General features: G+C 37.4%; 1 protein-coding gene and 1 long non-coding RNA gene across 3 annotated transcripts in view; one reads left to right on the top strand and one right to left on the bottom strand.

Annotated features, from left to right (window-relative positions):
- LOC111460242 (MAG2-interacting protein 2-like) overlaps window positions 1–6,945 on the top strand; it is an 11,596-nt gene extending 4,651 nt beyond the window's left edge. Inside the window, exons 7-14 of one of the 2 annotated variants that reach the window (XM_023103416.1) lie at window positions 1–151; window positions 697–782; window positions 904–1,263; window positions 1,782–3,000; window positions 3,106–3,371; window positions 3,462–6,125; window positions 6,297–6,557; window positions 6,688–6,945. The exon at window positions 1–151 is cut by the window's left edge and continues 817 nt beyond it. In XM_023103416.1, the coding sequence (XP_022959184.1) occupies window positions 1–151; window positions 697–782; window positions 904–1,263; window positions 1,782–3,000; window positions 3,106–3,371; window positions 3,462–6,062 (4,683 nt within the window). In that variant the 3' untranslated portion in view covers window positions 6,063–6,125; window positions 6,297–6,557; window positions 6,688–6,945. Of the gene's footprint in view, window positions 152–696; window positions 783–903; window positions 1,264–1,781; window positions 3,001–3,105; window positions 3,372–3,461; window positions 6,126–6,296 lie in introns of both variants that reach the window. The other variant, XM_023103406.1, reaches the window with a different exon arrangement.
- An 8,633-nt stretch (window positions 6,946–15,578) lies between these two features.
- On the bottom strand, window positions 15,579–37,716 carry LOC111456094. Its single transcript, XR_002712694.1, has 4 exons — window positions 37,609–37,716; window positions 37,066–37,524; window positions 29,253–29,255; window positions 15,579–15,591 (listed from the first exon to the last, which is right to left on the bottom strand). It is a non-coding gene; the product is annotated as an uncharacterized LOC111456094 (long non-coding RNA).
- Between the last annotated feature and the right edge of the window lie 32,290 nt (window positions 37,717–70,006).

Below are 70,006 nucleotides of genomic sequence, written 5' to 3'. Positions count from 1 at the left end.
GAAGAAGGGTGCAGAGACTTCAAAACTAATGAGTTTTTTAGGAGTGACGTCGAAGCTGTTGACTGTGCGTTACAGTGCATATATTTATCTACTCTAACTGATAGATGGAGTACCATGGCAGACATTTTGTCAAAACTACCTCAAATACAAGGTAATTTAACTTTATTGGTGTCGTGATCTTTTTCAGTTATGCAAGTTTTAAACTAGTACTTTTTTCCCTCTTTTTTTCCCCACTGGTTTGAGAAAAGTTATCTTATAACTCTAGATCCCACCCAAAGGGGTTAAGAAAAAAAAGCAACTCAACCAGAGTTACAGTGGGTGTGTAATAACAAAAAATAATGTTAAAGATCACGAATGGTTTTCAGCTATGTAACAAACTTCCCTCTGATCCTTTCCCTTCGCTTTAAATATCCAATAGTTTCTTTCTATGGCCATTCAAATGCTTTGACTATATTCATCCAAAGCATTTTAGCTGGGTTCCAATTCCTCAATTGCTGATTCCGAAATGATGCCTCCCTAGTAGTAGTGAGGTCTACTTCCCACAATTGTTTCGTAACATTGATGCTTCTATATTGTAAGGCTATCTTATCTGCACATTAATGCTACATAATTGTTTGATCTGCCGCCTGCTGTATTTACAGCTCAGTCATTGATAATCTCTAAATCGCAATTGGTTTATGTTCAAAAACACTTCAGACACCAAATCCTCTGATGACCTGAAACGAAGGCTCAAGCTGGCAGAAGGCCACGTTGAAGCACAAAGGCTTTTGTCCTATTACCAGGTTGGTAGACTTCTCATAACCAGTTGAGATTAGTATTATAAAACTGAAACTCTTTACTGTTTGTTTTCTTCCCTCTTAATGTCAAATTCAACAATACCCAATTTGCTTTCTAACGTTCCAGGTGCCGAAGCCAATGCAATTTTTCTTAGAAGGTCAGGATGATGGTAAAGGTGTAAAACAAATTATGCGCCTCATACTCTCAAAGTTTATTCGTCGACAGTCCAGTCGATCGGACAATGATTGGACAAATATGTGGCATGACATGCTGTGTCTGAAGGAGAAGGCATTCCCTTTTTTGGACCTGGAGTATATGCTGGTAGAATTTTGTCGTGGACTGTTAAAAGCTGGGAAATTTTCGCTTGCAAGAAACTACTTGAAGGGTACAAGTTCGGTCTCTTTATCGGCAGAGAAGGCTGAAAACCTTGTCATTCAAGCTGCTAGAGAGTACTTTTTCTCTGCTTCAAGTCTTAACGGTCCAGAAGTAAGTTTTCATAATTTTAATTAATCAGTTATTACCTGAACAACAATTATATCTCATCCTCAAGATGAGTAAATGACATCTTACTCGATGAGTAACTGGAAGCCCAAATGTGAACTTAACTACACTGTGTTAACATCGTAAGCATGGTTGAATATGATATTATTTCCAATTATTTATAGTATTTCTCTTGTGAACATTTAGTATGTATTATTTGATCAGGTTGGATGGACTTCAATAGTTATAGCAACCACTATACTTTTAAGAGAACTTGAGTAATTAATCTTAACTCACTGCATGTCTTTTTATCTCGTATCTTATTTTGGGGAGATTGTTTGTATCTCGTACTCTTGAAAAAGGTCAAGGATAAGAATGCAATAACCTATACATAACAAAACTTAGTGCCCTAAATGTAGTAGACTTAAATTCTACCCTAAACTAGGATGTAGTTTGTTGTGGATTCCCCCCCTACCAATTACTGCATACTAGTTGAATGATAGCCATGGTAAATCTTTTTACAGGTCTGGAAGGCAAAGGAGTGTCTCAACATATTTCCAAGCAGTAGATATGTCAAAGCGGAGGTTGATATTATTGATGCTCTCACAGAATTACTACCAAGCCTTGGAGTGACTCTTCTGCCCGTGCAATTCAGACAAATAAAAGATCCAATGGAGATAATAAAAATGGCAATTTCAAGTCAGCCTGGAGCTTATATACATGTTGAAGAACTCATTCAGGTTGGCAAGCTTCTTGGATTGAGCTCTCCAACCGAGATATCAGCAGTTGAAGAAGCTATAGCTAGAGAAGCTGCAGTTGCTGGTGATCTGCAATTGGCATTTGATCTCTGCCTTGGTTTAACAAAGAAAGGGCATGGTTCCGTTTGGGATTTGTGTGCTGCAATAGCAAGGGGTCCTTCCCTTGAGAATATGGATATTAATTCTCGAAAGCACCTACTAGGTTTCTCTTTGAGCCACTGCGATGAGGAATCAATTTCTGAACTCCTCCATGCATGGAAAGAACTTGATATGCAAGGGCAGTGCGCAAAATTAATGGTGATGGCTGGCACAGATTGTTCAAACCCTCCATTTCAAAGTTCTTTGCTTTCCTCATTTCAAGGAAACAGTATTCAAAATATTGGTGAATTCAAAGATTGTTTTGAATTAGTTGATGGTGTTGGCCGGAACGATCAAGAGTCTTTTCTAGAAAGTACTGTGAATAGGTTACTTCTTGTTGCAAAAGACCTACCTGTTGAAAATAGGACTAAATTGGCTACCTTTCTGAGAGAGAATGGAAAAATTTTGTCATTTGCTTATTTGCAACTCCCTTGGTTGCTTGAACTGAGTAAGAATGTAGAAATTAAGAAACTGGATCCTGAAACAGAATACTCAAGTTTGAAAACGCAAGCTATTGCTACTATTTTGTCATGGCTTGCTAGGAATGGGTTTGTTCCTAAAGACAGCTTGATCACCTCTCTTGCAAAATCAGTTATTGAATCTCCTACCAAGGTGGCAGACTTGACTGGCTGTTTGGTGTTGTTGAATCTGGTGGATGCCTTCAATGGGGTTGAAGTTTTTGAAGAGCAATTACGGACAAGGGAGGACTACCAAGAAGCTAGTAGCATTATGACTGTGGGAATGACATATTGTTTGTTGCACGACTCTCGAGTTGCGTGCGATGGTCCAACTCAAAGGAGGCAGCTGCTTCTTGAAAAATTTAAAGAAAAAAACACTTTTAGCTCTGGTGATTAGCTTTGCTGTTTATATTATTTTGATGGTTTATTATTATTATTATTATTTACAATGCTTCCTGTGTTGAAAACTTCTTTCATGTTTTTCTTGTTCTCAGATCAAAGTAGAAAAAGTAATGAGGTGGAATCAACATTTTGGCGGGAGTGGAAACTGAAGCTAGAAGAACAGAAACGTATAGCTGATCATTCTAGAGCGTTGGAGAATATCATTCCTGGTGTTGAAACATCACGTTTTTTATCTGGAGACCGTTATTACATTGAGAGCGTTATTCTGTCCTTAATTGAATCAGTAAATTTGGAGAAGAAACATATATTGAAGGATATTCTTAACTTAGCTAATACCTATGGCATGAATCGCACTGAGGTATTCAGGTTTGCTAGCTTTGATATCTTTAAGTGCAAGTACAGAAGACATTGGCCTTGTTTTAACCATGAAAAATAATTTTTCCTGCAGGTGCTACTGAAATATCTAAGTTCTATCCTTGTTTCAGAGGCTTGGAACAATGAGGATATTATGGTCGAAATCTCAGAATTCAGAGAGGAGATTATTGGTTGTGCTGCAGAAACCATTGAAACTATTTCCACGGTTGTGCACCCATCTATTAATGGGACTGATAAGTTGCGGCTACACTGTATATATGGGTTGCTCGCTGATTGCTACTTGAAGCTGGAAAAAGGTGGATGGTTACCACGAAAGGCACAACATGACGAAGTACATGCCTCCAGCTTGGGTTTGGCTCATTTCTACAAAATTGTTGAACAAGAATGCAGGCGTGTAGCCATCATAAAGGATCTCAATTTCAAAAATATTGCTGGATTAAGTGGGCTGAACTTCGAACACTTCAGCCGTGAAATCTACTTGCACATTGACGATGGTAATATAGAAGCTTTGGCACAAATGGTGGAGACCCTTGCTGGTATCTATTCTGATCCAGTGCCGGAAGGTCTCATATGTTCCCAGGACATTTATAAACACTACATCCTGAAACTGTTAACGACGTTGGAAACTAGAATTAGCATTGACTTCAAGAACGGAAGCCCGGAGAATTTTCAGGCTTTTATTAGTCAACTTGGCCACATTTATGACTTGAGCTCTACTTATCTTAGATTGTTGTCTCATTCAGATGCTTTGGATGCTATGAAACAGTATTTCACTATACTTTTACCCCTATATAGTAACTATGGAGACATACCTGACAACTCGGCATGGCAGGAGTGCCTTATCATCCTTTTGAATTTTTATATTAGATTGCTGGATGAAATGAGAAAAACTGACACCAGAGGTGAATGTTTGAAGTTGAATCCCGACTGTTTAAAGAATTGTCTAAAGGTTCTTATTAGATTGGTTACAGAGGATAGTGTTTCACCAAGTGAGAGTTGGAACACCATTGTAAGCTATGCGACTTATGGTTTACTAGATGATTCTGCTTTTGGAGCTTTTGCTTTCTGCAGAGCCATGATTTTCTCTCGTTGTGGTTTTGGAGCTGTAGAACAGGTGTTTTCTGAGTCGGTGTCACTATATCCCACTGCATTGAAATCTGGAACTGAGATTGGGATCCAGGATATATACCTGCAAATATTGGAGCCTGTTCTACTTGACTTGGTCAATTACTCCCATGAGCACCAGAATCTGCACCATCTATTATCTTCACTTAGTAGATTGGAAGGTGATCTTGAGAGTTTAAGAAGTACCAGAGGTAAAGTTTGGGAAAGAATGGCTGAGTTCTCTGATAATCTGCAATTACCAAGTTCTGTCCGTGTGTATGTATTAGAGCTTATGCAGTATATCACAGGTAGAAATATCAAAGGTTTCTCGTCTGAGTTGCAGTATAATGTTTTACCTTGGGAGGGTTGGGAACAATTCCAGTATACAACCAAGGAAAGTGACCTAACAAGTATTGCAACAACATTAGACGATAATAAAGATACTTCTAGCAGGTTTACAAGTACTTTAGTTGCCCTAAAGTCAACTCAGCTTGCAGCGACAATCTCACCTAGCTTAGAAGTCACGTCTGATGACCTTTCGAGCATTGAGACTACAGTTTCTTGCTTCATGGAATTGTGTGCAGTTGCAACTACAGATGTCCATGCAGATAGTTTGCTGGCCATTTTGGTAGAATGGGAAGGACTTTTCCTGATTGAGAGAGATGAAGCTGAAGCCCCCCCAGTAGCAGCCAGTGGAGGAAATGACTGGAGTGTTGATGGTTGGGATGAAGGGTGGGAAAGCTTTCAGGAAGTGGAACCGGCAGAGAGTAAAGGGAGTGAGACTGTCCCGGCTCCTACACCTCACCCTCTACATGTCTGTTGGACTGAAATTTTCAAAAAACTCATTTCACTTTCTCGGTCTAAGGATGTGCTGAGATTGGTTGATGAATCGTTGTCAAAATCTTGTGGAATGTTGCTTGATGAAGACGATGCCAAAACCCTGTGCGACATTTTGAACGATAAAGATTGTTTTGTGACTTTGAAGTTGGCGATGTTGTTGCCTTATGAAGCATTAAGATTGCGGAGTCTGAATGCAGTTGAAGGCAAATTGAAACGAGATGGAATCTCAGATGAACTAAGCGGAGACCTTGATCTTTTATTGCTTGTATTAGCCTCAGGAATTGTATCAACCATTGTCATCAATGCTTCTTATGATAACACTTTCTCCTATCTCTGTTATCTGGTGGGGAACTTTTCTGGTAGCGACCAATTACCATGCCTCAAACAGAAAGGGAGGAGTGTAAGTACTAACAATAGGAGAGAGTTGGTTCTTTTTAGGAAGATTACCTTCCCTATCTTTATATCAGAGCTTGTAAAGGCTGATCAGCCTGTTCTTGCTGCATTCATGGTGACGAAATTTATGTGCACAAACCCTGCAGTCTGTCTTGTCAACATGGCAGAGGCTAGTCTTATTACATATTTGAAAAGGGAGCTCCACGCAGTGCAGAATGATGAATCTGGTGATATGGAGGAATTAGTGCCTGAAGTCTTGAGAAACACTGCTTCCAGCTTGAAAGAGAAGCGTGGAAGGCTAATAGAATCCGCATTGCTGTTGTTATCTCGAAAGTGAGACGATTTCTTTAACAAGAATTCCCTACGAATTAAGCGATGCAAATGGGGATTGAAACCAAAGGTTTGTTATTATACCTTCACTGTCAGTCTGCCATTAAGCTTATTACATTTTTATTTACGTAAACAAGGTGAGTTGTATTGTGTAATAGGCATTTGGATTCCAAGTACACATAGTTATTTATGTTTATTATATGGATATGCTCTCTGTACTTCTGAAAGTTTTGAAACTCAGGTGGATGAGCTTCTTAAACAACGGGATGGCATACACACTTCATTCACCATCACAAAAGCACCAAATCCTATTGGAGCTGGTGTTACGAGTAATGGAAGTAGTAGTAAATCTACTGGCGACCATTCGAAGGTTGAGAATCAAGGAGACGATGGGACCTCAGATGAAAAAGAAAGATCTTTTTAAAAGAGATGGTTCAATATTATTCCTTGAGGGTCAGGCAAAAAGCTCGGTTGATAGAATCGTTGCATTACGTGTGCCAAGGTTTATTTCGTCTTCCCAATGAGCAACAAAAATAAAGTTTCAACCATATTTTGTGTTCTAGAATTCAATGGTCAGATTGGTGCATCCATGCTTGTAATACATGAGTCTCTGTTTTGGTGTATGCTTTCAGTTCGAGGGGCTCAACAAAATTTGTCATTCTTTCTCCCATCAGAGTTGAGGTAAGCTATTGATTAGGCGTTACTTACTATCTCTGCTACTCAAAGACATAGCAAAAGCATATTAAATTGTGTGTAAATAACTCCAGTATCTTCATATACCAAATTGCTCCGTGTTGGATACATTTTAGCTTTTGCTTCCTCAAGTTCTGTTACTAGGGCCTCTGTAGTTACCTTTTATGAAAGTTAGATGTATGTATGGTTGGAAAGTATTTTTCAGTCTCAGTAGACTATATGGGGACATATTACGGCAGTGGGGGTAAACTAATTTTACTAGACTCGTTATTGGGTTTGGCAATTTCAGTAAATTATAAGGTTTGAAATTGCATTCAAAAACATATGTTTGAACTTTGATTAGAATTTTCCTTTCTCAGGCCGTTTTAGCTTGCATTTCACTAAGTAGACCTATCAAAATAACTCTCGCGATTCGACGGAGTCAGCCATGGCCGACTCGAGATCGAGATCAATATTCTAAACAAAGTAGCATTCTTCGTACTTTTAAGAGTAGTATCTTCATTATCATCAAATATGATAATTTCAAATAGTTTATAGTTATCTAAAAGACATTCTCGATCATCACCCTTGCAATAATGTGGAATAATTAATTCCTTGGATCTTCATCATCATCACCCACCTTCAGAATAATAAAAACACAATAATATTGCTTTAACAAAGTTTAAGGTAAGATGATTAGCTGACACAAATTATTATAAAAACTTTGCATTCCAAACCAGAATTTGGCCTTAGGTTACCCAAGTTATTAAAAGAACAAAACACATCTTATTATATCAGAAAGAGACCGACTTTAAAGAACAACCATTAAAATAATGCCATTTTTATCTTACTTTTATCGAAATACGTTGTCCTTTCTTATGTTTGAACATGCCTTCTTAAGGTTTTGATGGATATGGTCCAATGTATCTGTCTATTTGACATGTTCTGTCCCACAAATTCCTCCCAAATTTAAGGCTATTCTTTAATCATCCAAATGGATCTTGTTTATTTTTAATGTATTACTACAATATTTCGGTATAATTTAAAATCACATTCCTAGTTTGTTTTTAGTTTTATATTTGCAAATCATACCATTTTTGTTAGTAAATTTTAACGAAATTTCGCTGGTGCTTACGTTTAACGGAAAGTCAATGAAATGATATGAATATATACACATAAATTACAAATTATAGCATTGTTTTAATGGTAACATCTCAAACCTACCGCTAGTAGATATTGTTCTTTTTAAGCTTTCTCCTTCGGACTTTCTCTCTAAGCTTTTAAAATGCGTCTAGCAGGGGGAGGTCTCCACTATTTAGGGCCTAGCATCCTTCCTAGCACTCATTCTTCTCTCCAATCGATGTGAGATCTTCTTATAGACACGTTTTAAAAACGTTGTGGGAATACCCAAAGAGAACTATATCTGCTAGCATGGATTTAAGCTGTTATAAATGGTATCAGAGCTAGACACCAGGCAGTGTGCTAGTGAGAACATTGGGCCCGAAGGGGAGTGGACATCGTACGGTGTGCTAGTGAGGACGCTGGCCCCGAAGGGGAGTGGACGTTGAGCGGTATGTCAGCGAGGACGCTGGGCCCCAAAGGGGGTGGACATCGGATGATGTGCCAGCAAAGACGCTGGACCCAGAAAAAGGGTGAATTGTTAGATCTCACATTGGAAGCATTTTTTATAAGCATGTGGAAATTTCTCCCTAGCAAACACGTTTTAAAAACCTTGAAGGAAAATCCGAAAGTGAAAGTGCAAAGAGGACAATATGGGTTAGTAGTGAGCTTAGACTATTACATTAACCATATTCAAAATAGACAAACCTCAATCATGTTATTTTTCCAAATAAATGCAGTTAGAGCGCGACGTCTTTCTAACTTTAGGTAAGTTCTACATAGGGTTAAATTTTTATCATCTGAGTTGTTTCAATGAACCAATATTTTTTTTTCGCATCTTTTAACACAATTTTTGTCTTCATAAATATGTCTCGAAATATTATAATATCATCATATCTATTCACTAAATTTAAAATGGAATCAATATTAGGTATAGCCTAAAAAAGTTGATAAATATTAGACAACAAAAAGGAGTAGACAACAATTAGAATATATTTGACATGTGTTGCGTTAGAATAGCAAGAATTAAATAGAAATAAAGTAAAATGTAGAAACAATAAACAATTGGTAGTCCCCCACATGGAACATAGAAATGGATAGTGAGTAAAAAGGAGAGGAGATTGGATAATGGCATGGAATCTCATGTTGGGACACACAGGTTGTCTGTCGCAAACACACTACTACTTTACTTCACGTGTGGTTCCTAAGGTTCTGTTCTTTTTGTGTCCAAATCCCAACGTTAATCAATCTCTTTTAACTCTCTCACTCATTCACACTCATCAATTTTTAATGAAAATATTCCAATAGAGAGAAGTAAACCATACTGGAACGACTTACTACGTGAGAAAATATTTAAATCGTTATATATTTTTAAGAGAGGTTTCAAAAGAATGAGTAGAAAAAAAGTGTGAGATTTGAACTGAATAGAAGATGTTGAGAAAAGGGTTTTGATTACGACTTTTTAATTGAAAATATCGTTCTAAACAATTACAACAAAAGAAGCCAATTGAAATGAACGATAGTGCACTTTCAAAAAATACAACTCATCGTTTACATATTTGATTAAAGGTTTTTTTTTTTTTTCTCTATTTTCTTTCCAACATAATTCCTAAACTTTACAAAGGGTTGTTTGTCGTCTACTACACAATCATATATAGACACATTTTCAAACTTCGGCCGTCTAATCATAAATTTTTTTTTCTTTTTCAAATTAGAACACTTAAAAAGAAGACCTATGTGACATTTTACCTAACTTAGTGTAGCTCGAATGGACTCCATTTAAACAAACTACTTCCACACGTAAAACTATTTTCAATCTCATTTATCCGACTTCAATTTTCAAAATGGAAAGAATAAATACTTTACCAAATCTTTTCTTTAGAAAAATTTCTTAATTCTTGATTCTTGCACGTGAGTTGCCGACCAAAACATTTTGGTCAATGGGCACAATCTCTCTCATTTATCCTTTAACCTCATGGACAAAAATAAGTTATTTGAATTTGTTTGTTAATATATTTTGTGTTTACTGAAGCCAAAGTCAGATTAGTTGTGGTGCAGACCATCCTAGATCCTAGATTTCTGCTAACCTAAAATCGTTACCACTATTATAATATATTCTCTTATGCAAAATTAATCGTTTAAAAACATATTTGCTAAACAATATTATGGACTTACATGTTTTCAAAGAAAGATAGTGATGCCATCAAAATATTAAATAAAACAAAGTAAATATTGAAAATAAATATGACCTATACTAACCTATAGTCTAATAATTTAAATACCACTATCTTATGCATGTACTATGGTTTTTACTTGTGATGTCATCATCAGCCGTACAAGGGTGCCTTGCTTTTACCTGACAAATAGAAGTAGCACACGACTTTAGTATTTTAAGAAATACTCCGTAAGTGACTCCACTATTGGGGAAGGGAATGCAAACACATGCAACTTCTGATTAGGGACCTATCATTAAAACCATCATAGAGGTGAGCCCAGTCCGGACAAAAATTGAATGTGTAGTACTTCCCTACACATGATCCATACGTACGAGCGTGAGTCCTTAGGTCGTTTGCACCCCCTTGGACCCATCATAGTCAGGCTAGTTGTCCGTAGCCGAACGTTCGGAGGTTAGGAAACCCTCGAATATCATGCAATGCATCATCATCGTCATAGTGTACGTGTCCATACTCATCATCATAAATGAAAAAGTAACCCGATGTATATGATCACTCAATATATGAGGTCCCTGTGGTTTACATCTCAAATTATTTTTATGACACAACCCTACATATTATTTACATATTACTCTAGATAATATGCATGCATTGACTTTCATACATTTATCATCATTAACATCATTTAGGGTTGTCTTAGAAAACTCTTCGTCATAATGCACCATGACATTTAGTACATGTGTATCATCTTAATATGGAATATCATCATGTTAAGTCATCTCATCATCATGCATCTTACATCATCATGTCATCATATCATTATATTAGTATGGAAATTTATAATCCGAGCCGAATAAGCCTTTTTTTGGCAAAGGAGCCATTCTGAGCCGAGCCACTAGAGTCAAAGGAGTCGGTGTCTACAGGCAGTAACCCGAGTCGTTGGAGGGTCGCGGACGCATGCGCGGGTTGCATTTTGGGTTAGAGCACAGACTTCGGTTCAATTTTTTTTTACAGGTGCATGGTCACAACGCTGGGTTGTGTGAATGTGGGCCGTGTACGTTGTCGGGCCATGGGTTGTACTACTATTGGGTCGAGTGGGCTACTAGGCTGCTGCAGCGGGTTTCGATTTGTGATTGCTAGACCAAACTGATGATTAGGTTGCAAAGGGGTTTCCATCTGAATTCGAATCCGACTCAAAATAGTCTTCTTCACCCGACTTCTTCGAAACGACCCGGTTGCATTTATCTCTCTTCCCAAGAGTTCTAACGGTCATTTTACTTTTATATACCTGTGAAAACGTGATTTTCCGCGTTACAACTTTTCTTAAATCCATCCTTGCCTATGACATTTTTAGATGGTAAAACAACCTCAATATACAATGTACTTACCACTAGAATGTCGAGAATCGTTTGATATCCTTTCTATGGCCTGAGTAGGTTCACTGTTGGTCGTAAGAAAAATGAATCGAGGTCTATCGATGTTAGATAAAAGCCTGCGGTTGCATCCCCTGAACCAGTGGAGTTCGCAACACCACGTACTTCAGATTTGACGCTGGATGCCGATCACGATGATGGTCTGGCGGCCAGGTACCAGAGGATGGAAGACCTATTGGGAGGAGGTGAACCACCTAGATTGGCGGCGCGCGAGCTTGAAGAAGAGGAGGTGGCCGAACTGCATGCCATTAGCGCGGATGAACCGAACACCTTCGCTGAAGCAGAAAGGAACCCATGCTGGTTGAAGGCAATGCAGGAACAAGACGTGGAGTCTAGAGGACATGCCGCTGGGACACCGAGCCATAGGGCTCAAATGGGTCTTCAAATGGAAGCATAATGAAGAGGGAGAAGTTATGAAACACAAGGCCCGTCTGGTGGCGAAGGGCTACGTCCAGAAGCAAGGAGTGGACTTCGAAGAGGTATTCGTGCCGGTGGCAAGGTTGTAATCTGTCCGCCTATTGCTGACAATTGCGGTACATCATTCTTGGGAGGTCCACCATATGGACGTGAAGTCCGCTTTCTTCAATGGATGTTGTTTTTGACTGAGCAAATTGGAGAAAATCGTTGACGAGGAAAAAAGCCGAAGGAAAATCTTTGAAGAAGAAAATAATGAAAAAACAAAAGAGAGAGACAATATGCATCGAAGACCCGATATTTGTTTGTCATTCAATTGACATATTTAAATAACAATATATCCTAAGGATAGAAAAAAAATGGCAACGGAATTAAAGCCCTCCCACTCCATGTGCAATTCCACTCACTTAATTTCGGTGGCTTATATAAGAATTAGGGATCACTTTAACCAAAAAAAAAAAATAGAAATGACTTTAACTAAACAATAGAGATTTATGACTTTAACTAAACAATAGAGATTTATCTAACAATCTCCTCCTAAAGCCCTATGGTATATCTACCTTATTGTTTGAACTCCGATTTTGAACCTTATGGCTCGGTGTCCCAGCGGCATGTCCTCCAGACTCCATGTCTTGTTCGACCACCTCTTCTTCAAGCTCGCACGTCTTCAGTCTAGGTGGTTCACCTCCTCCTAGTAGGTCTTCCATCCTCCGTTACCTGGCCACTAGACCATCATCGTGATCGGCATCTAGTGTCAAATCCGCAGTACGTGGTGTTATGAACAACACTGGTTTATGGGGTGCAACAGGAGTTGTGGTTGGGGTTGGCGTAGTCGTGCCCGGTGCAACTGCTGGCGGTAGTGACGATTCACGATGCTGTGCTCTTCCTTCTCCCGGCTCGGTGACGAGGTACTTCATCGTGAATTGATTTGGGTTTTGGTTCGCCTCGGTCATTCATTCCACTGCTAGAAGATGCTCTCGTCAAAGATGACGTTGCGCGACACGTGAGCTCGCCCCTCCACAAGATCATAGAGCCTGTATGCCTTGCTCCCGAGTTCGTAGCGATGAAGACGACCTTCAGCCCCTTGGGATCAAGCTTGGCAAGGTGGGGACGCGCGTCCTTCATGTATGTATGTGACGTAGCCGAAAACTCGAAGATGATGTACTGCTGGCTTCTTGTTATACCAGGTCTCGTGTGGCGTCTTCCCATCGAGGCTTCGCGTTGACGACCGATTGAGGAGGTAGACGGCTGTCATTACTGCCTCTCTCTAGAACCTCCCAGGCATCCTGGCCGTCATCAGCAATGACCTTGCTGTCCCAACGATGGTTTGATTTTGGCATTCCACCACCCTGTTCTGCTAGGGGGAGTAGAGCGCCGTTAGTTGCCGCTGTATGCCGAGCTCGTCACAGTACTTACTGAAGCTCGCCAAGGTGAATTCTCTGTCTCGATCCGTGCACAGCACTCGCATTTGGCCTCCGCTCGCGCCTGAATGTGCTTAATCGCCTCTACCGTCTCACTTTTTGCTTGTAGTAGGATCAACCACATGAAGCGGCTTTTGTCATCGACTAGTAGAAGGAAGAGGGTCTTACCGCCTGGGGTCGTTGGCTTGATAGGCCCGCAGATATCGCCATGCACGAGCTCCAACGGTTCACCGACGCGGTAGGATGCCTGAGATGCAAAGGGAGTGCGCCTCTGCTTGCCGATGAGACATCACGTCGCACAGTCTGTTCACGCCTTTAATTACCGGAAAGTTGTGCACCATCTCCTCCTTGTGTAGTTTTTGTAGAGCAGGAAAGCTTAGGTGTCCGTACCTTGCGTGCCACCTCCAAGCTACTTCTTCGATCCTAGCTGAGAGGCTGACCGGTTGCTCTATCTCCAACTCCATAATGTAAAGGAAGTTTGCCGTGCATCGTACTTGCATGAGCAGCCATCGTCGATCATCGCACTTGATGGAAATGTGTCAGCCGACCTCATCGAGTTGACCCAGGCTCATAAGGTTAGCCTTGAGCCTTGGGATGAAGTAGACGCTAGTCAGCTTTTGGTGCTCCCCAACCTTGCCGGCAAATAGGATGGTGCCGCACCCTTCGATCTCGACGACGGAGCCGTCGTCGAACTTAACTATCTCGCAAATTCCTGAGACAAGCTCGAAGAATGCAGACCTGGCCCGGTCATATGGTTTGTTGTCCCTGTGTTGAGTACCCATCGTCGGTGCTCTTGTTGCTCGCCTCTTTCACCAATTTGAGCGAACACTCGCTCCTCCTTCAACTGAATTGGCTCCCGAGGCAGTGCCATGTGGTCTTCCTTGGGATCTATCAACCCCTCACTGACAATTCTCATCGGAGCAGTTATGTCATCGGTTACTTTTGTGGATTTGTAATTAGGGACGTCGGATAAGACCGGTGCGCATACCATGAAAAGAGTCGGCTAGTCCTCCTTGGATTGGGCCACATGGACTTTTTCCTTGTTCCTGAGCTTGCTCCAGCAATTCTTGCTCAGGTGGCCTTTTATCCCACAGTTCAAGCACTGGATTGGCCCGCCATCACTCGACTCCTTCTTTTGATCCCCTTCTTTCTCGCACGTGCGCTCACGAGATTTCCACGGCTTCTTACCGCCTTTGCCATTGGAGGACCCGTTTCTCTCGCGGAGCTTTAGGCGTGCAAGTCATTCCTCCTCATTGAGGAGAAGACGACCCTAATTGTCAACAGCTGAAGCGGCATTCTTCTTCCTTTGTTCAACATTGCACAATCTTCCGTTCACCTCTTCCATCGTTAGGTCGTTCATGTCAAGTAATATCTCGATCAAAATTGCGACTTGCTCAATGTGATATGGGGCGACCTGCATCATCTTCTTCACGATTTCTATCTCGTTGATGCTCCCACCGAGAGTGGTGATTCTGTTGGCGAGTCCCGTCATCCGCATTGGAAAGTCATCTTACGAATTTACCGTCCTTAAAGAGGATCTCCGAGAGCTCCTTTCGTAGTTGCTCGATGTTGGATTCCCGCATTCGCTGCACACCAATCCGACGGGATTTGATACCATCCCAAGCTGATTGCGTGGTGCGCTTGGTGGAGAGAGACGCTAGCATCTCTGAAGGCACAGACTGTGATATGGCAGCGAACGCCAACCGTGTTGGATTTTATGTCCTAAAACTCATAGTTTGTAAACAAAAACATATTCAATTTTCAATAAAGTTATTATTGATGTTTATTCAGTAAAGATTGTTATTGAATCAAGTGAATTTTACGATCATTAATCTAAATTCAATAAACTAAGAATACTATGGCTATAGTATGATTACTTGAACTATATGTAGAGACATAAGAGTGAATCAAGTTCAAGTATATAGTCAAGATGATCTATAATACAAGGATAAGACTGAGTACCTTATCTTGGGGACACTATGGATGCGGCCCACTTTTGTATATGATGTAAACAATGTGATCACTAAATTGTATATGTGGAGACATGTGAGTGGGAGCGTCCTATGCAATGAGTATTGCATAAGATCGGACCATGAAGAAAATCACTCTTACTTTATAATGTCGTTTACTGTTGAGACTAATTTTTTCACTCGATGACCTAGGTAACTCGACCTTAATCCTGAGCTAACTATGAACTCTTGTTTATTCAGAATTATCCTTAGATTTGCATGGTTGAGAGTGGCCCGAGTTCGCCGACTCAATAAGCTTCCCATTTCAAGGGTAAGACTAGCATATAAAAAATTCTTATCAGCATTTCATATCAGATTTTGGAATTAAGAATAGAAGTTCCATTTTTGCTTTGTTGAGAGCTAAACTTTCTTTGCAAATTCTTGTGTTTAGAACTTGCATGTAGAATCATTCAAGCTCGACATGATCAATCTTGCTTGTGGAGTGATTCGAATCTCAAGTAAGTGTTCTTGCGTTGAGATATTTGATCAACAAGAATCATTCAAGCTAGACGTGATCGATCTTGCTTGTGGAGTGATTCGAATCTCAAACAATGTTCTTGCCTTGAGATATTCGATCAACAAGGTAATCCGAATCTTATTCCCCTTGTATTGATTACTTATCTTATCATTTGGTATCAGAGCTTCAGGCTCAAGATCAGATAATGTTTCCTTTGCGTTTCTTCTTAATTTGATTTTTATTTATTTTCATCTTTTTAGTTTTTAATCGACCCAGAGTTCAAAATTCAATCTTTGCTCTATTTAAAATTTTGAGAGGTGAGAATGAGAGCTTCATTTGTGTAACTGAGTGTAAAAAGAGTGTCCTAAAATTTCCTTGAGTGTATACTCGTGAGAGAGTGTTGTGAGGTCCTTCATATTTCCATAACTTATTTTTTGCAGCAAAGTTTCACAAATAGATTCGAGGACGAATCCTCTTGAAGAAGTGGAGAATGATATGAACCAAGAGACATCAATCATACAATATACTTCAATGAAGATGTGAAGAAAAGGTTGTCAAAATTATCAAAAGATGTTTCAATTCATGCTACATTGAAGAAGAATAAAGTTTGATTGTTGTAAATTTTGGGTGGGTTACAATTTAGAGTAATTTAGAGTTATTGTATTGTAAGACATTTTATTTACTTTATAGGTTACATTTACATAATGGCTAATTATGGTCATTAAGTATGAATGTTACGCTTTTAATAGTTTCATTTTGAGGCTATATAAAGCCATGTATGTTATATTTGTAAAGAGACTTGAATATATAATAAAAGTAGCATTTGTGCTTTTCTTTAACCAATGGCTAAGTTTCTTTGCAATTCTATGTTGTTTAGGTTGTATGTAGAACCATTCAAGCTCAATATGATCAATCTTGCTTGTGGAGTGATTCGAATCTCAAGTAAGTGTTCTTGTGTTGAGATATTTGATCAACAAGAATCATTCAAGCTAGACGTGATCGATCTTGCTTATGGAGTGATTCGAATCTCAAACAATGTTCTTGCCTTGAGATATTCGATCAACAAGGTAATACGAATCTTATTCCCCTTGTATTGATTCCTTATCTTATCATGGGGACATAGGGTACAAGATAGAATTCACTCCTACTCGCTTTTAGGGATAGTAGAGAGGTTGTTCCCTTAAGTACTGACTCCAGGTCTTGAACAAGGGGCCCCACCCTCTCATTGGCCCGAAGAGGGGTTCGGTTTCGTGGTTGGAGCACAAACCAATTGTTCATTAGAGGGTCAGTGGGACTTAAAGAACAAGAAGTAACTTTATGGGTAAAAATGGTAAATTGACCCGGTTCTAATTACGAACAACTTGTGAAGGATCGACTTACTAATCATGGTTATATCAAATGGACAGAAATATATCTATAGTGAGGGGAGTACAACTATTAGGCTACAGTGGAGTGTCCTAGTAGTTAACGAATGTTGGTTAAAGGGTTAATGAGTTTAGCCGGTTAATCTCGGATCGTTGGAGCCCATGATCTGTAGATCCATTGGGTCCCATTGCTAGCTCATATTGGACTAAACCTTAGAACTGTGTGACGAGTGAGTTTGAATTGTTCGAACTCAAATTAGGGAATATGCGCTAAATATATACGATATATTTAACCGCATTTTAATTTAATTACAAATTAAACAAAATGAGAGAATGAGAGATATTTAAATAAGATTTAAATATTTTAATTATGAATAGGGATTCATAATCAATATGTGCCGGAATTGATTGGGATTGACATTTAATTTAATGTTAAATATTAATTAATTTTTTTAATTAATCCTTTAATATTATTTTAATTTAAAATTAATTGTTGAATTAAAATAGAGAAAGTCTAAATGTTGACTCCACCTAAAGGAAAAAATCCATGTTTGAGTTAGTGGAATATTGAGTGTCAATATGGTTTAACAAACTGGCATGTTTGCAAATAATTCCACAAATTTGAGTGGAATTTTGAGTGTCAAAATTTGGTTTAACCAAACTTGCATGTTTGTCAAATAAACCCCTCAAATTTGAGTGGAATTTTGAGGGTCAAAATTTGGTTAATTCAAACTTGCATGCTTGCCACATAATCCCACAAATTTTAGTGGAATTTTGAGTGTCAAAATTTGATAATCTCACATTTGCATGAACATGCAAATATCACTCTATTTATAGAGTGATCAAGGTACATGAAAACTTTTCTTGAAAATCTTTGAGAAATTCTCTCAAAACTCTCTCTTTACATATACTAAATTCTTTTCAAATTTAGTCACTCATTGGATTTGACAATCCCATTCTACGGTCGGAGCCGGAGAATAGTAGAGAAGACACTAGTGGTGGTTCGAAACCGGTTCGTGAGGAAAAAGAAATTTAAACTACAAAAGGTTAGTATTCAAACTCATTGAGTTTTATTGCTTTTGAACATGCTAGATAATTTATTATAATTGATCTACTTAGAGTGCTTAAGATCCAAATTGCTTCTGCATGCGTTATATTAACACTATTAAATTGATCCTCCAGGTACTCGATCGTTTCTCCTTCCTCTAGCTTTACGGCGTACCAGAACCCTAATGCTTGTAGGTTGACGTGCATCAACAAGGTCCACTCATTGTAGTTGGACGTCGTCAGCATCGAGTACTGCATAAAGGCGATCGTCTTCCTGATCACTCGCTCGACGAAAACTTGACGTCCGTCTTCGTGGCGTTGGCTTCTTTGTGTCGGTGATGGAGACTTATGTGTTGTTAGGTCGATGTTCTAACTAATTGAACCTATCAACTTGGCTTTTGATAAAGTCGGCTCCTCTGCAATGATATACCACCTGTGGATTAAACCAGGCTCTAATATCACTTGTTATTTTTGACTGAGCAAATTGGAGGAAAGCGTTGACGAGGAAAAAATCCGAAGAAAAATCTTTGAAGAAGAAAATAACGGAAAAATAAAAGGGAGAAATAGTATGCATTGAAGACCCCATATCTATTTGTCATTCAATTGACATATTTAAATAACAATATATCCTTAAAAATAGAAAAAAAAAATAGCAACTGAATTAAAGCCCCACTGGACTGACTATTCCACTTAGTTAATTTGTGTGGCTTTAACTAAGAGATAGGACCACTTAAAAAAAAAAGAATTACTTTAATTAAACAATAGAGATTTATCTAACAACAGAGAGTTGAAGGAGATCGTCTATGTTCGACAACCATCGAGCTTCCTGGACAATGACAATCTTGACAAGGTATTGCACCTACACGAGGCACTCTATGGGCTTTGACAAGCACCACGAGCCTGAAACACGAAGCTCGATAGTACCTTGTTGTCGCTGAAGTTCAAGCGCTATGCCTCTGAGCATGACATGTACACGCACGCCCACAGCCACAGCGACCAGCGACTAATCGTGGGAGTGTATGTCAACAACCTCATAATCATTGCAGGCAACATGGAAGTCCTTGGAAGATTCAAAAGGGAGATGTCAAAGAACTTCAAGATGAGCTATCTCGGCGTGCTCAGCTACTACCTCGGCATCAAAGTGCAACAGAGTACTGCCGGCATCACCATTTGTCAAGGTGCATACACAAAGAAGCTGTTGGACACAGCTGGGCTAGCGGACAGTACCCTACAAGGACGTCAATGGAGGCCCGACTCCAGTTGAGGAAGGTCGGCACTACTACGGCAGTCGACTCCACCAATTACCACAACATTGTCGAGAGCCTGCGCTATCTGGTAAACACACGCCCTGACCTTGCTTATTCTGTTGGATACGTGAGTAGGTTTATGGAAGCACCTAGGGAGAAGTATCTAATGATTGTCAAGCGCATCCTGCACTATGTAGCTGGAACCAGAGGCTGGAGTGTGAGATACTGTGCCGGGAGAGGAAAGAAGAAGCTTGAGCTAGTCGGCTATAGTGATGATTGTAAGAGCATCAACGGGATGATTTACTTTCTCTCAGACGGTGCGATCTGCTGGCAATCAATTAAGTAAAAGGTAGTTGCTTTATCTTCTTGCGAAGCAGCGTACATTGCCGCTTCGACAGCAGCAACACAGGGGGTCTGGCTTACGTGACTGATGGAAGAACTCATCGGAAAAGAAGGTGATCCACCAATGCTTTACGTGGACAACAAAGCTACGATCTCCCTAGTCAAAAATCTAGTTTTACACGACTGGAGCAAGCACATAGAGATCAGGTTCCATTACATTCGGGAGTATACAGATCGGGGGCTCATCCAGATTGATTTCATTCAAACAGAGGAACAGCTTGGGTCATGTTTACAGGGGAGTGACACAGATTTAATGGGCCACTTTGAGTCATTTTTATGGTAGAATAGTTATTTAAATAGATGAATCTAATGTTAAACAAATCACCGTTTTTTTCAGCGAAGTCAAATCCCAAGGTTTTACTCTCCCTTTTATTTTCTTATGCTTTCTGTTTTCATTTTCTTCCAACAAATTTTCTTCGACTGTTTTTATTCCGTCGACGATTTCCTCTCGATTGTCAAAAGTTAATAGCCGATGTCGCATATGAGGAACCAAACCGTTCGTCTTCTCCTTACTTCTCTCTCTATCTCTCACTCTCTGTCTTTGCAGGTGAAGGCTGAAGGATAGTTGCTACACGAGATTTCTTGTAGGAGAGTCGTGGGTGGTTGGCGGGAAATTCTTGGGCTGCCCCTCTCCAGAAATCGCGAGATTTTCAACGAGATGAATCGTTCTACAATTTTTTTTTTCTGAATCGTTACATGCGGCATACTAACATCAACATTAGGAGTCTGATTTCTTAATTTTATTTCACTTGAAAACAAACTTATAAAGTGGAATGTACATTTCAATTGCTTTTCACCTAATGCAAAATTTGTTTTGGAGAGAGATTTTTTTAGGAAGAACTAAATGTGATGAGCGTTGATTAGAGAAGTGTGATGTTGAGATATTTGTATCATATCATGTGAAGATGGTCTATTAAAGTCTTTGGGTTGGATGTTACGTGGGTCAATTGATGTGGGTTTGCTCAAGTGTTCCCCACTTCATTACCAAACAAAACAACTTTTTACTCTCTTAATTTGCTTTCACATAATTCTATCTTTCCTTAACCCTCTATCTTTCCTTAACCCAACTCCCTTCCTCTCTTTCATGCCCAAATTTGTTTGCATTGATAGACGATTAGAGAAAAGAACTCAAATGGGGTGAGAGAGAGAATCGATTGGAGAGAGGAACGAGTGTCAGCAAAGACACTGAGAATTGACATGGAAATGAAATATACTAAATGTTTTTTTATAAAAGTGTAGAAACATCTTCCTACCCTATGTGTTTTAAAATTTTTGAGGAAAAACTCAAAATAAGAAAATTTAAAAAGATAATATTTAGTATGGGCTCGTAGCGAAAAAAAAAGAGAGAAAAAGAGAAAGGGATAGAGGTCACCTGGGCTAAAGCAAAACCCATTAATAATAATCATGAAGTAGGTATCTTCCAGAGGGATAATTGATTGACACCTACATTGCTTGAAAATGGTTTTTAATATGGACATAATCTCTAAAAGTGGATTTGGACTTGAAAACAAAGTCATGTAGGGAGGGTTTTTATCTTTTTTTTTTTTCTCTCTTTCTTTTAAAGATACTTCCAAAAGCAATGTTTTGCAAAAAAGAAAAGGAAAAAAGATAATTAATGGGGTTTTCTTACATGATTCAATCATTTCCTAAATTTTGTTGAATTGAAACAAAAGGTTTTTGGTTCCATTGGCCATGGTTTGTTTCATTGATAAGAACAACTTGGTGGGCCATTATTGTGATATCTGCAAATCTTAGATATCATAATTTCTACATCACTTCAATCAACTAACCCAAAGCTTTCATTATAATTTTAAATCTTTGTCCTTTTATCTTTCACAAATTTGAGGGGTTCTTAAATAACTACGGGCTATCATTAAAGGTTTAAGATCTTAAAGAGATTGCAGTGACCTACTTTCTCATCCTATACAAGAAGGTTGGGTAAAACAAATCATATCTTTTAAGGGTTTTGGAATCGACTATGGAGTTATTGTCTTTAAGATGGTATGTGATTAAAAGTGATATCCATTTAAGTCTTTTTTAAAAAGGTCCCTTTAATTCTCTTGGCCTCTAAAGTGAAATTAGTTTATAATTAGTCTACTCTGTCAAAATTTTGTTTGGTTGAAAGTTGATATGAAATCTAACAAAGCTTTACGTAAAGTAATTGAATGGGACTTTAATTTTGTTACTAGAAAAGAGAGCCGACAATCCATATATATTTAATGAAGAAGATAAGAAAAGTAGACATAGGTGGACAATGTTCCCACCACCTAAGCTAATAAAAATCTCCAAATAAAAGGATAAAAACAAGATATGTGGAGCAAAACCCTAATATTTAATAGCTTCTTTCCATTGTCCACCCACTCCCCAAACAACCCAAGTCAAGTCTTAGATACTAATTAACGCACTTCCCAATATCTTCTCCCCAACAGTCAGAGATTCTCAAGTCACTTCTCAATAATATCTCTCTCACTTTTAATGCCTTTCTTTTTCACTCTCAAGCTTTGGGCTCCCATAAACCCATTTCAAAATTTAGGGTTTTGTTATTTTCCCCTTCAGTATGTGTAAGAGTACGACTGTATACGAACAACCAAAATCATTGGATCCACAAAACAAAGCATAAAGGTAGGTTAGGTGGGTAGGCAAGGTAGGAAGGGGAAGTAGTAGAAAACACATACATACTTATGGGTTCTCGGGGGAGGGTGACTTTTAAAGTAGTTCTTTTTGTTTGTTCTCTACATTGAAAAGAACTTCGTTATATATGGTGAAATTTAGCTTAAAATTGTATAAGTGATATTCAATAACCTATGAGAGTGGAAGGATTTGAATCTTTGACTTCTTGATTGGCAAGTAGATCCTCAAGTTCGAGACCGAACCTTGTAGGCTTGGGACTCACTCACTCCGACCTAGACTCACACAACCTATAGCTGCTTTCGACCTAGAAGCACATAGACACCAGACATACACCTTCTTATAGTCCAACTCAGTCCAACCTTATGCAGCCTAACCAAAATCCGACGTGTAACAAGCATTTTGTATGTCACATGCATTAGGATACTTCTTCGTTATGATTAGTACAGATCTGTACAATAAAATATTATGTATACCATGATATTATGCACGCTTCTTTCCTTCTAAGACTTTTCTGGGAAAGTGAGTGTACGCTAGTCGAAGGCTAGGTCTAGGGAGTACATATACGATCCTGCCTAGGGGCCAATGTGCGCGTGTGTGAGCTGTGTGTAGAGAAGTACTATACATTCAATTCAATACAAACTAGAAAATAGCAACCAAGGCTACAATGTTTTATGAAAGGATAGGTCTCATCATGGTTGCATGTGACTATATTTCTTAACCTTAATAGTGGGGTTACTTACTGAGTATCTTTAAATACTACAGCCACATGCTACTTCTTTTTTCATGTAAAGGTAGGGCACCCCTGTATGGATGATGGTGTGTTGTGAAGGTCATGGAAGTGAAGTTGGGACATTTGCATACATGTTTAGTATAGTAGCCATTAAGTTAGATCTGTTAAAGATCACGTGTTTGTTTAGATTGCTGTCAGTTAGTATTTGATTAAATCTCCTTATAGTAATGAGTTGATTTAGTTTTGATTTGCTTACTAGTTTTTTAGCAGATTTTCTGCAGATTTTTAGGTAGATTTTTCAATATCTTTTTATATTCTGTGTATATATAGAGTCTTTTTACTCTTCATAATACTATCTTCTTATCAACCATTCAATTACTCATTCTATCACTAATAAATTGGTATAAGAGCAGTCTTCTTAAGGGATCTGTGAGATCAAATGGAAGGAGAATAAAGTTTTTAAGCTCTTGCACCACCAGTCTTCGATGGAGACAATTATCAAATGTAGATAGTTCGTATGGAGACATATCTGGAGGCTTTGGATCTTTTGGAAGCAATAGAAGAGGATTACGAGGTCTCTCCACTTTCCAGCAAATCCTACTGTAGCACAAATCAAAGTACAGAAGGAAAAAAAGACAAGAAAATCAAAGGCAAAAGCTTGTCTATTTGTAGCGGTATCTCAGATTTCATGCGAATAATGTCCCTCAAAACAGTAAAGGAAATCTGGGATTACCTCAAGGCTAAATACGAAGGAGATGAGAGGATTTGTGAAATGAAAGTTCTGAATTTGATTACGGATTTTGAGTTGCAAAAGATGAAGGAGTCTGAGTCGGTGAAAGAGTACTCTAACAGACTTCTCAGCATTGCTAACAAGGTGAGATTGCTTGGTTCTATGTTAAATGATTCCAGGATTGTTAAAAAAGCTATTGGTCACTATTCCAGAGAAGTTTGAAGTCACCATTACTACTATGTAGAACACCAAAGACCTATCAAAGATTTCTCTTACAGAGCTCTTGAATTCTTTACAAGCATAAGAGCAAAGGAGGTCTATGAGGCAAGAAAGGGTGATTGAAGGTGCCTTACCTATTAAGCATCAAGACAAAAGCAGGTATAAAAATAAGAAAAATTTCAAAAATCAATCTATGAATGGAGATTCATCTGCCAATTATCAGAAGACAAAAGAAGGAGGTTCCAAAAAAATCCTATCCACCTTGCTGCCATTGTGAGAAGAAAGATCATCCACCATACAAGTGTTGGAGAAGACCTGACGCCAAATGCTCCAAATGCAATCAACTTGGATATGAAGCAATGATCTGCAAAGTCAAAGGTCAGGTGAAAGAAGTAGATGCACAAGTAATTGATCAAGAAGAAGAAGATCAATTGTTTGTGGTCACTTGTTTCTCAGGCAAAGAATCAAGCGAGAGCTGGTTGATTGACAGTGGGTGCACAAATCATATGACATATGACAAGAAGTTTTTTGAGGAATTAAGAGACACTAAAGTCAAGAGAGTGAGGATTGGCAATGGTGAACACTTGAAAATCAAGGGAAAAGGCATAGTAGCTATAACAAGCTATGAAGGTACAAAATTTATTCCAGATGTTTTATTTGTACCCAAAATTGATCAAAATCATCTTAAGTGTTGGTCAGTTACTTGATAAAGGCTATAAAGTGTTGTTTGAGAATAAGTAGTGCTTGATCAGAGATGCTAGTGGCAAAGACTTGTTCAATGTCAAAACGAAAGGAAAAAGCTTTGCTCTAAATCCGATGGAGAAAGAGCAGATGGCCTTTATATCCAGAGCTAGTGCCACTGAGATTTGACACAAAAGACTTGGGCACTTTCATCATCCAGGTTTGCTTCAGATGTAGTCAAAGAAGCTGGTAGAAGAACTCGCTGACATTGATGATGACATGCCTCTTTGCCGTGCTTGTAACTTTGGGAAGCAACATAGGCAACCCTTTCTTAAACAGGCATGGAGAGCCTCGAAAAAGTTGCAGCTTGTTCATACTGATTTTTGTGGTCCTCAGCAAACACCATCATTAAATGGTAATCTTTATTACATTATTTTTATTGATGATCTAATAAGAATGTGTTTGATCTTACTAAAGCAAAAGTCAGAAGTTGCAAGTGTATTTTGGAAATTCAAAGCCAAAGTTGAGAATGAAAGTGCATGCTTGATTCAGACTATAAGATCAGATAATGACAAGGAGTACACTTCAGAAACTTTTAACAGGTTTTGTGAAGAGGCTGGAATTGAACATCAATTGACATCACCATACACTCCTCAACAGAATGACGTCAGTGAAAGGAGGAATAGATTCATAATGGAGATGACGAGATGCATGCTTCATGAGAAGGATCTTCCAAAACGTTTTTGGGAAAAAACAGCAAACATTGTTGTGTGCTTGCCAAATCGAATTTCAACAAAAGCTACGAAGGACCTTACACCATTTGAAGTTTGGTATGGTTATAAACCTTCTTTAAAGTTCCTTAGAGTTTTTGGGTGCCTTTGCTTCACTTACATTCCATAGGTCAAGCGTGATAAGCTTGACAAAAAGGCAAAAGCTGACATCTTTGTTGGGTATAACATTATATCAAAAGCTTACAGAGTTTTTCAACCACACACTAGTCGTGTTATTGTGAGCCGAGATGTTCATTTTGCTAGAAATGAGCAATGGAATTAGGAAGAAGTAATGAAGGTGAATCAGATTTCTAATGCACCAAACAATTTAATCTTTGGTAGCATGTTAAAAGAGTCCGAAGATGAACGACAAGAAGAGTCTAAAGATGAACGACAAGAAGAGTCTAAAGATGAACGACAAGATGCTTTGGTTGATGATGCACTTGTCAGAGGAGGAACTTTCGGTGATTCAAAAAAACAAAACTTGGGAGTTGGTTAATTGACCTCTAAACAGAAAGACAATTGGAGTAAAATGCTTTGGTTGATGATGCACTTGTCATAGGAGGAACTTTCGGTGATTGAGAAAAACAAAACCTGGGAGTTGGTTAATTGACCTCTAAACAGAAAGACAATTGGAGTAAAATGCTTTGGTTGATGATGCACTTGTCATAGGAGGAACTTTCGGTGATTGAGAAAAACAAAACCTGGGAGTTGATTAATTGACCTCTAAACAGAAAGACAATTGGAGTAAGATGGGTGTTCAGAAAAAAGCTTGGAGTTCACAGCATCTAAACAAGGAGGAGTGTTAAAGATCACGTGTTTGTTTAAATTGGTGTCAGTCAGTATCTAATTAAATCTCCCTATTAATTAAATCTCCCTATAGTTTTGATTTGATTTAGTTTTAATTTGTTTACTATTTTTTACCCGATTTTCGACAGATTTTTAAGTAGATTTTTCAATATCTTTTTATTTTAGGTAGATTCTTGCTCTTCATAATACTATGTCCTTATCAACCAATTACTCATTCTTTTGCTAACAAGACTAGTGTGTTGCATTATTCTATTTAAATTCATTTTATCTATTTTTTTCGCTAGGTTGGTGATGAAGATATTGTTTTAAATTAATTTATTATGACTATTAAGTCCATGGAACTATGGATGACAAGTCTAATATGAAGTCACTATGTAGTGGTCCTATTTTTGAAGTAAAACAAAGTCGCCGCTATGTGCGAAAATTCCTTTAAAATAGTTTACTAAAATGTTTACATGGACTAAAACGTTCATAAAATTCATTTAAACTAACAATGATGTTATCAAATTGTCAAAACGAAATAACTCAAATTTCAAAGTAATGAAAATGCCTTGATCTAGCCTAAGAGCTCAACGTTAAATGTAAATGTGACTATCCTAACTTCCTTTCCATGGCCTTCAAAAAGACGATGTCATTACCTTCACTTGAAAAAGAAGTAGCACGTGGTTAGAGAATTTAAAGAAATACTCAGTAAATAGGCTCACTGTTGGGGTCCAGTAATGCATTCACATACAATTATAGTTGGACCTATCCTTTCATAAAAACATTATTATCTTGAATTTTACTTTCTAGTTTGAGTAGGGTTGGATGTGTAGTACTTATCTACATATGACTCATACACACGTGCACATGGATGCACCAGGTGGGGTCGTACACATACCACATGAATTTGACTTTGGTCTTGCACATACTCACGCTATCCGAGCTACTGAGGCAAATGAACTCACATAATATCATGACGTGCAAAACATCATAATGTACGCGCTTCCATACTAATTATAAGGGAGACATATCCTGATGCACATGATATACAAAATGCATGATATCCCATATTTTAAATCATGACATATACTTATGGTGCATACATTCGTTCTTTTTATGACATAGCATTCTATGAGACATGTATACATATCTTGGACATATCTTTCATAGTTATCATATATGGTTTGTCAATGTCTCATTGGCAACTCTCAACGTCCCTGGAAACAAAGTTTCAAATGAGTGCAAATATAAAATGATCAAAGACCACAAGAAGTGTAGCTCCTGACATCACAGAAAAGACAAAGCAAGGGATAGCTTCAACGATGAAATGAAAAATGGAGAAGAAAAGGTCACAAATAGAGTGAAACAAGTCAGATTGTAAATGCATAATGATAATAGGGCAGATATCCCTGCCCTCTTAACCGAACGTGAAGGTCTCTCCTCATCCGACTTCTCTTGCTGAAATCATTACTCTAAGTTCTCCCGAGCTCTAGCAATTGCGCTCCATATAATATACGTGGCGTGACATGTGGAGGTTCATGCATCACATAACATTGGTTTCACCATGTAGTTTTATAACATAATATAATATAATTATATCATTGGACAAATCACATCATAATGTAAAACCGTCACGTAGCATATCACACATCAAACATTATAACATCACACAATATGACATGTATAGGGGCCACAAGGTACGTGTCATTCATACAACATACAAGTCATCTAACAGTAGAACTACTTAGTTGGTTGGCTGGGCCAATATTACTAGACTCGGCTCAGTGTGGTGCGACTTCTCGACTCTAAAACGTATCATTCTGCTTGGTATAGACATATTTATACAGATTCCTATGTTTCTGACCCTTTCAAAGTTGAATATGACCTTAATTAAGGCAATGGAGGTCAGCATAACATCCTATTTCCAAATTCAAGTTAATTTAGGATAGAAATGTGAGTTATTAACGTAAATAAGAGGGACATTTGAATAGGAAACAACTTCCAACGATACGTGGAGCAGCCTCGGAGAAACAGAATTCAAACGTACTCAAGTTTAGGGAGAACACCAGCTAAGGCCAACCAAGTAAATGACCTTACTATCAGTATGGTTATATTAGATGTAGACACATGCCCCGTGGTTCTACATTTGTCATATATTATGAATCACTATGACTATGATATGATATGTATATGCTATAATGTGGGAATTGTATGATAACACTTACGATACGATGTGTTCAATGATATGTTTGAGATAGGATATGAGAAGGATGCGATAAACGTAATGTAATGATCGAAATAAGTTATGTTCATACAACGTTATGGTTAGGTTATGTATAGAAAAATGTTATGGTTATGATAGATTAATAAGACGATACGATAATGCTATGTATAGAAAAATGTTATGGTTATGATAGATTTATAAACAATACGATAATGTTATATATAGAAAACGATATGGTTATGATAGCTTGATAAAACAATACGATTAGGTTATGTATAGAAAAGAATATGATTATGATAGCTTGATTGAACAATATGGTTAGGATAAGTTTAGGAAACGATATGACCAGGATATGTATATGGAACGATATGACTACGAAATGTTTATGAAATCGTCAGGAATGGGAACAATGTATGTATTTATATATATTATAATATAATATGATAATGGTATGATATATGTTATTGTAGGATAGATTTGATGAATTGATATAGCTATGATAAGATATGTTGAAGGCACGCCCAGGATATGCTATGTGACTGTTATGATTTACGATATGCTATGATATGTGCATGAGGTGGATTGTTATGTCTGAAAACATGGAAATGTTATGATATGATATATTTGTGACATGAATGATATGATTGACATGCAAAACAACGAACTAGCATGAAATATAACCCCGACATACGCGTGCAAGATACAATAAATGATATGATATGAAGGAAGATGCTAGCAGGGTTGTATTAAAAGATAATGAAAATGGAAATTTTTTGAAACCTCATGCATTATTGTGTGCTCATGCATGGGGGGATACCCCTCATCTTTCATGATAGTACTGATGCGTACGCTACGAGGCAGGAGAACGATCATTATGTTATCATAATGTTGTTGTCATTATTCCTAATGGGTGTCTTGCATCAACAACTAATAGAGAATGCTCGCCTGACCAGAAAGGGCCCCAAGAGGTGTGCGAACAACTGGTGGGTCTATACTCTGCATGTGTGAATCGTGTGTAGGAAAATTAAGTACACATCCTAATTTCCCATTAGGATGACCACCATAGAAAAATAGACTGTTATGATAGATCTCATTCATGGAATTACATGTGTTTGCATTTAACCCCAACAGTGGGGTCACTTATTCAATATTTTTTTCTTAAAATACTCCAGACATGTGCTATTTCTATTTTAGGTAAGGCGAGGCATTCATGTGCGGCTGACTAAGGCATCACAACTCGAGGCCATGATCCATGCATGTGGTAGTTGCATTTATTTTCCTAGACTTAGGCTAGAATAAAATATTTTTAATTTAAATGATTATTTAATTTATCTAGTCTAGTGTGTCGTCTCAAAGATATTTTCGAACACGCAAGTCCATGGCTATATTTTAAGATGAAGTTATGTTTTATGAAGAAGTTTAAATGAAGTATTTCCATACTCAATGTTCATGATAGGTATACAGTAGGGACCTTAAATTAAGTAGAAAATTTAGGGTCGTTACAATAGTACAAAAGACAAAGAACAATGGAAAACATCGTTAGAGACTGTTTCGAGAAGAGAGAGAAAGTTGTCGAAAAATCACGAGGGAAATGAGTGAAGAAGAAGACTTCTCGGGACGGATCTAGATCGAATACCCAACCGCTAGCTTAAGAACTATTGGTCTGAAAGATCAAACCCAGCGGCCCAAGAACCAACCCTCAGCCACAACCCGTCGGCATAACTCGAGGCCCAGACCTACAACCTACAGCTTCGACTCAAGTCACTTGCAGTTGCCCAACCTCACAGCCTTCACCCACACGCCTGCAGCAACCGACCCGATAATCCACGCCTCGATCTGACTCTACTTGCACACTTGTTAGCAGCTCATTGCGCCACATGTCACCCCTACAGCCAAAAACTTCTTCGGCTTACGAGGCTTAGATGGATCAACTCGGCTCAGCAGCTCAAAAGTCAGTCCCTTAGCTCAGGAAAGAGTATTTTGCTTAATTTTTGGAGTTCTCACCATCCCAAAACTAAAAATTGACCATGTTCAAGGAAATTAAGGTGAGTATATGGTTCAATTTCTTGAATTAAGTTAAGTTGAGTTAGTAAATTTTAGTTACTAATGAAACGAGATGGACGTTCTAATAAGAAACGGCAACAAGCAATACTTGTCGCAATTTTGAGGGACAAAAGCGAATGTACTCAAATTTAGGGAAACGCCAGCTAATGTCAACCAAGTAACCAACCAAGTAAGTGACCTTACTATCGGTTCAGTTATAATTGTATGTTGTATGATGACACGTGCCCGTTGCTTCGCACGTGTCATATGCTCGTATGTTTGAACAGTTATGAAATGATATGCATACGATATGATATGTGAATGTTATGCTATATGTGATGAAATGATATGTTGAGATATTATATGCTTGACGATGAGCTCATGACATGATATGTGAACGTTATGATATATGATATGACATGATAGGTGCATAATATGATATGATATGTTAGGAGACATGATAAGTTATGATATGGTTTATGTTTGACAAACGAAATATGATATGATTGACATGCAAAATAATGAATTGACACATGATACAACCTCGATATACTCATGGCAAGTTATGATAAAATGATATGATGTAAAGAACAATGCTAAGGGGGTTGTTATACACGATAATGAAAGGAAAAATGTTGGGACCTCATGCATCATTATGTGTTCATGCATTGGGGGATACCCCTTCTCCATTTACGAGGGTATGGACGCGTACATTACGAGGCAGATAAATAATCATTATATTTATTATTCGTAGTCGCTATTTCTAAATGGGTATTTAACATCAACAGCTATCAGAGAATGTTCGGTCGAAAAGAAAATAGTCCAGGAGGTGTGTGAACCGATTGATGGGTCAATACTCACACGTGTGGGCCGTGTGTACTAAATATACATCCAATTACCCACTTAGGATAATTGCCGAAGGAATATAGACTAATATGATAGATCTTATTCATGATTGTATGTGCTTGCATCTAACCCTAATGGCAGGGTCACTTGCTCAGTGTTTCTCAAAATACTTAGGTCTTGTGCTATTCTTATTTTTCGAGGTAAAGGCAAAGTTCTCCTATACAGTTGATGGTGACATCATAACCCATGAGGCCATGACACATGCATAGGATAGTTTGCAAATTTAAATTTTGTAGACTATCAGTGTAGGTTAGGTTAGGTTAGTATGCATAGGCAATTTTACTTTATGTTATTTCAATTTTTGTTATTTTATTTGAAAGACTTTCTAGGAAACATGTTAGTCCATCGCTATGTTTTAAGATAAAGGTTTGAATGCGCTGTTTTAAGATAAAGTTTTGGATGAAGTATTTCTGCACAAAATATCTATGATATGTATATAGCAGCGACTTTAGATTAGATGGAAATCTAGGGTCTTTACAATTGTGCTCCCTTTATGCTAAGTTTAAAGCTACTCCTTGAAATCTAATTCTATTCAAGGTGTACCACAATCATAATTTAGAATTTTACTATAAAAATTGACTCATCTAATTACATAATTAATTTAAACTTAGCTTCAAATAATTTAAATTAACTAAATTGTATTTATATTGAACTCAAGCACCTTCGAAAGTGTCGAAAATGACACTCGAAGATTTGAAAATGGTAGGACAATGTCTAAAAATATCAAACTCGAGTTGGATCAGCCGAGAGGTTGAGCTAGAGTCGTCAGAACATGGATTCTCTAACTGTCTTTGGATCACCAAGGTGGGATGAAATAGAGCCGCAGGTGTGACTAATAAGCCAAGAGACTCCTCTTATATTAGAGTCCAACTCTCTCTTTCTCAATCTAATTGATTTGGGATAGTTATTTACTCATTTTTTTTTCAATTGTTACATGGCCGACGGTAGGAGTGTGAAGGAGCCGTGCAACTACAAAGGGGCTATTAGATTCGAGTCGTTGTCCCTATTTTATATTTTAATTTTCGTTTTGAAACTTGTAGTTGTTGTGAACATTTTTATAACTTCCCTAGACATGTTTTATATGTTTTAAATTTTAATGTAAATTTATGTTTTATGAATGTTTTAAATTACTAAAAAAAATATACATCTTGTGCACAAAAATTAATAAGGATAGCATGGATTGTACAACCCCCAAGTTTCTTCTTTATGCATAAATGAGTCACCACGACCAACCCATCCATTAACAATATAATTTAAAAAGAAATAAAAAGTTAAACGTGCTTAATTTAAAAAATAATTTGAGGCCAAACCAGGATTGACCCACCCGAGGTTTAGATAAAATAAATAAATTAAAGAGAGAGAGAAAAAAAAAACCCTTTTGACCTAACTCTAGTTGAAAAAATAGGATTAAAATGGATGAAACATAATGATTATGTTATGATGTAATGATTTGAAAGAATCTAACGGCTCAAAAAGAATAAAACCTTTCACTCGTAAAGTTGATGGAGATCATGAGAATCCTAGAGATTGAGATCTTTCATTCATTACGGAAATTTTGACTAAGTGATGAAGCCTTTGAATTGAACTACACATGACAAAAGGGCAGACAAGGTGGGACACACATATATATATATATATTTGGAAATACCTTTTGAAATAATATAAAAAAAATATTTAATAATGGAACTATTTTACTCTTCAAGTGAAAATTGTTAGGATCCACATCAGTCGTTAGCTCTGATACCAGTTGTTAGGATCGCACAACAACGCACACACTCGATCTAGATGAACACAAAGAAAAGGATAGAGAAAATTGCAAGAGAACTCTGGCTAAAAGGATTTTTTTATTTGATGATTTCATGTATGTACAACAAGGGAGAGTACAGAGAATAGAAAGTAATCTTCAAAGCTCTACCGGACCAGATATATACGGGATAGTTTACTCTATATAGCTTTACCAGATTTAGCCATCTATTATATATAGCTATTTACCATATATAGCTTTACCAGATATAGCTTTACTATATATAGCTTTACTATATATAGCTTTACTATATATAGCTTTACTAAATATAGTATCCGGCTTCATGAACTAACAAAAACTTCACCTATGAGAAATAATTCTTTTTTTGTTTGAAATTTGTGTTTAGTTATGAGTGTTTATATTTGGATAAAACTATTTTCGTCCATATTTGTAAGATAATTATGTACATGTTTATATGAATTAAATTGCACGTAATTTTTTTAAAAAATTAAATTATTATATAAAAATTTAGGAAAAGTAGTTGTAATAAAAATTTAAATTAATCAAAATGTGAAAAAAGGAATAGATACATGGATGGATGTAATTGAAAATTTTTAAATTTTGTTGTAGAGAGATTATTTTGAAGAAAAATTTATTTTTATGATTTGGAAGAGTGTGATTTTGGTTAAGTAACACGAGCTAAGGGGAAATGTTTTCTATTTGTCTAAAGTAGATATTGGCTCCATGTTTTCTCTTTCCACTCTAGATGATTTGTAGAAAAAAAAGTACTCGTGTTTTCATAACAAATGGTTCATTTATTAATAGATGAACGATAGGGACTAAACCGATGTGAGATGGATTCATAATACATTACTTTGATTGTTCAATTCCATACATTTCCTTCGACTTTCAAATCCAAACTTCATATTTATCCCTTGTGACGTGGTATTTTGATGTTACCACAAGGCAACATTTATACCTCGAGCATATGAACTCTGATTTGCAAGAGAATTTGGCTCCGAGAAGTGAATTTTAGCACCCAGGCACAACGTCAATCAAGTGTGTCATTTTAATCTTTTGGAGTTGGTGGGTACTACGAACATATGATAACAAAGAGCAGGGCTTCTTTCATGATAATTGGTAACGTTCAAATATTGTTGATGTTGCCTATTTAATACAAAAAAAAAATGTAGGGTATAAGAGTTCAGAACTTTCTATCAAAAGAGAAGTGAGTACATGTCAATTACCATTGAGCCAATAATGTAACATCCAAGTAGAAGAGGAGTACAGGAGTGAAACAAGATCACATTGAAACGATAATTAAGTATGGTTAAGAAAAAGCTTAATTCTTATCATTTATGTACCCTCTTATACTCGGACATTACATTAGCTCAATGGTAACATTAAGAAAATGCTTAACTCTTCTTATCATTTCAATTTAATCTTGGTTCATTCAGGTATTTTTTTTTTTTTTTTTTACTTGGATATTACATTAGCTCAACGATAGGGTTAAGAAAAGGCTTAAAAAATAATTAATAGTAGTTGGAACAACATCTGCCACATTGGTATGATAGTATCCATAATTTTCTTCTTAATTAGCCAATGTAGAACTCCAATAATCCTAAACATATATAAAATTCATCAACAAGGTGTAGTTTTCTTTTTAATGGCTCAATCATAAGATTTTCAATGTTCAACATACTTAGTTTGAAACAATCTTACGTTGAGTGAATTCCTGAAAATTTTCCTATGAAGCATGTGAGGAAAAAAACATGTTGAAATGAAAAATATTGGTTTGTTGGACAACCTTCCCTACCCATACCAATTCAAGACAAGTAGGTAATATGACTAGATCATAAAGGAATGTTGGGACATCAAGTGTCCATTATAGGTTCTAAACTGTGAGCCTAAATTGTTATAGATTCTATTAAATGGAACTTCCCCAAATACAATGTGGATAGAGGATGAACTAATAGAAGTTAATGGACATATAAACCCTCGTATAGAAAAAGGTAAATGAATGAACCAAATACCAAATCTAAATGAGAGAAATCTTAACGATTTCAGAATGCACATGTCACCTCAGACATTTCACCGGAGAGATTAGTTAGGTTAGTGAGGCAGATTTTGGCTTTGCTTCAACCTCGTGAGGAGTGATTGAACTAGTAGCAAAAGAGATCTTAGTCTCAAGAGGTACCATATCATATGTGTAACGAAAACAAACATGACACTATAAGTTGCTAGTATAACTTGCTCACATAGAGGGGTCTAAAAGCTTTTCGGTCAAGACTGGTCGGGGCTCTAGAGAGGAAGAATCTACATCGATCACGATGCGAACAACAAGGTAATGATGTCCTCTCCCTAACGATCTCACTACTTCGCTCTTTTATTGATTTGTGTAGAGATAGCATAACAATGATTGACAACCAATCCCCACAACATATGAGAGGTTAGGACAAGGGAGAGTAATCTCGATTCAACTCCCAAAATACCTTTTGCCCCTCTTTGATGAAAGGAGGATCATCAAGGAGATCCCAATTTTCTAAAGAGAACTTGTAATTTTGCCTCTTTTTCTAGTGGTAAGGTTTTGTCCACCTTAGCGCTACAATGAAAAAAAGAAAATTTTCATAATTGCATCCTTTTTCTCTAGGCTAAGTCGCGCTACTAGCGTGCATCCGTTATTCAGCTAGCTTCAAAGAATGAAAAACTTGACTAACTAGTCAGGACACTCCCGCCCCTAACCTAGGTTGAGACCTTTTAAGATTATTAGTCAAACCTCAACTTCTTGTAATCTTTCTAAAGCTTTAACACCATTCTAATACGCTCTGATTAGATAAAGTATTCTCGTGGCTTTCGCGCAAGTTGCAACATCCCTTGCTTCCGAGCCCAAGCCTACGTCAGTAAAAAAAAGAACAAGAAGAGCTAGCTTAATTTCAAATAGAAGATCCATTACATTTGGTTTGGATTGAGTTGAGTTCAAATAAATAAAAATGGTATAAATGGGATTGGTTTACAATTTTCTCTCCAATTAGATTGGGTTAAACCAAACCAGCTCAAAAATTTGATAATTTTAAAATATAATTTTTTATTTATGATATAATTATACCTCCATATTTTTATTTCATCATTATATTTTTATGGTTTATTCTCCTATCATTTTTTAAAATAATTTTTTAACTATTTAGAAGGTAAATTTTTTTAAAATATATATTAAAATAAAATTTCCAATTTTAATTAAATTTTTAAAAGTAAATAAATAGATGTTTTAGTATCTAACCTTTTACTTTTATAAAAAAATAAGATTTTGAATAAATGATTCGAATGAATCTAACTCAGCCCAAAAAACTTATAGTTAAGTTAGATTGAGTTCATTATTAACAAGAACTACTTGAGTTATAATTTCGAACAATTAAATTGGGTCTAAAAAATAGTTTCAATCTAGCTCATCCCAACCCACACCACTAATTCAAATAGATAAATATCAATGAAAGAAATATCAAAATTTTGAATTAAGATAAATACAATATTTATTCCAATTTTTTTGGGTTATAATTAGTATAAATCACTCGGGTTCAAATAATCAAAATATTTATTTGGAAGTTAAAATTATGTAAATAAATAAAATATCATCTTTTATTTTAATAATACTTCAAAATAAAAGTTTCTTTGTAACTTTTAAATTAAAAAAAAAAAAAAAAAAAAAAAAAAAAAAAAAAAAAAAAAAAAAAAAAAAAAAAAACTTTCAGAAGTAACACGACAATGACGACTATAATAGTTCAACTATTCATCAGAAAACATTCTCTAAATATTCCAACGTTGTAGGTAGCAGGTAGAGAAACAAGGCAAATTACAAGTTCTTTAGGAAAATTACCTAATTTTCAGATAATTCAGAACCAACTTTAATTGTTTATATATACAAAAATTAAAATGATAAGCTAAGAGGTCATTTCTAGTCATGAGGACTAGCATGTATGGATGGATTGGGGGCCAGACAATTCTAAGCCTACGTAACTTCTCGATGCATATGAGTAACCCGAAAGAACACTGACCGTGTCGGGAATGGAGCTCTAGAATCGTCGGATATCTTTCGGTGGCTTAAAGTTGAGGGGATGAGTTTCTGGGGTAGCGTTTTCATCCTCCTTCCACATTTTGATCGTTTTGTCTGCTTCACAGGTTAGAAGCCTCGAACCAGTTATGTCGTACGAGAGAGCATAGATACCGGCTTCACTGTCCAGCGAGCCTGAAATGGAGGATTCGTCAACTTAACGTGTTTTCGATAAAATGACAAAATGAAGGGAAGCAAGGTCAAAGAAGAGATTAATACCAGGCTGTACAATTGTTTGCGATTGCTGAAAGTTATGACCACTCTTCCAATCCCAGAACCATAAGCTACCATTATCACCTTCATGATAGAAAATTTGTTGTTATAATATTAGAATGGTAGATTTAATTAAGGCTAAACTAACAAAAATACCCCCAAACTTTTGCATGAATATCATTTAACTCTCAAAAGTTTCAATAATACTCGTAAACTTAACGAAATCTCAAAATACCCTTAAAACTTTCAAAAAAGTTACAANAAAAAAAAAAAAAAAAAAAAAAAAAAAAAAAAAAAAAAAAAAAAAAAAAAAAAAAAAGAAAAGACCATTTAACCTGTGGCTATTGAATTATCAACAATAACTTACATGGCAACTGATAGTGGAATTTTTATAACGAGGGATGATGACGTCATTTTTTGTAAGAATTTTTATTTTAAAAAGAAAAATAGAGATAGAAATGGAAGGCTATCAATTTTAATTGGTTGTATTTCGTCCTATTTACTATAAAAATGACGTCTTAAAAACTCTTAAAAGGTTAGATATTAATAAAAATTTAGACGTATTATCTACCCATAAAATCTAAAATTTAGAAGTATATGGTTTAACTTAACCATGAAGTAAAATATTATTTAATGAATATCTCCAAATTTAAATTTAGTTTCTTTTTAATTCATAAATTTGATTTTTAATTAGTCTCTAAAATTTAATATTAAATTTTAATTATTCATTAAATTAAAAAAAAAATCAATTTAATTACGGTCACACGTCATCATTTTATTATTTTAGTTAATTTCTACTTTAAGAATAAATTTTAAACTTGGAAGATTAATTAGTCATGAAATATACATAATATTTAGAAAAATATTTTATTTTTCTCCCTATATATTTGGTAGTTTAATAAGATTGGGAGGAGATCCAAGCTTAGATTTATATAATAAATTAAAAATGGACGTCAATCACGCAAGCATCCCAACCAAAATTGCCACGTATTCTGGGTCCCACTTTCCCAAATGTCTTGTCTGACTAAGCTTCCATGTGGAGGTTAATTTACAAAACTACCCTTTCACTTTTTTATTTTTCTTTTTGTTTTTAATTGATAAATTTTGAGTGGGGAGAAGGGAGAACTTGCACAACATGCGAATCTCCATGGAGATATGACAGATGAATGAGATAGCGACACGTGGGGCCATTCAGAAGTGATTTAGGTGACAGACGGTGTTAGATAGACGAGATAGATCTGACAACATTTTGGGCTCCATGTTATCTATTTGGATTGAGACTTTAGTTGCATGCATGGAGATACTTTTGACTTTGTAGTGAGAGAGAAAATTTTAAGAAACAAAAGCTTAGTCTTTAATTTTGTCGGTTGTTTCTAAACCCGACTAAGAAAACATTTTTTTAATATATATATATATATATTTTATTAGTTAAAAAAAAAAAAGTGATTCAAATGCTCTACATGATTAAGAGAGAGGTGGGAAACCCACTTTTGCAACAAAGTACAAACACTTGTATCCACCAAAACATAATCATCCAACCATATGGACTTTCTTGCCAAGAATTGTGGGAAAAAATTGAACTTTTTCAAATGGAGAGATAACGATTTTGAAGATTTTGTTAGCACAATATGCACAACTATCATATGCATTCTAGCTCCAAAATCATTGTCCAAAATAAAAATTTTAAGAGTTTAAGTGTAACGCCACTAACTTTTTTGCCCTAAATTAGCGACATCATCACATGCATGCTTTGAATACATATGTAACAATTCATAATAAACACTTTAAAATAAAGTTATGGACTTGCACATTTAATTCAAAACAAGAAATTGAAAATAATAGTCTTTTAACATGAAATATGAAGAAACCACCTATGAACTACTAAATGTAAATCTAATGTATACGACTGCCCTATCTTTACTTATATGACCTTTCTAGCATTCACCGTCAACCGTGTAAGTGCGCTTTAACTTACCTAAAAAATATAATTGTAACACGTGACTTGAGTATTTTAAGAAATATTCAATAAGTCACCCTACTGTTGGGGTTAATAATGCAATCACACACATAACATGGTTGTGACCTATCCTTTAAAATCGTAATATAACCTTCGACACTTTCCAGTTTCGGGCAGGGTAGGGTGTGTAATACTTCTCCACACATGTGCACATGAACTGACCAGACGAGCTCGTATACAAACCCTCTAGGCTTGGATTGGTTGGGCACAATGTGTAACATGTCGCCGGATGCCATAGAAAAGGAAATGCGCACATGATGTCATGACAAACATAAATATCGAAGGTACGCGTTCGTACTAACATAGCATAACGAGAAAGTATCCCGATGCACATGACATATATACATGCATGAGGTCCCCTTGATTTACATTCATAGCATAACATTAACGTCATTCTCTTTTTCCTTTCATCTATGAAATAGTACATATATGCATCATGTATACATGGCAGTCATACATAATCCATCACATAGCTTTACATGACAATACATAACATGACGTACATAGCATTTCATTTTATTTACAATATGGCGTAATGAGTATCACATGCATACATATCATAGCATCATATGTCATTACATGGAACACAATCACATAACATAAATAACATGGTGTATGTAGGGTCCACGGGGCAAGCACCATCATACATTACTCAATTATCTAACTCCAACAGTAATATCACTTACTTGGTTGACCTTGGCCAAAGTTCCTAATTATTTTGTAGTTGCTTCGAAACTATACTTCAACGTTTAATTTCACCTATGTCAATCCATATCACATACTTAGGATATATCAATATCTTAGTCTAGCTAAACATGATGATTATTTTCAATAGAAGTCCTAAAACTATCTCAAATTGAGTAAACGAGAGTTTTACTAACCTCAATTGGCCTTAATAAGGTCAAAAATGGCTTTAGAAGGGTCGAAAACTTGGAAAGTATTATAAACTTTAAAATGAGCCAACAAGCCGAGCCGGGGTGAGCTACTGTGTCAAACCGATAGGAGCCACGACTGGAAGCAGATGAAAACCAGAGTTTTCAAGGAAAGAGATTTAAGGTATTTGCTACAATTGCGCGAAGAAGGGTCCACATGTCCAAGGATTGTTGGTCTAGGAAAAAGTCTGGCAAAGGTAACATGGTAACCTCCCTAAAAGAGATGGATGATGAATGGGATGCAGAGGAACTATGTGCCATAGAAGAAGATGAGCTAATGCTCATGGATCATTGATTTAGGATGCTCAAACCACATAACTGATGATCAGAGTAATGCAATGGAAGCATGGTAAGTCTTAGAGAAGGAAGTATTAACAAACTTGGACAACATTTTAAAAAATAAAAATCTACCACAAAAGACGGGGAGCAAATAGTACATATTTGATTAAGTGTTGATGTGTTTAAAGATCCAAGTGGCACTGATATTGGTGAGCCAAAAGTGACTTAACCAAGCAAATCTAATAAAAAAGAAATGACACATCAACAAGTTAGACGATAAAAAAGACTCTGAAAGCCAAGTGCTAAGTATGCCAAGACAACTTTTCTAGAGACATATGAAGAATCATCACAAAATACAGCGTGGCAGTAGTCAATGAAGAAGAAATTACAGTCTTGGGAAAAAATCAAAACATGGAAACTAGTGTCAAGACAAGGAGATATCAAGTCTATCTCTTGCAAGTGAGTTTAAAAAATAAAGTGTCTCTTAGATGAATCAATTGAGAGATACAATGCTCAATTTGTAGCTCAAGGGTTCTCTCAACCATATGGACTAGGCTATGATGAAACATTTAGTCCCGTGGCAAAGATCTCTATTGTACGGATCCCACTAGCACTTGCGGTATGTAAAGATTGGAAATTATGGCAGGTGGTTGTGAAGAATGCTTTCTTACCTGGAGAATTGGATTGGGAGGTCTACATGAACCAACCAAAGAAATTTGAGAAAGCAGTTGGAGTCATGAGTCAATATATGCAAAGTCCGATGAAGCCTCATCTAGATATGGCTCGACAGATCTTGAGATAAGCTAAAGGTACAATCGACTATTAAAGAGAAAACTAGATTATCCTAAATCCTCAAGATATCCCTAATGGCGTATATGAGCTCTAAGTAGACGAATGAGGACAAGGTGTCTCGATCGGGCTAGAAGATAAGAAACTATGAAAGTACATAACTAAAACCCTAAGTGAGCTTGGGCGCTAGTAGAGGAAACCCTATGACTTAGATGCATGACTCTTAGATGTGAAATAGGACTTATGAACGATATAATGTGTACGAATGACTTAAGATTTAAGCAATGATTTAAAAACCTACCGGTAAACTACTTACTAAATATTTTTATATTCATTAATGCTAACTTTTCTTTTCATATGGAAACTAAATTGTGCGGCCTAAGGTGATGATAAGTAGGAGCTATGAGGTTATAGAGGTCGAGATAGGTTTGTGATAATGTCTTTTATATAAACTTTTATTGATTTGTATCAAACTATATTTACTGAATGCATGTTTTTTAATTGATCAAATTATTGAGTAGGAAAAATTTAAAATTTTGTATCAATAGAATCGATTCATGCTTTGAGACTCCAAAAAAGTGAGTCATTACAAATTGATATCCAAACAAGTTCTTTTGACTTCTAGAAAGAGAGTTATAAAATTCTTTGAAGCGTGATTCAAGGAAACGCCTCATCTTAGCCAAGCAAGTGATTTAAGAATGAGTACCTAGGCTTATATGATTTGATGATCCTATTGATTTGAATTGATGGTTGGATTAATTTTAGTGCATTATATAATAGAATGATAGGATGATGGACAAGTATCGAACATAACCCAAGTTTGTCTGACGATAATAGATCATGACCCCAAGGATTAGAGGTAGAGCTAACAAAGGCAGGGGCAAGAGTGGAAGGAACAAACTTCAATTAACTCATATTAAGAGATCTTAGAGACAGAGACATCGATGCAGTCTACGATATTATTGATTTGTCACTGATTCCAACCATATTGCAACTAGGTGAATTATCACGATCAAATTTTGTAGGCTTCAAAAACTCGAACCGTGACTAAAATGACGAAAGTGAAAAGAAATAAAAATAAAATAAATGTAGGGTAGAATAAAAGATAAAAATCTAATAAAATAAAATTAAAAGAAAATAAAGTCGGTTTTTTCAAATATTATAAAGAGAATATTAATATAAAAAGAAATACAAAAGATTCAAAAAAAAAAATGTAAAAATGGACTGACGCTCCATAACACCCCTCTCTGTGACCGCACAACACTCGAACACTCTTTTATCTTGCCCGACAGCCTGCGAATTCCTGAAAAGGAAAGGAAGACAGGGATGAGTATAAAAATTATACTTAATAAGTCACCTATTTGTAGACTCTCATCCAGTTCTAGGTAAATAGATTCCCACAGGCTTCTCATTGGCTCTAGGACATTTAGTTATTGTCTTATCTCTTTGGGGCTATTCTGGTCTCTGTCCTTTTATTTTAAACCCGGGGAGCTGTGAATGATTAGTGACTCTCTGTGAGGCGCTACCTCATGCATGGCTCTACGAGGCTATATTGTCTTACCCAGGCGCAATCCCTCCCTTATCCCATCAAACTAATGGGTTGTACAACATGGGGCTCTCATTTCATATGCGAAATGGCTAGGTTCAGTCGAATTTTGATCAAAAACTCTGGTTCTCTCATGAAGCTGACACCGTTCACACATCTTGCAACCTAAGCACAATTATTAAAGTGGTTGGTAAGCCATGGTGGTCTATTAGGGTCCTTGAGAAAGATTAGGTCTAAATTAGGAAACTAGTCAACATAACCACAAGTCCATAGCCTTAATGTGATATTGGTTCATTAAAATTATCTTGGTGTGCACACAACAAATATCTATAATCATTATACAACATTTCATGCAAAAACAAATATACATGCTCAACGGAGTGATAGCATCCATCAAGCACCCAGAGTGCAAATCATAATTTCTCATTCTCCTTTTAGCATAGAATAGTCATATATAAGGCAGAAATATAAAGCATAATATCATCGGTCAAACATTCTACACATTATGCTTACATACTCATAATATTCCATAATTCCTAGGTTCTTTTCACGTAAAAACTATCCACCTAGGTTAAACATTCTAACATGCATCCAATCCAAGCGAACCCTAAAAATATTTCTAATAGCATGTGGTGACTTACTTGAGTGATGCGTGTCCTTTCTTTTACGTTTCCACATAAATATGGTGTCCAAGAAAAGTAATTTTTCTCAATTAGGTCATAAATCACATAACAATATGATTAGAATTGGAGTCTTGATAAAAATCGAGCAAATAGACATTGAATGAGTTGAAAACCCACTTATACGAGTGGGGCAGGTCGATGGTCCAGTTCGGGTAGCGGTTTAGGTCGGTCGGGTTTGACTGTAGGTTGACTGGCTCAACGGATTGCAGATCGAATTGGATCGGTTGGTGGGTCATGGGTCGGATGTGTTGCTCCCCGTCTGATGCGTTGCTCCACAAAGCGAGTGACCCGTAGTGGGTTCATTCCCATCAAATCTTGAATCAAAAGTCTTAGCACGATCAGATCACTCAAAACTAGGTTCCACATTTATTCTTTCCATATTCAAACCATTCCTATATCTCTCGCCCACTCAACGCGCTCCTCCTTTGGCCAGTTAACACGTGGCTCAATGAAAAATTTTCTCTCTCCTCCTGATAGTCGCAACATAGAATCGATTACGTTTTTTCCGCTTTTCTCATTTTTTTTATATTTTAATCTAGAATTCAAATCAATTCAGTTTCGTCAGCAAAGTTGTAGACTAAGTCCTGGTATTTTTTCTTGATCTTTAACTCTAATGCATATTAGTTTACGAGCGTTGAAAGTATGTATAGTTTCTTCCTTAACATTCTTGAACGACTTCACGGAGTTCTGAGTCACAATTTCCGCCAAGTTCCTTCACAAAACCTGTAAAAGATCTTTCCTAGATGAACAAATCAAAATTTTAGACCTAGATTCACAAAGGAAGGTCTTGGATGTGAAGAAAAATGTTGAAAGGTTACCTCATGGATTTTCTCAATTCTTCGCAAAATATGGAACTCTAGAAACTCGATTCCTATTTTTCCTTCCAAGAAAGACTCCATGTGTCATGGTCTTGGCCTGCGTGAGCTTCGACGATAGTTTTCGGTGAGTTTTTCGGCAACTTCTTTCTTCTATCTTCCACTTCTTTAACTTTCTCTCGCTTTTTCTTTCTTTTGCAACTATTTTGTCAGGCCACTCAAGACCCCATAACGGGTTGAGGGGAAAAATAACCCCTTTGCCTCTCTATTGACTTTGACCGACATTTTTTAATTATTAATCGGGTGATACAAACTCTCCCCTCCTTAGAAACTTCCCTCCTTGAAAGTTGACTCACTTGGAATAGTTGGGATAGACACTCCTTGTATTTTATTCTCGTTCCCAGGTTACCTCCTCATCACGGTGGTTACAACTTGAGACTTTTAACAAGAGTATCACGTTGATACGCATTTGTATAATGTCACGAGCAAAAATTTTGACAGGTTTCTTCTCATAAGTCAGATATTCCTGAACGGGAAGCGTTTCATGTCCTATCACATGGGTAAGGTCAGGCATGTACTTTTGAAGCATGATAAGTGAAACACATTGTAGATAAAAGCCTGTATATTTTGTTTATTCAGGTTATTCACGTTTTCCTAGTTGAATCTTGTTGGTAGAATTATATTTTTAGTTGCCATGTTTACGTGGAAGTGACCTAGTTGGACACTTGTGCCATTTTTAGCATAGATTTTGTTCTATTCCTATTTCTGTTCTTTTCTTATAACAAATTCGGCTATTTCTACTTTGTTAAATGATTAACTCTGACAGCTCAATCAAAAGTGGTATCAGAGCCAGTTAATCTAGGGTGGTATATCATCGTGGATAAGACAAGTTTATCAAAGTCAGAAGACAAGTTTATCAAAGCCAAATTGATTAGTTCAATTGGTTAGAACGTTGTGCTAACAACGCACAAGTCCTGGTCCATTTTGGACAGACTCACGCACTCCTCCATTGCCGTCTAACTAAGCTCATTGATCCACTCGATATGTGGTCTTGCCCGGAATGAAGTGAGTTGTCTTTCACCCAGATAAAATCCATACACACTGCTTTCAATTTCTATCGAGGAACATTCAGGAAATACGTTCAAGGGGGACATTTTCTCGCGGTCTTCACCTGATGGCAGGTCAAACATCGCCATCTTTATACCTCTTAGGTGACATTCAAGGGAGACATTGTCTCGGGGTCTTCACCTGGTGGCAGGTCAAACATCGCCATCTTTATACCTCTTAGGTGGAGACATTCAAGGGGGACATTGTCTCAGGGTCTTCACTTGGTGGTAGGTCAAACATCGGTTTACGAAATCCGCCATCTTTATATCTCCTGGGTGGAACGTATAAAATGAATCATGAGTTGTCTGACTCCAAACTTTGCTGAGGTGCTCGTCAGAAATTTGTTCTCATAAGGTTGCTTATTTCTGATTCCTAAAGGTTGTAGGACATCTCTTATCAAATTTTCCTTGTCGAAGTTACTACATTGTCTTAATTGTAACTCTACCAAACTGTGACTACAGGCATCTGCTCACTACACATCCTTTTTTTTTGGACGATGAAGATGTATCAAACCACATAGTTCTCTTGAAAACACTTCTTTGGGTTCCCTGTCCATATACCAGTTTCCAAATCCTAGGGTTCTCCTATAACTAACCTTGCTCCTCGGTTGTGATTTTTCTACCTTCCCAAGGTTTAATGGTTACCATTAGGGCTTTACCATCCATTAGAGTGTGATTACACTTAGATAAGTTTCATAGCCTTATGTCCATCATTCTCGGCAGAATTTGAGGAAATCTAGGCTATCTCAAGCCTAGATCTCATCCTTTGAACTTGCATAAAGTGGTCCATCTTAGCCCAAAAGTTGTCGTCCATAGAACACTATATCATACTCCATGACCGTATTTCCACCCTATTTCAGTTAAAGGAAGGCTACTTAATTCTTGAGCCTGACTACCACTAGATAGTACTTCATTCGGTAGACACCTTCGAACTAGGAGGATTACGTCACTAGTCCTTTCTCAATATCGAGTAGCTACAGAGTGCTCTTCTATCAAAGTGTGTCATGCCTCTCACAGCATGTACTTGGCATGATGTACTAAAAACTATATAAACAGCTCAAATTGTTGCATCTTTGATTCCTGAACTTGATACCACGTGATAGGAGAAGGCCACTACCAACAACCAAACTCATCACTTCGAGAACTCGACGTACAATTGATATGCTCATAATACCATAAAAAATCCCCTCAAGTTTTCCCTTTTAACTAACTTCATCTTGGTGTACACTAGTATATCTTCTAAGACGACTATAATGATAATATCAAAAAAGTCTCACGAACATTTGGATTTTCTGATTTTCTAAACCTAAACCTCTGTAAGGCATTAATAAGGTTGAAGGACTTAACAATAAACTCTTTTGACTCAAGATAGCTTCTGAAAGCCGTCCTTGATATGTCCCTCTCTTTGATCCTCATCTAAAGGTATTCTAATCTTTTCGAGACCCTTACGGTCCTTATTGCTTCACCAAAATAGACTCGTAGTTTCATCAAATATGGAACTCTCTGAAAACTCTTTTTTGGTAACCAACCTTCCTTAAAACTTTGAGGATGCCTCCCCTACCGGTAGGCCTAATATCCTATGTCTAGGTTTACTCTAACACATATCATGTCTTCTGTTGGCCTTATCTATTTGTAAGTCACCATTTCACTACCCCTCAGGTAGTTCCAGAATCACCACGTGGTGTAGAAGCTCTACCTTTGTCGGAGCATGTTTCACAAGTATGGATACTCATGTGTGAAACTAGAGTTCTACTTTTTGTAATTCAAATAACCTATACAAGGGTAGGTTTCTACTAGCACGCATCTAAATTTTCTCTCTCCAAATGGCGAAGGTGTGACCATGACTTGCCCTTTTTTTTACTCCAAGGTTCACGTGACTACTTTAATAGTTCCTCAACTATGTGAGTATGCTTTACCTAACCTAAGGATGGTTTAGAATGCGGTTATATGATCTTGAAATCCACGTGCTGCTACTGGAATTGGTCCTCTCCATTAAAGTCCAAATCGACTTGTCATCTATTGGTTGATCCTTCAACAGGAATATCCTACACCCCATAACTCATCAGTAACATAAAGCGCACATCATACTCTTTGAAATTCATAAACTTGAACTTTGCTCCCGAAGACTTCAACCAAAACCTTGTAGCCATGAACTCTCTAAGGTTGGTGAATCTTATTTCTCAACTTTCTAACTTAACCAAAACTCTCTTGAGTGAATAGTTTGCTTGAGGGGTGCTTAATTCCTACGTTGGTCGCCTTTATCTGAATAAAAAATATTGTCTGGGCCTACTACGTGGCGTGCACCAAGGCATGCTCTACACTGTCTATATCTACTATGTGGTATCCATGGAGGCATGCTTGGCATCTAGAATTATGGTCATGGGAGACTAGGTCATAGGTATATCATCTCATATTGGACATTAAGATGTATCATGTTCGTCTTTATGGGTTGGACGTCACACACTCTACGGCGTCACTTCTCTGTCTTCCTAAGGCCAATAAGCTATCAAATGACCCATTTTGGCCTCATCACCATATCAAAACACAATAATTCATACCCACCATCAACATATAAAGAAGTGTTCACTACTTAATTCCCTACGACATAATCATAACTACCAAAAAAAACTCAAGACAAACATCAAGTTCTTACATATCTTGCAAAATATCATAAACCACTAAATAGTGTCGTTGTTGCAAACGCGTGGCTCCTTTGACTCCAGTGGCTCGACTCAGCTTCCTGTAGTCCCTCGACTAAAAAATGGCGTATTTGGCTAAGTTTGGCATTTTTGACACCAACCCTTATGTTTTTGACCTTTCTAGAGCTCAATTTGATCCTAATTAAGATAATTGAGATCAATATGATGCCCTATTTCAAAAATTCAAGTTAAATTAGATTATAATTTTGAAATACTAACGAAACAAAATGGACATTCTAATAGGAAACGATTACCAGTGATATTTGGAGAAACTTTGAAGAATGGAAGACAAACGTACTCAAATTTAGGGAAGCGCCGGCAAAGACCAACTAGGTAAGTGGCCTTAATATAGGATAGGTTGGACGACTTTTTTTGATGTATGACGATACGTGATTAGTGGCTCCAGCACTTTTTTATATTATATGATGATGATGTACGATGTATGACGTATGATGATTTGAATGATTTACATGATGATGTTATATGATGTTTAAGATGTGGTTATATGATGACACTACATGATGATGATGATGTATGACTACATGATGATGTAAGATTGTGAAATTCTTTAATATGACGTTATTTTCCATATTAAGATGAAATATATGTTTTAAATGTCATGTCACGTTATGATGATAATTTTCCTAGGGCACAACCCTAGTTAATGATAATGATAATGAACATATGAAGACCAATGCATGTATATTACTTATATTAATAGGTGAACGAAATTTAGGGTTGTGTCAAAAGATATTTTAAAGATGAAAAATTATAGAGACCTCATGCCTTCTGTGTGTACATAAACATCGGTCTACTTCTCCTTTTAGGGTGATGAGTACGGATGCGTACGCTACAATGATGATGATGATCATGCCTTGCATGATACTCAAGAGTATGTTGACCTCCGGACATCACTACAGACAAGTAGATCGACTATGATGGGTCTAGGAGGTAAGAACCGCCCTGGGATCCACACTCACACATGTGGGTCATTTGTAGGAAAGCATTATGCATCCAATTTAGTCTGGACGGGAGGCTATCCCTATGATGGTTTTAATGATAGATCCCTAGAGCATGAGTTGCATGTGTTCGCATTTCCCGACCCCAATAATAAAGTCACTAAGTATTTCTTAATATACTCAAGTCATGTGCTACTTCTATTTCATGTAAAGGCAAGACACCCCTATATGACTGTCGATGACATCGCAATCAAAGACCATGACATGTGCATAGGCTAGTAGTGTTTTAAATTCTTAGACTTAGGTTAGTAGAGTGTGTTTGGCAATTAATGACTTTACTTTACTTATTATTATTGTTTTTATCTTGTTTTTTAATTATGTTTTCGAACATGTGAACCCATGACAGTGTTTTAAGTTAATGTTATGTTTTAAGATGAAGTTCATGATTTACGATAGTATGTTAAAGGTTTAATTCTACATAAGAGCATAGAGCATGACGACAGTAGCGACTTTATGTTAGTAGAAATCTAGAATTGTTATAGTTGGTATCAGAGCTCTAGGTTATAGATTCTTTAGACTAGCCTACGAGATAGGCTTGACATGCTCCATGGTCCCACCTGATGCCCCTTCATCATTAGGTATGTCTTTCATAAGATAAGAAAAAGAAAAGCCTTTGATCTCATATACTTTAATTATGTATTGTTGTTGAATGTAATATAACATGGAATATGATGAATTATGAGTGTGTTGTTGATTTTCAAATTCTGAGAGGTTTTATATCATGTTTATATGTTGCTCTACTAGATGATTTTAATACTATGCACTATAATGTTATTTATATTAGCAAGCCTTAGACTTCAAAAAAAAAAAAAATAATCTTGATTTCTAGAACAAGGCTGCTAGAGAACGCAGATAGAGAGACAAGAAAGGGGACGACCCCCTATTATATTAGAGGTAGAGGAAGAGGTGGGAATGAAGAGAGCCCACCTGGTGAAGGTTCTGTAACTAGGACTGACACAGCTGTGCCGCCTCCAGCTGTGCCGCCTCCAGCTGCACCTCCTCTAGCAGCACCAGCGGCTAGTGTCGATCCCACTACAAACTCAATGTGGGAATCGTTTTAGGACGATGCATGCCATGATGTTCATTTAGTAAGCCAACAGCTCGCGATCTACCAGATGGGCGTGATGTTTATGAGACTTTAAATGGTATGACCCGCGTTCATTCACAGGAACTGCGTGAGACCCAGTAGAAGCCCAAATGTGGATTTCGTCTATGGAGATGATCTTTTTGCTAATAAAACTTTTGAACGATCAAAAGGTGTCCTGTGCGTGATTCATGTTGCAAAAGGACGCAGAAGTATGGTGGATGGACAACAGGGATAGTCTTAATCTTGATGGGGAATTCACCCATTTAGCATAGGGTGGACGTTTAGTGGACAACTATGATCGCGAGTTTATGAGATTTAAGAGGTTTGCACCGTCGCTAGTGGATACTGAAGAGAAAATGATTGAAAAATTTAGTATACTAAAAAATGGACCAAGAACACCAAGAGCACCTCAAAACGGTCTTAATGTTAAGAATAAGAAACATAAGTGGGTTTGAAAGTCCCATTTTTGTTTCTCATTCTTAACATGGTATCAGAGCAGGAGAAGAGGAAGAACAAAAGTAAAGTGACAGAGATCGGAACGGAGGATGATGGATGAATTGGGATCATCTTCCACAAGATATATCATCCTTTTAAGCCCACATCTCAAAGGATTTAATTTTTGGTCTCTATAAGCTATTGTCCGTGATTGAGCGCCATCATTCATCAATATTTTTCCTCTCAACAATAAAATCAAGAACATATTCATTATCAAGATATTTGTGGCGAGCTATCCAAATTTCGTCACCAATAGGTAGCCTCCTAATCTCAATCTGAGTCTTGAATTGGCTACATATATTTTCAATCATTCTTCTAAACAAAGAACTGTGGTTGACAAACTATTCTCGATCATCAAATATCAAGACTATGTTATAAGCATCTTCAAATTTCTCACCAAAGCTCAAAGGTGGCATGCTCAAGATGTTCGCATTTTCTTTCACAACATCTTTACGAGATTCAGCGATGGAATGATTAGACGATGAGCAAGATATTCACGAAGGCAACATAAAACTGGCTGCTAAAGTGATGAGATATCCTTGTTTGAGTTATCCTTTGAAACTTCTTGAAATGAATCAAGAACTTGATGATTCAAGGGGAACATGAACCTTGGTGTTGTTAAATATTAAAATTTCCTTTTGGTGCAATCAACCAAATCCAACTTCAAAATTTGGGATGTTGATTTAACACATCCTTGTTATATTCACCATTCTCATCAGTCAAGATATTCACTTGTTCCAATCAAATTAAATGGGACAAATTACCCTTCCTGGAGTAAATCATTTATGCATGAACCAAGAAGTGATCAGTCAGGATATTCACTTGTTCCAATCAAATTAAATATGACAAATTACCAACTCTGGACTAAATCATTGTAGTTTGTTCCTGTGTTTTGCTTCTTTTTGAAAAATTTAATTATTTCTTGGAAGTCTAAAAAGCAAACTAATATGTCCGAATTATCAGCAAATACTTGTTTAGAGTTAACTTGGAAGATGTTTTTGCTAAAACTTTATAGAGGCAACAATTTGATTTTCTGAAAAAACAATTTGGGTGTGGAATATAGTTTATAGAGCTCTCGTCAAGTTACTATTTTTTCCCTTATTTATAGGAATTTGTTGATGGTATATTTTATCTTATTTTCTAGATTTGGGTAGTAGTATATTTTCCATTATTGTTAGGAGTTAAATGGTAGCTTGTATCCTATTTAAACATTGTGAACATAATGAAGATTGGACTCAAAGAACGCCGACCTAATGATACACAGGTCTCAGGTTCAAGTAGAAGAAAATGCGAAGTGCGAAAATACACACATCGTGGAGTCCATCCCGAGCAGGCTTGCTTAGTCCTCCACGCCGCCGTCGAGTGCCAGCTTCTCCATTACCGCCACTAAGAGGCCAACGTCGCAATGATTGACCTTGAGTTGTCGTCGGGTGAGTGATTAGGGAGACGACCGCCTCTGTGCAGTACCCGTCGAGTCGGAGGAAGGAGAAACAATCGAGTACCGAGAGGGGGTTGTGTGGCACATTGTCGAGTCCAGAGGAAGTAGAAACGATCGAGTACCAAGAGGATCGGCTGACATTCGCCGCCATATTTACGGTATGTGCCTCTAGAGATGCGGTAGTCTCTCCCCACCAAACGCTCACCACGCAATCGACCTAGGATTGTATCAAATCCCGTCGGTTGGTGTTCCAGCGAGTGCGGGAATCCAACATCGAGCAGCCGCTTCAGCTGTCGATAAGAAGGAGAAACGATCAAGTACAAGGAGGATCACCTGGCGTTCGTCGCCATATTATGGTCTATGGCTCTAGAGATGCTCGTGTCTCTCTCCACCAAGCATGCACCGTGCAATCGGCCTGTGATTGTATCAAATCCCGTCAGGTTGATGTTGTTGTGAGTGCGGAAATCCAACATCGAGCAACTGCGGAAGGAGCTTTCAGAGATTTTCTTTAAGGATGGAGAATTCGTTGATGACTTTTCAATGCGGATCACAAGGATCGGTGGAAGCATCAGCTTGACAGAAATCGTGAAGAAGATGCTACAAGTCACCCCCGATCTAACGGTGGAAGAGGTGACCAGAAGACAGTGCAATGTCGAGAAGCAGAAGAAGAATGCCGCTTCAGTTGTTAACAAGCAAGGTCGTCTACTCCTTACAGAGGAGGAATGACTTGCATGCCTAAAACTCCGTGACAACACCGACGAGAGTAACGGGTCTTCTATTCGCAAAGGCGATAAGAAGCCATGAAAGAAGAGGGATCAGTCCTTACCCGACATCCCTAATTTTGATTTCAAATCCACAGAGAGCTAAAGGAGGAGTGAGTGTTCACTCAGATCGGTGAGAGGGGTGAGCAAAAGAGCCACCTGGAGCAAGAATTGCTCGCTTGAGCTTGGAGAAGGGCCACCTAGAGCAAGCTCGGGAACAAGGAGAAGGCCCATGTGGCTCGATCAGAGGAGGAAGAGCTGGCTCTTATCATGGTGAGTGCATCAGTCCTACCCGACATCTCCACTTCTGATTCCAAATCCACAGAGGTAATCGACGACGGTGTAACTACTCTATTGAGCGTCGAACACTAGGAAGAGCTCCAGCTGGGCGTAACAAAGGCACCGGCTGGGGAGATATTTCAGCTGAAGGAGAAGCGAGTGTTCGCTCAGATCGGCGAGAGGGGTGAGCAGCATGAGCACCGACGATGGGTCCTCGACACAGGGGCCACAAACCATATGACAGGGGCTAGATCCGCGTTCTTCGAGCTCGACTCGGGGATTTGCAGGACGATAAAATTAGGCGACGGCTCCATCGTCAAAATCGAAAGGCGTGGCACCATCCTGTTCGTCGGCAAGAGAGGCGAGCACCACAAGCTGACCGGTGTCTACTTCATCCCGAGGCTCAAGACTAAACTTGTGAGCCTGGGTCAACTCGATGAGGCCAGCTACTTCATTTTCATCAAGCGGGGGCTACTCAAAATCTGCGATAATCGACGACGGCTGCTCACACAAGTTCGGCGCACGACAAACCGTCTTTACATCCTGAAGTTGGAGATAGAGCAACTAGTCAGCCACTTGGCCAAGATCGAAGAAGTATCTTGGAGGTGGCTTGCAAGGTACGGGCACCTGAACTTTCTTGCCCTACAAAAATTACACAAGGAGGAGATGGTGCACGATTTGCTGGCAATCGAAGGTGTGAACAGGTTGTGCGATGAGTGTCTCATCGGCAAGCAGAAGTGCACCCCCTTTTCATCTCAGGCATTCTACCACGCCAGTGAGCCATTGGAGCTCATGCATGGTGATATCTACGAGCCCATCGAGCTGGCGACCCCGGGCGACAAGACACTCTAACTCTTGCTTGTCGATAACAAAAGCTACTTCATCTGGCTGATTCTGCCTCAAGTGAAAAGTGAAGCGGCAGAGGCGATTAAGCACATTCAAGCGCGAGCAGAGGCCGAATGCAAGAAGAAAATGTGAATGCTGCACATGGACTGAGGTAGAGAATTCACCTCAACGAGCTTCAGTAAGTACTGCGACAAGCTCGATATCCAGCAACAACTAACGACGCTCTACTCCCCCCAGTAGAACGGGGTGGTTAACGCCAAAATCAGACCATCGCCGGGATAGCAAGGTCATTACTGATGATAGTCAGGATGCCTGGGAGGTTGTAAGGACAGACGGTAATGACGACAGTCTATCTCCAGAATCGTTCACCAACGCGAAGCCTCGACGGGAAGACACCACATGAGGCCTGGTACAACAAAAAGCCAGCGGTACATCATCTCCGAGTGTTCGGCTGCGTCACATACATGAAGGTAGCGCGTCCCCACTTCGGCAAGCTCAATCTCAAGGGCTGAAGGTCGTCTTCATCGGCTACGAACGACTCTACGATCCTGTGGGGCGGCGAGCTTACGTGTCTCGCGACGTCATCTACGACGAAAGCACCTTCTGGAAGTGGAACGACGTGACCAAGGCAGACCAAAACCCAAATCAATTCACAGTGGAGTATCTTGTCACCGAGCTGAGAGAAGAAGAAGTGCAGCACCGGGAACTGTCACCGCCGCCAGCAACTACACCCCCTGAACCAGTGGACTTTGCAATACCACAAACTGCGGATTTGACGCTGGATGCCGATCACGATGATGATCTGATGGCTAGGTATCGAAGGATGGAAGACCTAGTGGGAGGAGGTGAACCACCTGGACTGACGGCGCACGAACTCAAACAAGAGGTGGCCGAACTGCATGCCATCTGTCACGGTCATGCTCGTCCAGGGCATGTTGCTCATGGCCGCATGCCCATGACAAGCAAAACCCTTGTCATGTCTTTTCATTCTAGTGTTTTTCCTTTTGTAGTTCTAGGGCGTATGACGCCTCAAAAATATCATGTTTAGGCCTACCAGACATGAAATGTCTCACCGCACAATCGCTAGTCTGCTGCCTTCAAAAGTGTGATTGTGTCACCATCAACGCAGATGAATCGAACAGCTTTGTCGAAGCAGAAAGGAACCTGTGCTGGCTGAAGGCAATGAGGAGGAGATAGTGTCCATCATTGAGAATAAGACGTGGAGTCTGGAGGACATGTCTCCGGGACACCGAGCCATAGGGCTTAAATGGGTCTTCAGACTGAAGCGTAACGAAGAGGGAGAAGTTGTGAAACACAAGGCCCATCTGGTGGTGAAGGGCTACGTCTAGAAGCAGGGAGTGGACTTTGAGGAGGTATTCGCGCTCGTGGCAAGGCTGGAATCTGTCCGCCTATTGCTGACAATCATGGCACATCATTTCTCAGAGGTCCACCACATGAACGTGAAATCCGCACATCATTCCTGGATGGGCTTCCTGGACAACGACAACCCTGACAAGGTATTGTGCATGCACAAGACACTCTATGGGCTTCGGCAAGCACCACGAGCCTAGAATGCAAAGCTCGACAGTACCCTATTGTTGCTGAAGTTCAAGCGCTGTGCCTCTGAGCATGGCATGTATATGCACGACCACGACAAGCAGCAACTGATTGTGGGAGTGTACATCGCGACCTCAATATCACTAGAGGTGACATGGAATTCCTCGGAAGATTCAAGAGAGAGATGTCAAAGAACTTCAAGATGAGCGATCTCGGCGTGCTCAGCTACTACCTCGGCATCGAAGTGCAATAGAGTACTGGCAGCATCACCATATGTCAAGGTGCGTATGCAAAGAAGCTGTGGGACACAGCTGGGCTAGCAGACAGTAACCCTACAAGGACGCCAATAGAAGCCTGACTCCAACTAAGGAAAGCCGACACTACAACGGCAGTCGACTCGACAATTACTACAGCATTGTTGGGAGCCTGCGCTATCTGGTAAACACGTGCCCTGACCTTGCTTATTCCGTTGATTACGTGAGTAGGTTTATGGAAGCACCTAGGGAGGAGCATCTTGTGGCTGTCAAGCGCATCATGCGCTATGTGGCCGGAACCAGAGGTTGGGGTGTGAGATACTATGCAAGGAGAGGAAAGGAGAAGCTTAAAATGGTCAACTACGGTGATAGTGACATGGCCGGTGACGTTGATGGTCGACCACAGAGTACATTGTCGCTTCGACGGCAGCAATGCAGGGGGTCTGGCTTGCGCAACTGATGAAAGAACTCATCGGAAAAGAAAGCGATCCACCAATGCTTTACGTGGACAACAAAGCGCTACGATCTCCCTAATAAAAAATCTGGTTTTGCACGACCTGAGCAAGCACATTCGGAAGTGTGCAGATCGGAGGCTTATCAAGATTGACTTCATCCGAACAGAGTAACAGCTTGGAGACATCTTCACCAAGTCTCTGGGGCGGGTAAAATTTGAGGAACTTCATTCAAAGATCGGAGTTCAAATAATAAGGTAGATATACCACAGATTTTAGGAGGAAATTGTTAGACAAAAGCCTGAGGTTTCCTTTTTTAGTTTTTACACGTTTTACTCAGTTGATTGAATATTTTCTTTTGACCATTTGACAAACTCGTCGAATGGATTACCAATTTTTTAAGTGGCCATTTGGAGGGAAGTGGCAAAATTTAGGTGGCCACGTTCGGCCATTTTTAGGATAAGATAATTATTTAAATAGGTGAATCTGATAAGAAACAAAATCACTACTTTTTTTCACTAAATCAAATCCCAAGATTTCTCTCTTTAATTTTCTGTTTTCATTTTCTTCCAACAAATTTTCTTCGGCCATTTTTTTACTCATCGACGATTTCCTCTCGATTGTCAGAAGTTAACATCTTAACACTTAACCACCTTACGAGAGAACAAGTTCTATGTCAAATTCTCAAAGTGCGAATTTTGGCTACGACAACTCTCATTCTTGGGACATGTGGTGTCAAAGGACAAAATTTATGTAGATCCTACTAAGATTGAAGAGGTTACAAAGTGGAAACACCCAAATACGGTTACAAAAGTGTGGAGTTTCTAGAAGTAGTGCGGTATTATCGAGATTCGTACAAGACTTTGTTAAAATAGCCTCACCACTTACACAACTGACGAGCAAGGGCGTACTATTTATATGGAATGATGCATGTGAAGCAAGCTTCCAAGATCTAAAATAGAGGTTGGTAATAGTCTCAGTGCTCACAGTACCAGAGAGTTCAGAAGGGTAAGATTGTTGCAACATGACAAGGAAGGGCGTACACCTCTCATTTGTGACGCTTTCAAGAAAGGAATAGGATGTGTGTTAATGCAACACGGTAAGATTGTTGTCTATGCATCACAACAGTTAAAGGAATATGAGAAGAACTATCCCACACATGACCTAGAATTGGCCGCGGTAGTGTTAGCATTAAAAATTTGGCGGTACTACCTTGATGGTGTTAATATAACACATGCGGAAGCAATTTGGATCTTAGGCACTTTTAGAACATCAATTATAGTAAAAAACTAGCATGTTCATAAGTATTAAAACTTAATGAGTTTAGATACTAACATTTTCTAGTTCAAACTCCTTTTTCCTCACGAACCGGTTTCGAACCACCACTAATGTCTTCTCCACTATTCTTCGGCCTTAGAACGGGATTGTGGAATCCGGTGAGTGACTAAACTTGGGAGGGATTTTGTATATGTGAAGAGAGTGTTTGTGAGAGGTTTTTCTCAAGGTTTTTCACCCAGAAGAAGAAGACCTTCCATGTAACATGATCACTCTATTTAAAGAGTCATGTTTGCATGTTCATGCAAATTTGAGATCACTAAATTTTGACACTTAAAATTCCACTCAAATGTTTGGGATTATGTGGCAAGCATGCATGTTTGAGTTAACCAAATTTTGACACTCAAAATTCCACTCAAACTTGTGGGGTTTATTTGGCAAGCATGCAAGTTTGGTTGAACCAAATTTTGACACCTCAAAACTCCACTAACATGGATTTTTCCATGAAGTAACATTTTGACTTTCTTCATTTTAATTCAACAATTAATTTGAATAATGAATTTCAAATTAAAGTAACATTAAATGATTAATTAAACTTTTTAATTAATATTTAATATTAATTCAAATGTCAATCCCAATCAATTCCGACACATAATTATTAAGATATTTAAATCTTATTTAAATATCTCAGATTCTCTCTTTTTGTTTAATTCGTAAATAAAACAAAAATGCGGTTAAATATATCGTATATATGTAACGCATATTCCCTAATTTAAATACGAACACTTCGAACTCACTCGTCAAACTGTTCTATGGTTTAGTCCGATATGAGCTAGCAGAGGGACCTAATGGACCTATAGATCATGGGCTTCAACGATCCAAGATTAACCGGTTAAACTCATTAACCTGGTTAACCAACATTTGTTAACTACTAGGACACTTCACTATAGCCTAGTAGTTGCACTCCTCTCACTATAGATATATTTCTGTCCATCTAATATAACCATGATTAGTAAGTCGATCTTTCACAGATTGTTCATAACTAGAGCTGGGTCAATTTACCATTTTACCCCTGAAGTTACTTCTTGTTCCTTATGTCTCACTGATCCTCTAATGAACAATTGGTTTGTGGTCCAACCAGTAGACCGAATCCCTCTCAGGCCAATGAGAGGGTGGGGCCCCTTGTTCAAGACCTGGAGTCAGTGCTTAAGGGAACTACCTCTCTTCTATCCCTAAAAGTGGGTAGGAGTGAATTCCGTCTTGCACCCCACGTCCCCAGCCATTCACCCAGTCTTACCCCTGAAATGGGAGGCCTATTGAGTCGGCGAACTAGAGCCACTCTCACCCATGCAAATCTAAGAATAATTTCGAATAAACAGGAGTTCATGGTTAGCTCAGGAATAAAACCGAGTTACCTAGGTTATCGAATGAAAAGAAAATCAGTCTCAAAAGTAAACGACATTATAAAGTGAGAGTGGTTTTCTTCATGGTCCGATCTTATGCAATACTCATTGCATAGGACGCCCCCACTCACATGTCTCCACATGTACAATTTAGTGATCACATTGTTTATATCATATACAAAAGTGGGCTGCATCCATAGTGTCCCCAGAATAAGGTACTCAGCCTTATCCTTATACTATAGATCATTTTGACTATATACTTGAACTTGATCAACTCTTATGTCTCTACATATAGTTCAAGTAATCATACTATAGCCAGAGTATTCTTAGTTTATTGGATTTAGATTAATGATCGTAAAGTTCACTTTATTCAATAACAATCTTTACTGAATAAACAACAATAATAACTTTATTGAAAATAGAATATGTTTTTGTTTACAAACTATGAGTTTTAGGACATAAAACCCAACATACCTGTATGGAGAGAAGACCCAAATCTACACTGACCACAAAAGTTTAAAATATTTCTTCACATAGAAAAAGCTGAACATGAGGCAACAGAGATGGTTAGAGCTAGTGAAGGATTATGACATAAACATCCAGTATCATCCTAGAAAAGCAAACGTGGTCGCTGATGCCCTAAATCAAAAGAAGACACACTTGTTGGTCCTCATGACTAGAGAGGTACGAGTATAAAGAGATTTCATGTGAGATAACATAGCGGTAGTGATTGAGGGAGTCATAGCACAGATGGATTGACTCACATTACAACTCACACTCAGACAAAGGATTATTGAGTCCCAACAAGAGGACCCTAGCCTACACAAGATCCCGAGTCAACTAGTAGAGGGTCTAGTAGACGGGTTCTCAAAATCTTCAGATGATAGACTGTTGAGTAGGGACGTTTATGTATCCTAAAAATAGAGGAATTAAGGAAGGAGATACTGATGGAGGCTCATAATTCCAAGTTTCTATTAGGATGGTACAATAATGCACACATCTTATGATACAATAACGCACACACTCAATCAAGATGAACACAAAGAATAGGAGGTGAAGGGTCGAAGCCGCTCGACTGTAAAGAAAAGGAGTTCATAGCGAAGCTCAGCTGGAGAGATTCGATGCTAACATAACAAAGAAAGTAGGATACACACCTTTACCCTCCAAAACCCGTCTTGTGCCTACCAATGGGAGAGAGAACTTGTTGGACGTCTCGAGTGAATGCGGGAATGCCATACCGGAATGGGATACTAATGAAAAAAGCCAGAAACCAGTTTAGTGTTCAGTTCTTGAATTAAGGAAGTCAAAACTCAAGATTCATTCTTTCTCTTCTCCTTATCTTGAACTGCAAACTAAGGCTCAAGATAAATCAGACTAAACTACTCTCCCTATCGGTCGGTCTCCTCTTTTCTTTCCTCTCCCTTCGAGAACTCGGTAAAGCAATTCCATTGCCTTCCCCTCGTCAACTCTCATTAATCTTTCGTTCTTTCATTAAGGAAGGAAAGCTTTTTGAAGGTCATATAACTATACTCAGTAGTACTCAGTTATTGTTCATTTTTCTTTTTTGATACTTTCCCGGGTAAAAGGGCTAAAACAACTAATTCATGGACTCTTTCACTGCCGCGACTTACTCTTTCAGCTTTTTCGATATTCCCTGACCTCAAGCTATTTGAAAGTTCACTTAAAATTCAAAGAGGAATATTGGCTAAAGGTTTTATTGATGATATCAGATATGTAAATCAAGAGAGCATATAGAGAATGAAGAAAGTACATCTTGAAAACATTGCCTAATGAGGTATTATATGGTTTCCGTTTAATAAATATAGCTGTAACAAATTTAACCACCTACAAAATATAATCTTCCAAATATAGCTCTACTAAATCTACAAAATATCTACCATATATATCTCAAATATATCTTTTTACGAAATATCTACTATATATATTTATACCAAATCTTTTATTATAAATAAGCACCAGGCTCCATATCCCAACAATCTCCCAGACTAATCCACTCAACCAAGAATTTCATTCTCAATCTTCACTACATCATACCAATTGAGGCTTTGCACAACCTCAATGTTCCAACATCAACACATTTTGTCAACATATTTGCTGGATTCTTTGCACCCTCTATCCCCTCCAAACAAATCACCATCTTTCACTAACCTGTGAGTGAAATGGTATCGCCTTCTGTGTTTTGTCTTTGAATGATAGATCGTGTTCCTCACCAACTGCATGACACTCTGACTATCTACATAAATAATATTCTCGCACTACTTCTTGCCTAATTCTTCTAGATAATCTATCATTCATATCATCTCCTCTTCAGCTTTAGCTATTGCCATGTACTAAGCCTCAGCAGATGAAAGAGGAACACATTTATGAAGCCTAAACACCCCATCATCCATGGCTTGCTCCCACTTGGTTGTATCCTCAACCTGCAAGCCATCATCAAGGGACTCTGGTTCTCTTTCATCAATCAGCAACAGATAGCATAATGAAGGTGAATACATATTTGATACTCTGATAGTTCTGGATGATCTTCTCAACACCTACTCAGGTGTCAATTGCTTCGTTTGCGGTTCCTCAGCACCAGTCTTAGGAGTTTCTTGAATATCTACTACAACATCACTAAGTGAATCTTTTAGCAACTCAACCTTAACTCCCACTTGCTTCGTTGTCTTGAAACCTTTCTTCTCTTTGTTCTTATACATAACATTTTCATTAAAAGTCACGTCACAATGTCTCAAGAATTTTCTGTTTTTAGCATCCAAAAACTTGTACGCAAACATGTCAGAATCATAGCCTATGAGATAACACTTCACAAACTTAGCGTCAAGCTTGTCACTCTTCTCTGGATCAACACGAACATACACAGTACAACCAAAGTTCTCAAGTGAGAGTACTTGGGTTCTTTTCCTATCCATACTTCTTCTGGAAACTTGAACTCCAAGGGTACTAACGATCATTTATTGATCAAGTAGACTGTTGTATTTACAGCATTGGCCCATAATGTCTTTGGTCATCGGTCATCCAGAATGAATCCTCATACTTTTTGCCCTCTCATTCAATGTTCTGTTCATTCTTCCAGCAACACCATTTTGTATTGCTTTACCAGAAACTATTCTCATTAATCGAATTCCCTCAATTGCACAAAATGCTTTAAATTCTGACTTGTCGGATTCTCCTCCATTGTCAGACTTCAGACATTTGATTTTCAAGCCAGTCTGATTTTCAACTTCAACTTTCAACTTCTTGAAGGTGGCAAACACATTTGACTTGTGTTTCAGGAAATAAATCCATACCTTCCTGCTGAAATCACCAATGAAGGTGACGTAGAATTTTCATCCACCAAGGGATGGAACTGGAGATAGTCCCCAAACGTCTGTATGCACCATTTCCAACCGCACTTTCTTCAGTTCTCTAGTAGTCTTTGTGAAGCTGACTCGCTTCTGTTTGCTCACCACACAGTTCTCACAAGGACTCATATCAACAGATTTTAGTCCTTCCAAAACTTCTTTCGCAGTCAGCATCTTCATTTCTTTGACGTTCATATGTCCAAGTCCATTGTGCCATAGACTTGAATTTGAAGCACTCTCAACAATAGCAGCCATGTTCATACACCCTGCAGTGGTGTATAAGATTCCAGATTTTGTGTCGCGTGCTACCACCATAGCACCCTCCACAATCTTTCACAAACTATTCCCAAACTCTGTTGCATAACTTGTGTTATACAACTGACCAATAGAGATCAGGTTCTACTTGAGACTAGAAATAAATCTGATATCCTTTAATGTCCACTGATTTCCTATTGGAGTTTTTATGCATACATCTCCTTTTCCTTCAATCTCCAAATTTTTGTTGTTGGCAAGATACACATTCTCGAAATTTCCAAACTTGAAATTTTGAAACAACTCTTCATTCAGAGATAAATGGAAAGATGCACCTGAATCCAAAATCCAAGATTCAATTGGACTGTCCATGCTAAGGATTAGAGTATCTCCAATGTCTTCTGCTGAATTTATAGAATCATCATCTTCTGATTTGTGATTATGCTTCCTATTTGGTCTGGTATACTCGGTCCGGAAGTGAACTGTTTCTTCACAACTCCAACACGTTATGTTTGGTCTGTTTGAAAAATTTTCACGGTTCTTTGATTTTGATGGACCTTTGCTTGGGCCCTTTATTTACTTCTTTCCCCTTTGGTCAACACTAAGAGCACCATCAAATGAATCCTCCATTTCCCGTTTGCGAATACTTTCGCTGAGAACTACATCTCGTATTCAAACTTCAGCTTCTCAAATCCTTGGGCACTGCTGATCACGGCAACAATAATATCCCACGACTCGGGTAAAGATGACATCAAAATCAGTGCCTTAATTTCATCTTTGAAATTAATTTCCACCGAATTCAGTTGACTTACAATCACATTAAATTCGTTTATAGATTGAACAATCTCCGCATCAAATACACCTTGTTCATAGCTGACATTTTTTCGTACATGTTCAACAGTGTCTTTCAGTAGATCTGACGTTGTCTTCTCCTTGATGATGTGGAACGCCACGTTTCTGGATAGCGTCAACTAGATCAGCCTTAGGGCTTGACAATCCTTGAGCTTCCCCTGCTCCATGATCATGATATTTGTCTTCAACCGCATAGGGTTTCGTGAAGATCTTTCTGGTACAAATAATCTTTAACCTGCATCTTCTAGAAACCGAAATCGAATCCATCAAACTTCTCAATTCCAATCTTTGAACTTTCCATCGTCACAGATTATGGTGAATCTCGCCTCGCTCTGATACCAGTTGTTAGGATCGCACAACAATGCACAAACTCGATCAAGATGTACACAAAGAATAGGAGAGAGAAAATTCAAGGAGAAATATTGGCTAAAGGTTCTATTGATGACTTCAGGTATGTACACCAAGAGAGAATATAGATAATGAAGAAAGTACAACTTGAAAGCACTACCGGGGTATATATATGATTTCTGTTTACTAAATATAGCTTTAGTATATTTAACCACCTATTAAATATAATCTACCAAATATATCTCTACCAAATCTTTACGAAATATCTACTATATATATCTACAGATTTCTTTACGAAATATCTTCTATATATATTTCTACGGATCTTTTACTCTAAATAGGCATCAAGCTCCATATCCCAACAGATTCACCTCCAAGTATATCTACTATATATTTTGATCTTTTACTGTAAATAGGCATCAGGCTCCCACTCTTACCTCTTGTTCACCTCCAACCAAGTTACCTCATGAAAGATGTGCAAAATCCTAGAAGAACATAGTTAAATTACAGAACCTAATTCCACAAAATTCTCACAAATCAAAAGAAAAATCTTGCTAAAACCCAAAACTCTTACCTCTTGTTCAATAGTTCTCCTAGGGCGTGTGGGCAATTCTTATGAAATGACTTTGACCAAAATCGAACTCCAAATGGTTGGATTGGAATAACCTTGACGGTTTCCTTTTTCTCCAAACTCTCTCATTTTTTCTTTACTTTATTTTATTGCTCATTATTTCCATCATTAACACAATTATAGATGGGAATAACCTCTAACTTCCATTGCTTTTTCTAATTTTTCACTATTTTCTTTTACATTGTTCCTGATTTTCTGTTATTTTTTAAAGTATTTTTTATTCTACTACAACTTGAAATTCAGCCATTAATGCTCTTACTAAAATCCATAAAGTTGAAATTGTAATAGAAAAGTTTAGAAATTAATTCTCATCTACACTTCCATCTACACTTCCATATTAAGTGAATTTAGGTCTTAATAATTATAATGTAGGTGCATGTGATTGTATTCTTTGATCTTAGTGATAGGACACTTACTGAATATATTTAAATATTTTTTTTTTCAAACACTTTTTTCGGTAAACACTTTGATCTTAGTGATAGGATCACTTATTGAGTATATTTAAATGTTTTTTTTTCAAACACTTTTTTAGGTAAACATAAGAGACTTCTGGTCAGATGACGACTTATGTTATTGTGGCGATGGAACAAAATTTCGATTAAGTAACTTTCCATTTAAAATATTTTTCCGCTATGTTAGAAAAGCATGTTAACTTGTTCTATCTTTGACTTCGGTCCGGAGTCATTTTGGATTTAGGTGTTGAATTTAAGATTTTAATTTATGTTTCATTCAAGTTTCATTGAGTTTGATGTAAATGTTTGAAATATTTCCCTAAAGACTTTAAGGTTTGATTGCTTTCCACTTGAATTAGTTTAAAACCTCTGTGACATGCATATAGTTCATTAGCATATTAGGTTGGATATGATTCACGACCGAAATATACCACAACAAATAAATTAAACAGAGAAAACAATTTGAGGGAAGAGATCCATCTAACAGAGGAATCTTAAGCACCCTGTTTTTCAATTCTTTTTGTTGTAGGGAATAAAGTATACCTCCGATCTCATGAGTATTTATAAAGGAGAAACACTAACAGATTTAGTAACTTTCTGCTCAAATTAAAATCACTAATACTAACTATTTTCCTAAACTTATTGAAGTTAATAAATGTTTTTCCTAAGTCAAGCTTATTTGACTTACATTCTCCCCAATAAACTTGACTTTGATTGATATTCTTCAATTCGAGCAACTCTTGCGGGTCTGCAAAACTTAACCCTTGTTAAGGTTTTGGTAAGAATATTTGCATGTTGCTATGTAGTGTCAATGTTGGTGATCCCACTCTATCTACTTCAAAAGAAATTTTAGTTCCACAACATGCAATTTATTCCGCATCTCTCTTCTGCAATAGGAACTTCATCATCTTGTAAGGTAGTCCTTTGTTTTTCAACCTTCTTTTAGGCTTGTCTCTAGACTTCTTTGGTCGAAATGACAAGTTTGTTGAAACACATCGACTTGTAGGTTGCTATTTACTGATTGAAGTAGCCTCTCGATTCTTCTTGGCTTTGTTCTTTGATTTCTTTTTCTCCCGACCCACTGATTTCTTCTTTCCTTTCTTGCTGCCAACACCAATGGATACTTTTTAAAGATGTTGATACTTCCAACACCATCTTATACAGGCGCTTCTGCGATCATTTTGCCTTCATAAATAGGTCTCCGTTTTTGTCGGATATTTTGAGGATCGAGTTAACTAACTCCACTTTGCTTTCTTTTTCTGTCATTTGATCACGACTAATAATATTGCTCTTCAAACTCAGGATGTAATATACTTTGGTCAATAGACGTTGATCGTTGTTTTTACACTAGAAAAAGATGGATCATTTGCTTTAGATCGGTACAATTGATTGTTGCAAAGCTTCACGTTTTCATTAAACTTTTCATCAAGCTCCTTGAATTTTGCTCGATCTTAAGTCATGTGGTTGTTCACTCCACTATCTAAGTACCATATGTTGATCTCCATTTTGTCTTCTCCACCTGCAAGGAAGTTCTCCATAACCTTCTCTTTATTGAGCATCAAGTTGGGTATTTTCTTGGTCAAAATGTGGGCTCTTCATCATCCATGAATGTGAGGTTTGTCTCCTCGTCGCGCTCCTTGTTGCAGCACTCTACCGCATAATGCCAATATTTTTCACAAGCGTAACACTTGATCATACTTTTGTCCTTCCAAGAGTTGACATTATTATGAATTTGTCCTTCCAAGAGTTGACATTATTATGAATTTGTGAGGTATTGTCACGACCTTCTTTGCCACTATGTTCGTTGTCATGACCGCGACCACGCCCACAACCTCTACTTTTCTTGTTGTGGCCGCCATGTACCTTCATACCTAAAAAGGAAGAATCAACCACATATTTCCTTTTTGTTTGTGCAAGCCACTTCTCATGTGTGAGTAAGCGATGTTGCTCCACCTCTCTGTCGTCATAGCTACAAAGTCTCTCATCATGGATCTTAAGACGACCAATGGCCTCCTCAATTGACATGTTCTTGAGGTCCTCGAATTACTTGATGGGAGTAACAACCTGCATGAATCTCAAGGGAATAACTTAAAGAAACTTATTGACGACAGAGATCTCCTCCAACTGTAGCTTAAGGAATGGATGTCGCTGACGATCGTCATCAACTTCATGGCAAAGTCATCTATTGACTCACCATCCTTCATGTGGATAGACTCGAACTCACTTTTCAAGGTTTGAACCTTTGCTTCCTTGACATGTTCCACACTTACATGCATTGTTTGCAACGTCTCCCATACTATCTTAGTTGAGTCATTCTCTGCCAACATGAGAAGGATGTCCTCTATGACTGCTGGTAGATGATGGCAAGAGTCATTCTGTCCTTACACTCCTCAATTTCGTCATCATGCTCGATGGCGTCTCACACGTCTTGTGCCTTTAAGTTAACACACATCTTTATCGACCATGGTGCATAGATACTCTTCATGAGTGAGTACTGGAGTGTTACACTCCCCACCTTTTCTCTTTTTATCATCGTCATATATCCTCCAACAACTTTGTATGATACCACAATATGACCCACAATACAGATATACAGAAATAAATAGATTAAAGATAAAAGAACATTTTGAAGGAAGAGATGATTTGAATAGAGTAACCTTAACCAGGTGCTTTTGAATTCTTTTTTTTTACAGTGAATATACAATTAAAACCACTACCGCTTGCTATCTTCCTAAACTTACTCCATAATAGTCGGTCAAAAGTTTGTTTATTTTCATAGTTGCCACAAATTTTTCTAGAAAGTAAATGAAGTTAAGTTGGTTTAGGCCCTTTTTTCCTTACATTTTTCGGCCACAAAAGCACGAAACTTGGAAGTATATATGCTTTTTAAAGCCAACTTCTTTGTCTGAAACAAATCCAATAACATGTGCACTTATTGAAGTATATTAATTAGCTAGTTGGGGTGACACTTGAAATTATTATAATCCTTCAAAAATAGCTTTAATAAGAAGAAAAGAAAATCTCCACTTCTGATTCGCCAACTAAACCTTTGTTCATATTAATTAATACTCATGTGGGCGTAGAGGTCAGACCATAATTCTCACATAATTGCATTCATTTCCTAACATACCCACTATTCATTAATTCTTAATTTTAATAATGCTCACTGACATACCTTTCAAATTTATATGTCTCTAAAGTTAGCTCAAAATATTATCATTAAAAAAATTGAAAGTCATTATCTCTAATACCAAAACGTAACTTATTTTTTTGTTCCTCAAATATGAGAACTCTTAATTTTATTTTGAATAATTTTATGTTGAGTGACTTCTTAAATGAGAATTTGGCTCCGTCAAAATAAAATATGCTTTCAATAATTTAAGAAAATATTATTTTTTAAATAGAAGAGTAAAATTTTGTACAAGTACTATTAAAAAAATTAATAACTTAAAATATATTTAGTATAAGTTGTTTTGGATTATCTTAAAGTAATTTCTAAAAGAAATATTTGTAAATAAAAAATGCTTTAAAACGTATAGATTATTTTTTTTTTTTTTTTTGTAAGAAACAGATTAGATTAATCAAAAAAATTCTTGAAATATATATACAAATTGAAAATAAATTTACAATTAGTATAATAAACTTTAAGTAGAGTGCAATGTTATTTTAAGATTTAAAAATAAAATTATATGTAATAACATTTTTTTATTATAAATAGTAGTTTGGAACATTAGAAAATGAGGCATTTCTGTATGCCTATAAGCTATTATTAATTAGTACATTTAATATGAAATTAATGTTGACTAATTAAATTGTTAAGAATTAATATTAATGTAATTTTTAAAATATATGTTTTCTTTTTTATCATGAATGATGTTCTTAAGTTGTTTTATTGAAGTATATATAAAACTTCTTATATTTTAAATGGTTTACTAATTCAAGTACCTCATCTTTATATAAGTTAATTTAAATAAGTACTTATTTTATATATATTTCAATCAAACAAATTAAGAACATCATTCATGAAAAATAATTTTATATATTTCAATCAAACAAATTAAGAACATCATTTTTTTTTATTTTGTATGTTCTTAAATAAGTTTATTTTATATATAAGAACTTATTTAAAATTAAAACTTCATTATTATTATTTTTTATTTTGTATATAATAGATTCTATATTTATTCATATTTTGTATAACTTGCCAAAATAAAATTTGCACAAAATTCACGAAATTCATTTGGCAGTGTGAGATCCACATTGGTGGGAGAGGAGAACGAAACATTGCTTTATAAAAATTTGAAAATCTCTCTCTAATAGATGCATTTTAAAATTGTGAGGCTAACTACAATACGTAACAAGCTAAAGCGGATAATATCTACTAGCGGTGGGTTTGGGCGGTTACGGTGGTATTAGAGCCAGTCATCAGGCGGTGTGCCAGCGAGGACGCTAGGTCTCCAAGGGAGGTGGATTGTGAGATCCCATATTGGTTGGAGAGAAGAATGAAGCATTCCTTTACAAGTGTGTAGAAACCTCTCCCTAGTAAACGCATTTTAAAATCGTGAGGTTAACAGTGATACATAATGGACCAAAACAGACAACATCTTCTAGAAATGGACTTTGACTGTTACAGGTCAAATTCACTAATAGCTGGTTGTACCTAATTTATAGGTCGGTCAATAATGATATAGAGAAACTAATAAACTTTAAGTAAAGAATAGAACCAACAAACTAGTTAATCGTCTATTCTACGTGAATAAATTCAATTCAACCAA

This window comes from Cucurbita moschata, unplaced genomic scaffold, assembly GCF_002738365.1.
Source record: "Cucurbita moschata cultivar Rifu unplaced genomic scaffold, Cmos_1.0 Cmo_Scf00002, whole genome shotgun sequence".
In the NCBI taxonomy this organism is placed as follows: domain Eukaryota; kingdom Viridiplantae; phylum Streptophyta; class Magnoliopsida; order Cucurbitales; family Cucurbitaceae; genus Cucurbita; species Cucurbita moschata.
The sequence above is the reverse complement of the archived record's forward strand: the minus strand, read 5'-3'. Positions and strand labels throughout refer to the sequence as shown.